Raw genomic sequence first — 72089 nt, 5'->3', positions numbered from 1 at the left:
GGTAAAGTGGCTCCCTTGGTCAGACTCCATGTACTGTGGTAGCTCCCATCGTGAGAACACCTCCCTGACCAGGATCCGTACTCAGAGCCGTGGCTGTTCAGCAGGGGAAGGCTTCTACCCACTTTGCGAACACATCCACCAGGGCTAGGCAGTACTTATAGCCTCGCTGGGCGGTGGGTAGGGGTCCAATGTAGTCGACCTGAATCGACTGCCATGTTCCCTCTGCCCTCCTGATGTGTCCCATACTTACCTTCCTTTTGTGCAGGTCAGGGTTGTTAGCAGCACACACCAGACAGCTGGCACAGAACTCGCGGACATCTTCCCTGAGTCCTGGCCACCATCCTGCCTGTTCCACCCACTGCCAGGTGGTCTCAGGCCTGGGATGCCCCGCTCCGGCACCCTCATGGGTTAGTTAAAGGAATTCCCTCCTTGACTGCTGCGGTACTACCCATTGCTCTCCCTTAAACAGCATGCCCCCCTTTACAGAGAGGGCTGCTGTGCTGTAAGGGCCCTCGACCCATTTCCCTTCTACCACTGCACTGAGGACTACCTTGAGGACGAGGTCTTGTGTTTGGACAGTCTTAAGTTCCAGGGTTAAAGCTATCCCTGCACTCCCCCGTGTCCCATTCCTACCCTTCCATCGGCCCCGGTCCCAGCATCTCTTGCTGTGGGTTTTCCTCCTCAGCTTCTGCCCCCATTTCAACCCCCGCCACCCCCCCCCACTCCTGCCAGATTTGCTAAAGCTTGGCGCTACGGGTGGTGGTCATGGGCCCTCCTGCTCTTCAGCCGGGTGGTCCCTTGGCACTACCTGTGGTGTCTGAACCGTCCTCCCCAGGTTCCCTGTGAAGTCGACCTGGGCTGCACTAGGACTTATGAGACACACCAGGCCTTTTGCCATCCTTAGAGCAAGGTTCAGACTCTCTATCTGCTTCTGACAGGGGCCATGGTCTGCATCCTCAAAACTCTGGTGCACTCACTATCTTATAGGCTGCCTGTAAGCCTTTTACTTTCTCCTCCTGTTCTCTTACTTGTCTTGTTAGACGAGCATTCTTTTCCCGCAACCCCAGCTCATTGTTCTTGGCCTCAGTGAGCTGACACTGTAAATATTCCTGCTGGGTCTTATGCTCCCCCACTAACTGCACCCTTTCCTGGGTCAGAGCCTGCAATGCTAACAGTAACTTCTCCCCTGCTAGGGCCTTTGTTTGGACTTCCAGGGCTGACTCCCGAATCTCAGCTGCCTGTGCTTCAACGAGCCCGTCCAAAAGCTGCATCTGTTTCTTGAAGCACATCAGCCAGACGGCCTTTTCTATGGACTTTTTATGATCCTTCCCTTCTGTCCATTTAGCTGCAGCATCTACCGGGCGCCCAGCCTTTAACAGATTAGTGACCCATTTCTTTTCCATATTCACCTTACATAATTTGAAATCCTCGCTTCCATTTCAGTTCTCACTTCCAAATCAGTGTCCACTGCATCGCATCCCTTTTGCCAAGGTCCTGCTGTGGTGTCTGTTATGTAGGGGGTGGTGGTGTGTGTGTCAGCCTCACCTCTGACTTCTGAGTGGTCCGTATCGCTCCCACTCCCTGAGTTCTAGACCTTGGACTTATTTGGGGGTTGTGACAAAGTGCAGCAAACAACTGGTTTTGGTGCAAGAAAAAAAAACTGGTTTTATTGAAGTCACAAATGAATTTATAACATTAGGATTACACTGAGATTATACAGACCTACAAAGTACACTTAGTTAAGAATGGGGAACACACGGCATAACAATGGAAAATCACGCTACTAATCCCCTTACTCTTGTCCCACCTCCAACACCTAACTAAATTGAACCAGGAGAGGTCAGGGTTCATGCTCACCAACCAGGGTCCCTTGACAGTTCAAAATCCAGCCAGGTAAGCTGGTTGCAGTTTTGGGGTACACTCTTTGTGTCCTCTGGGACCTACCGTCCCCACGTGGTCCTGGTCAGTGGAATCTGCGAAGGTTCTTCAGTTGGGTGTAGGGTGCGGTTGTGGGTGGTCGATCTTCGTGGAGGGCTGCGGTTGCGGCCTTGTTGTCTTCATTTGGGCCTGCCACCCCGTGCCCCTCGCCGTGATGTTACCTGCGGGTCTGCAAACCTCCAGATCTCCTCTCTCCACTTGGCTCAGCTACCTCTCCCTGCATAAACTCTGCTTCAACTGCTCCAAAACTGCTCATCCTCCTCCCCTTCGTAACTGGTGCCCCAGTTATACAGTTTTTCAAATTGCTTATCTGAAACCAAATCAAGGTTCGTTCTTTGTATGATTTTCATGGGCTTCTTCAAGTGATTGTTGTCTCGTTTTTAATGGGCTCACATGTTGTTTATCGTTGTCTTCTTGTCCCTGTCACTAGTCTTGAACTGCAAGCTATTGTATATGTGGAGTATTGATAGGTTCGCACAATTACATTGATTGCTGCCTTAGTAGTTAATCGCGATTATTTATGCAAGATTTTGATGGGTTTTAGTTTTGTGGAAGATGAAGTCTTTCTCGAGGTTGATTGTTTTAAAGGGAAGAATGCGTATTCTGTCTCTCTCGTTGTCTGGTTCCAGGCAACATTCCACACTGCACTCAACAAGCCCGGGGCATGTCCAGTCCCAGGCCTTCATGGGCCTTGCCTCCTGTCTGCAGGGTGCTACACTTTACTCAGCAGTTGGGTCCTCTGCCATAACTGTCCAAAAGTCATATCCTTGTTGATGATGTGAAAAATGTGGGAATTTTGAGAACCCGTCAAGATCCTGAGGGGCCTTGATTGGGTGGATGTGGAGAGGATGTTTCCTCTTGTGGGAGAATCTAGATCTAAGGGTCACTGATTAAAAAGAAGGGATCACCCATTTAAAACAGAGATGTGACAATTTTTTTTCACTTAGAGGGTCGTGAGTTTTTGGAACTCTCTTCCTGGAAAAGTGGTGGAATCAGAGTCTTTGAATATTTTTAAGGCCAAGGTGGATAGTGATGTGGTATCTTTGATGAACTGACCTTAGGAGACTCAGGTACAGGTTACGATTGTTTATTTGATCAATTGCAAGGAGAGCACCTTCTCAATACAGCTTGAGACAGCACTCTGCTAAGTTACACGTGTTCACCATATTTTCACATTATTGGTCACATATAAGAACATCCTCCAGATTCCCATCTTATCAACATATAGGTTTACATTATACAGACAAGTCTCTGGTAACAAAGGGTACAAAGGGACATGCATCATCTGACCCTACTTTCGCCCAGGTAGAGACCTGCCTTCCTATGTAAGCTGGGACCATCTGTCCTTCCCCTATCTGTTGAAGAGCACACTTAACCTATATAACTGCCATTCTCTGGCTCCTGTCTAACTCCCAGGACCTTGCTGGTGATTGCAAACCCTGAGGGTGCACAAAGCTTGGGAGCGCATAAGATTCATCTGGTTTAACTGTTTAATTGTTGATTTATTGATTTGTGCTGGCCTGCCTGTAGATTCTAATTTAAGTAATTCATTCCCTTATAATGAATTGTCCCTTACCATAAATTCTCATTTACCTTCTTCCCCCTTATTCTTAATAAGCAAGGGTGTGATAGGTTATCTGCGGTATGTGAGATACTGATTTAAGATTACTATCAGATCAGCCATGATCTTATTAACTGGCAGAGCAGGCTCAAGAGGCTGAATGGCCTACTCCTGTTCCTTGTTCATAGGTTCGTGTACATATATTGGAACTACACAGTAGGATATTTAGATTTGTTGGATTCACTCTAGCATGTTTCAAGGTGAAGGTATGCTGCTATAGTGTAGTGATGATAGTTCACCCCTTAACTTGGATTGAGGCATCTTGCTAGACTTGGCAGTTTTCTGCTTGAGGATTTAAGGTAAATATTACTATAAATGTTAATAAGTGTGAAGAGAGTGCTGGTTGGATTGCAAGTGGATTCTGATTGGTTGAGGCATTTCCATGGGGAATGCAGTAGTGATGGTGAATGACAGTTAATTGCCAAGCATTGTTTGAAATTTAAACCAGGCAGCTTGACCCTTATTCATGAAGGTATTACCTTGAAGCATGAGTCAGCGAATAGCATCTCTTATCTTGTTTAGCTGAGACAGGTGCAATGTATCTTTTTTCTTCAGTGGGTGTGAGTTTCACTGGCTGGGCCAGCGTTTATTGCCCACCCCTAGTTGCCCTTGAGAAGATGGTGGTCAACTCCCTTCTTAAACTGCTGCAGTCCATGTGGTGTAGATACACCCAGAGTGCTGTTAGGAAGGGAGTTCCAGGATTTTGACCCAACAAAAGTGATGGAACGGTGATATATTTCCAAGTCAGGATGGAGAGTGACTTGGAGGGCAACTCCCAGGTGGTGGTATTCCCATCTATATGTTGCCCTCGTCCATCTAGATGGTAGTGATTGTGGATTTGGTAGGTGCTGCCTAAGGAGCCTTTGTGAATTCCTGCAGTGTATCTTGTACATGGTACACATAGCTGCCACTGTGCATCGATGGTGGAGGGAGTGAATATTTGTAGACGTGGTGCCAATCAAGCAGGCTGCTTTGTCCTGGACAATATCAAGCTCCTTGAGTGTTGTGGGAGCTGCACTCATCCAGTCAAGTAGGGTGTATTCCATCACACTCCTGACTTATGGCTTGTAGATGCTGGACAGGGTTTGGGGAGTCAGGAGGTGAGTAACTTGTCACAGGATTCCTAGCCTCTGACTTGCTCTTGTCAATGCAGTATTTATATCGCTAGTCCAGTTCAGTTTCTAGTCAATTGGAATCCCCAGGATGTTGATAGTGGGGGATTCAGTGATGGTAATGTCATTAACTGTCATGGGACGATGGTTAGATTCTCTCTTTTTGGAGATGGTCATTGCCTGGCACTTGTATGGGGCAAATGTTACGTGTCTTAAACTGGATAGAGTTGGGATTGTTCTGAAGAGGGGATACCTAGGCTTACAAAGCAAAAGGATTTGACAGCACAATAGGGCAGCTATTGATGTATTGATACCTAGCGTGTGAAAGGAAGGGACAGAGTGTGCAAACATTTAAAAAAAAGCAGCAAAGAGGTCAAAGGGTGAAACAAATAGTAAAAAAGCAAAATTAATGTCACTTCATTTAAATGTACATAGTATTTGGGGCAAAATAAATGAATTAACAGCATAAATCAAGCTTAATAATGTCACAGTACAAAGCGAGATTTAAACAGGCCTCCAATCAACAGCCAAAATCCAATGAACTCTTTAGTGTAGAAGAGCCAGAAGCAGCCAATTCTGACATTTATTCATTATTCAACATTAGAGTTGGGAAGACGGAGCCAATATTTATTACAGTGTAAGTGAATGGTAAACCATTAAAAGTAGACGGAGACACGAGTGCTTCTACCACTGGAATAGGAAAACACACTTTCAGATATTTAAATAAAGGTAATGAACAATTAAATTTGAAACAAACATCTGCCAAGTTGAAAAGGTACACAGACGAAGAAATCTAAGTAAAAGCTATCACCAGAGTAACTGTTCATTCTAGATACCAACCGGTACAGCTCCCAGTGATGGTGGTATAAGGAGAATGGCCAAGCCTTCTAGGGCGTGATTGGCTGAAGGAGATTAAATTAAACTGGTCTGATATCTTCCAGTTGCGAGCAGATGTGCTACCAGTGCTGGGAAAAAAAATCACACCATCATCAAAGATGACCTGGGAAAAATCAAAGGCCTACAGGCCACGATTTATGTCGACCCAGAAGCAACCCCTCACTTCTTGAAAGTAAGACAGGTGCCACATGCCCTGAGAGAGAAGGCTGATGCTGAGCTGAACTGGCTAGAGAGACTGGGTGTCATAAAAGCAGTTCAGTTCTCAGAGTGGGCAGCACCCATAGTCTCTGTCCTTAAATCAGACCAGACGTCCAGATGTGTGGGGACTATAAACTAAAGATCAACAGAGCAGCCAAACTGGACAGTTACCCTATTCCTAAGACTGAAGACTCATGTGCTAAACTAGCAGGAGTGACAATGTATAAAAAGCTTGACATGAGTCATGGATATCAGCAACTGGAGCTGGGTGACACCTCCTGGGAATTTGTAACCATCAGTACCCACAAAGGGTTATACCAATACGCACGCCTGCCCTTCAGTGTTTCCTCAGCCTGTGCCATTATTCAGAGGACAATGGAGAGCTTATTACAGGGAATACCTCAGGTTGTAGTCTACCTGGACGATGTGCTGATAACTGGATTCACTGAAAGGGAACACTTGGTTAACTTAGAGGAAATCCTGAAGCGATTTCTAGAAGCAGGAGTGTGCTTGAAGAAAATGACATCATTTATTTAGGGCACCAGGTAGATGCCTAAAGGTTACACCCAGTTGAAGATAGGGTTAAAGCAATCAAAAAGGCACCTGCACCCAAGAACAAGTCTGAACTTCAATCACTTTTAGGGATGATAAACGACTATGGGCAATTTCTAGCAAACTTGTCCACAATTCTAATCCCTTTATTTTCACTGCTAAGGAAAAAGCAGTGTTGGTTTTGGGAGGCCCCTCAAAAAGAAGCCTTCATGAAAGCAAAACAGCACTCATGCTCCTAAAATTTTTTAGTGCATTATGACCAGATGAAGGATGTGGAGCTGACCTGCGCTCTCCCTGTGGAGTGGGAGCGGTACTATCTCACATAATGGACGATGGCACAGAGACGCCGATAGGCTGTGTACCCAGGACACAAAAGCTGAGAAATGATATCCTCAGATCGAAATGGAAGGTCTTTCGATTATTTTTGGTGTAAAAACAATCCACCAATACGTGCACGGGTGATATTTCATGATAGCATCAGAACACAAACCAGTTTGGGTCTGCTTAGCGAGGAAAACCTTATACCACCCAGAGCCTCTGCAAGAATACAAAGATGGGACCGGATTTTGGAGGCATATGAATGCACCTTTGTACATAGACCAGGGATTCATATAGCAAATACCGATGCCCTAAGTGACCTTCCTTTACAAGAGAATGATGGACATGTCCCAATGCCAAATGTCAAATTGAAAGAAAAAACATACAATGTGGCAAAGATTAGTGGTAAGGCAAAGGATTGGGAGAGCTTTAAAAACCCAAAAAAGATGACCAAAACAAAATGAAGAGGAAGAAAATGAACTTTGAGGGTAAACTAGTAAGTAATATAAAAATGAACTGTAAGAGTTTCTTTAAATATATAAAAAGGAAGGAAGAGGCCAAAGTGAACATGGGCCCCTTAGAGAATGAGGCTGGGGAAATAATAATGGGGAACCAGGAAATAGCAGAGAAGTTGAATAAGTACTTTGCATCAGTCTTCACGTTAGAAGACACTAATAGTGTTCCGAAAATACTAAATAATCAAGGGGAAAAGAGGGGAGCAGGGGGAGCAGGGGAGGAAATGAATACAATAACTATCAAATAGTAATAGGAAAACTAATGGTGCTAAAGGCTGATAGCCTGGACCTGATGGGTTTCATCCTAGGATATTAAAGGAAGTAGCTACAGAGATAATGGATGCATTGATAACAATCTTCCAAGAATCCTTAGATTCTGGAAAAGTCCCAGAGAGTTGGAAAACTGCCAATGTAACAGCCTGATTCAAAAAGGGTCGGAGAGAAAAAACAGGTAACTAAAGGTCAGTAAACTTAACATCTATCATTGGAAAAATTTTGAGTTTATTATAAACAGAGTAATAGCAGAGCATTTAGAAAAGCATAATATAATCTAGCAGAGTGTACATGGCTTCATGAAGGGGAAATCATGGCTGATAAATTTATTGCAATTCTTTGAGGTCACAAGCAGGATAGATAAAGGGGAATCAGTCAATGTAATCTATTTGAAATTCCAAAAGACATTTGATAAGGTACCGCATATAAGGCTGCTTAATAAAATGAGTTCATAGTGTTTGGGGTGGTATATTCGCATGGATAGAGGATTGGATTACGAACAGAAGACAGAGAGTTGGGACAAGGGGGGCATTTTCAGGATGACAACCTGTAACACAGGGATCAGTGCTGGGGCCACAACTATTTACAACATTCATTAAGGACTTGGATGAGAGAAGTGAATGTACTATCGCCACGTTTACAGATGACACAATAAAATGTGGGAAGGTAAGTGGTGAGGATGACACAAAGAGTCGACAGAGGGATATAGACAGGTTAAGCGAGTGAGCATAAACTTGGCAAATGGAATATAATGTGGGAAAATGTGAGGTTATGCACTTTGACAGGAAGAAGAGAGGAGCTGAATATTGTTTAAATGAAGAAAGACTGCAGAAAGCAGCAGCACAGAGGGATTTGGTGGTCCTCGTGCATGAATCACAGAAAGCCAGCATACAGGTTCAGCAGGTAATAGGGAAGGCAAATGAAATGTTGGCCTTCATTTCAAAGGGAATGGAGGATGAAAATAAGGAAGTCTGGTTAAAACTATACAAGGCCCTAGTTCAACCACACCTGGAATGCTATGAACAGTTTTGGTCTCCTTATCTAATGAAAGATATATTGGCAATGGAGGCAGCCCAGAGAAGGTTCATTAGGTTGATCTCGGGTATGGAGGGATTTTCTTCTGAGCAGACGTTGAGTAGGTTGGGCCTGTACTCACTGGAGTTTAGAAGAATGAGAGGCAAACTTATTGAAACAGATAAAGTTCTTAGGCGGCTTGACAGGGTAGATGCTGAGAGATTGTCTCCCCTTGTACTCGAGTCTAGGGCCAGAGGGCATAATCTGAGAGTAAGAGGCCACCTATTTATGACAGAGATGAGGAGGAATTTCTTCTCTCAGAGGCTAGTGAATCTGTGGAATTCTTTACCGCAGACAGCTGTAGGGACTAGGTTGTTAAGTTTATTCAAGACTGAGATACACAGATATTTAATAAGGTAGGGAATCAAGGGCTATGGGGAAGATGCAAGAAAGTGGAGTTGAGGATTATCAGACTAGCCATGATCTCATTAAATGGCAGAGCAGGCTCAATGTGCCAAATGGCCAATTTCTGCTCCTAGACCGTATGGTCTTATGGCCACTTGTCAGCCCAAGCCTGGATATTGTGCAGGTTTTACTACATTTGGACATGGAACTGCTTCAGTATCTGAGGAGTCGTGAATGGTGATGGACGTTGTGCAATCTTCAGCGAACATTCCCACTTCTGACATTATGATGGAAGGAAGGTCATTGATGAAGCAGCTGAAGATGGTTGGGCAGAGGACATTACCCTGAGGAACTGCTGCAGTGATGTCCTGGAGCTGAGATGACTGACCTCTACCAACCACAACCATCTCCCTTTGTGTGAGGTAAGATTCCAACCAGTGGAGAATATCCCCCCTGATTCCCATTGACTCCAGTTTTGTGAGGGCTCCTTGATACCACATGTGGTCAAATGTAGCCTTGATGTCAAGGGCAGTTATTTCCACCTCAACTCAGCAGTTCAGCTCTTTAGTCCATGTTTGAATTAAGACTCCAATGAGGTCAGGATCTGAGTGGCCCTGGAGGAACACAAGCTGGGCATCAATGAGCAGGTTATTGCGAGGTAAGTGCTGCTTGATAGCACAGTTGATGATCCCTTCCATTACTTGACTGATGATTGAGAGTAGACTGACGGGGCATTAATTGGCCGGGTTGGATTTGTCTTGCATACCTGAGCAATTTTCCACATTGCTGGATAGATGCCAGCATTGGAGGTGTACTGGAACATCTTGGCTTGAGGCATGGCATGTTCTTGGGCACAGGTCTTTAGTACGATGGCCGGAATATTTTCAGTGCCCACAGCCTTTGCTCTATACAGTACCTTCAGCTGTGGAGTGAATCAAATTGGCTGAAGACTGGCATCTGTAATGCTGGGGGCCTCCGGAGGGGCCAAGAATGATCATTCACAGGGCACTTCTGGCTGAAGATTGTTGCAAATGCTTCAAACTTATCTTTTGCACTGATGTGCTGGGCTCCCCCATCATTGAGGATGGGGATATTTTTGGAACCTCTTCCTCCAGTGAGTTATTGAATTGTCCACCACTATTCATGACTGGATGTGGCTGGACTGCAGAGCTTAGATCTGATCCACTGGTTGTGGGATCGCTAAGCTTTGTCCATCAATTGTTAATTATGCTGTTTGGCACGCAAGTAGCCCTGTGTTATAGCTTCACCAGCCTGACACCTCATTTTTTGGCATGCCTAGTGCTGCTCCTGGCAAGCCCACCTGCACTCTTCATTGAACCAGTTGATCCTCTGTCTTGATGGTAATGGTAGTCGGGGATATGCCAGGCCATGGAGGTTACAGGTTGTGTTCTAGCTGGTTTCTGCAGCTGCTCTTGGATGCCTCATGGATGCTCATGCTTGAGTTGCGAGATCTGTTTGAAATCTATCCCACTTGGCATTGTGGTAATGCCACACAACATGATGGAGGGTATCGTCAATGTGAAGATGAGGCTTCGTCTCCAAAAGGTCTGTGCATTGGTCACTACTATCGATACTGTCATGGATGGACATAGCTGTGTTGGTGAGCATCAAGTGTGTTTTTCCCTTTTGTTGGTTCCCTCACCACCTGCTGCAGACCCAGTCGAGCAGCTATGCCCTTTCGGACTCGCCTAGCTCAGTCATTAGTGTTACAACTGAGCCACTCCTGATGATGGACGTTTAAGTCTTCCACTCAAAGAATACCCTGTGCCCTTGGCACTCTCAGAACTTCCTCCAAGTCGTTTTCAACATAGAGGAGCTCTAATTCATCAGCTGATGTTGGGCAGTGTGAGGTAATCAGCAGGAGATTTCCTTGCCCATGTTTGACCTGATGCCATGAGACTTCATGGGGTCCTGAGTTGAAGTTGAGGACTCCCAGGGCATCTCCCTCACACCTGTATACCACTGTACCACCACCTCTGCTGCGGGTGTCTGGGGCATTATATGTAAAGTATAATTCCGTGAGTATGACTATGTCAGGCTGTTGCTTGACTGATGCTGAAAAGTCTGTCGGTTTTCATTCCTTTTTGAGACTTTGTAACAGTTCGATACAACTGAGTGGCTCCATTTCAGAGGGTATTTAGGAGTCAACTACATTGCTGTGGGTTTGGAGTCAATTGGTTGTCAGCGTCATTCTTAGCACACTGAGAATTAATTAGCAAATGTTGTCCATTCACCCAATCACATCTAATGTTGGACACTGTGTTTTGATTTTTGCAAGAAAGGGCTGATTGGATACGGCCTGTACCCTGCCCGTTGTGAACAGCAGCTGTGACATGCTGTTTGATGTGATCCCCTGTCTTTGGCACGTCCGGCCTACATACCTAGCATCACACTGGCACGAGAAATCATATACCACATCACTCATTTGTGTGATAGGCAGAATGACCTATTGGCTTGATGGCAGCATCCTGCTACTAGCGAATACCACTCTTATTGCTGCTGCACAAATTATTGAGATAACTTGCACTTCCAAGGTAATCAGAGCACGGGGTGGAGTCCATTAATATGTGTAAGGAAATTATTATATGCAGCTGCAGATTTAAATATGGCAAACGTACATTCCACATATTAGAAATGTGGGAGATGTAGATGGTTCGGTGTCATTACATCAAAGGCATGTTTCTCATAGAACCCAACAAATTTATTTATGAAAGCTGGGCCTAGAGGGGATCTTATGGCTACACCATCTATTTGAGTATGCGTGGCGTGGTTAAAACTGAAATCAACTGCATACGTTGCCAAGTTCGTAAGTTCAATGAATGCCGATTCACATAATATCAATGCCTCTACCAATCAGAGTCCACTTGCCAACCAATCAGCACTCTCTTCTCATACAGTATAAACAGTTGTTTTCCCCTTATATTGGTATTCTTGAGGAGTGTCCTGATGAGTGTAATACTATAAACTTTGACATGTTTCTGTTTTAGCAATGATCATGTTCTCTACTACAAAACAACTACAAATATTAATAGATATCATTTTTTTTGTAACATGAATAAGATCTGGATTTTCTATTATAGTCAAGAATATATTTACTTCTGCTAGAACTGTTAATGTTGTGATTGATTTACCACAAAAAGTGAATTGCATTTTCAGTTCCAAAAACAACTTTAATATAATTTTGAAACTGTATAGTTTCATATTGTCTTCTGTATCCAACTCAAAAAACCCATCTCCATGCAATCTTCAGTGGAAAGGTATATTGTTGTGGAGAGATGCCCAGACTCCAGTAATATCCAGGTTGTTATAATCTAGCTTTAAACTTGTTAAAAAGGCTATCTGGAGCATGGTAATAATCTCTGTTAATTCCTTTCCTTTGGGGAGAGATAGATCAGTTCTTCAGGCACAGTTAAATATCTGTGAGGCCTGTTTTTCTCTACCTTAAGTGAGAGTGATCATCGAGCATGCATCTGATCCAGAATAGCCCCAAAGAGGGGCTAGGATTATAATCCACTTCATCCTGAACCAGTTTGGACCCTGTTGGAGGCGACACTATAAACACAATCGTGAGAGCCCTAGCTCCCAACCTCTGGGATTCATCCTTCAACTCAGTGATTGCTTCCTGGGAAGGATCATCATGGAGCAGGATATCCGGCTGCCCCATGGATATGCTGCCACCCTGCCTGGAATTCCAGGATCAGGATGATTGGAATATATTGGGGCTGTGGCTGTGATTTCCTCACTAACTGGTGTGTCTGTCTGAGTGGGGTTTGGAGGGATATCACTGTGTTATCTTGCTGCTGTGTAAGTGGGGCCTCTTCCCTGGAACAAAGACCCTTGAGAAAAAACACGGCTGATTTTGAATGTTCTGTTTTTGCAGCAGGAAAAGTGTCCTTTAGATGGAAAGCAGGTCTCACTCCAGCCAGGATCAGGCCCTGGAATGCTAGCCTCCCAGTTTCTCACAGGAGAAGCAGCTTTCACACAATGGAGGTGGAAGTGACAGAAATCCCAATTGATGAGATTCTACCATCAGTTCAACGTCTTCCTGTCACCCCTGCAATGGAAAGTGTGGAGGGAAGGAATTCCAGACCCTTCTTGGGTGGAAATTTGAACAAGTGAGGAAAGGGGAATGAGACCCGGATAAACCAGGTCCCTCCCCAGAATCCTCCCTTACCTGCCCAGATTGGGAGAGTTTCCAAGAAAGAAGAATTTCACAACACCCGGCCGATGATTGATCCATGAATTGTGTGTTGGATTCGGTCTATCCTGGGAGTTTATCACAGAAATCCGATTGAGAGAGTTTTAAACCCTGTTCAGAGTGGAGTTTGACAGGTTGATGTCAGGCTGCACGGGGTGTGAGCTGTCACCTGGAGAATATGGAGCTCACTTACCAAGAATCACATCTCTCAAGAAATTACTCTCTGTCTCTTCATTCTTTCCTTTTAAACCTCAATATTTTGACAGAATCATTTCATTGAAATGCGGAGAGTTTATCTAATATTTTTATTTATTCTTTCATGGGATTTGGGTGTTGCTGGCAAGGCTCACACAGTGTTGCCCATCCCTAATTGTCCTTGATCTAAGAGTCTTGCTAGGCATTTCAGAGGGCAGTAAAGAGTCAGCCACATTGCTGTGGACCTGGAGTCAGATGGAGGCCAAACCAGGTAAGGGCATTAGTGAAGCAAATGGATTTTTACAACAATCAATGATTTTTTCAGAGTCACTATTACTGAAACTAGTATTTAATTCCACTTTTCATTAACTGAATTTAATGTCCACCAGCTGCAATGGTGAGATTTGAACACGCACACCCAGAGCATTAACCAGGGTCTCTGTATTACTAGTTCAGTGATATTATCACGACACCACTATCTCCCCAAAGATAGCCAATGAGTGACCCAGATTTATTTCTGAGGAAGAATCTAACGTGACACCAAAAGTTGAAATGCATCACCCTCTTTATTTCACAGTGAGAATACATTCCCAGCAGTTTGAAAAATAAAAGACAAACAAAGGCAAGAAGACAATGGCTAATTTACTCCATGAGAGAAGCCTTTGAATGGGTCACCTGTTAACAGGGGTAATATCTGAATAGATCATGTTCTCAATCACAGGTTCAGTTTGTCGATGTTCCGAATGTGAGCTCCCAGTGTGGGTGTGAGGAGATGGGAATCTGAACCTTATTCCATGTTCAGTCTCTGGATTCTAATTTTAGATTGAGATTCTTTCTCAGTTTTAAGCTGTAAAATTTCCACTGCAGGTTCCTCCCGATTCTAATGAAAATTTAACGTGTTGGTGGTGTGCATGGGAGACGTGTGTGCTCATGCTGCGGGGAAGCTTTTCAGTGGTGAATACTGTTGTCAGCTGACAATGCAGCAGGTACAGGTGGGTTATAAAGGAGCCTCCTGGGGAAACAGGGAGGATCTTCATCATGGCCACAACTTTCCTGCCCAACTCTATTGCTACTAACAGGAGAATTATTGAGAGCACAAAGGCGGCAAGCCTGTTTTTTAAATTTAAACTTCACTTGTAAGTATTTCACATTACATTGGTTTCTCTTTATTCATGTTGGCACCATCGTTATTTGTTGAGACTAATTTAATCAGAAAGCTCGATGTCCTGGCACAGCTCATAGTTGCCACATCTTGATGGTTACAGAGGAATTAGGGAGATACAATATTATCTCTTCCAAAATAAAGGTGTCTTTTAGTTCACTCTTTATTGAATGTTTATGTTAGTGTCCAGGGTTGCACTCACTGCTCTGGGGAACATGGTTGAAGTTCCTGGCTCAGCTGGCTCTCCCTTCTATGCATTGTAAAGGAGATTGTCTGAGATCACCCTCAGCAAGGGTAATTGGAATGTTGTAGGTGAACTCAAGGACTCAGCCAATCAACAATTAGAAATGGATACACATGTCCTGACATTTTAGGTCCCTCGTTTTCTGATCAAAAACTCCCTTTCCCCAGCAACCCTACCCCGACCCCTACCAGACCCAGGATACCAGGCCCCTCCTATTTCACCCCTCCCTGCCGCCAACTCCACCCTCTGCCCTCCTTGGAACTTTCTGTCTTTGATTACTGTTTTGAAATTTCAATTTGTACATATTGTTCACTGGAAGCTGCCTTACAGAATTATACCCACAGAGGGAGTCTACAGGAAGAAGTAAAAAGTCTGAAGAACATGTTTTAATAAAAGGAGCCATGTTGCTCATGCACTTTAATTCTAGGTGTCTCTGGCTGTTTCTACTACCGAGCACCTCACACACCTTTTAGCTTCTGCATACCCAAGACCCCCGACTCAACTCCACATAGCCCTCCAACACTGAGTCACTCGATCCAGTCCTGGGCCACAATGCAAGCTGCCATTCTCATGCTCCTCTCCCTGAGCTCATCTGACCACTTCATAATTTCATTTGTAACAACTTCAATTCTGTGCTCTGAAACACATCCCATTTTCACTGCGATCTTTTCACTTCACCTTGAAACATTCTGATCAGCATGACTGTGATAAACATAAATATAATCCATTGCTGTGTCAAGATAGAATGTTCTGGAACTATTTCAGTCACTAAGACCATCTCAATCTCAGTCTGTTCATGATTCATTTAAAGTAAGATTACAGAAAAGGCAAATTACTGCAGTGATTAATCCCTGTTCCCCAATGGAGGGCCCACTACCCATGTCCAAATGGGATTAGACCTGTGTATGTGCAGTGTGGTGATGTTAGACTCATTTTACCTTTGCTGCCCACAGAGGTGGTTAGTCAGAAATGAACCTGAAACATGAGCAAATAATTTGGAATTGAAGGAGGAACCTAATTACAAACAATATGAAAAGCAACAGCAGCAGTCAGGGCTCCTCTGTCAGAGACAGTCAGATCTGCCAGGGCTGGATCATCATGTCTGGTTAACGTGTGGATCGAAGACCATGTGGTTTCTCCATATTTGGTTGGTTAAGTGAATGGGTAAGAATGTGGCAGACAGAAGATAATTTGGGGACGTGTGAAGTCAGTCAAATATAGGAAAAATATAAAAGTGGAAGATTTTGCACCGGTGAGTGACTGGAAAATGTTGGTATTCAGAGGGGCTTGGGTGTCTTTACACATGAAGCATAGAAAGGTAATATGCAGTTACAACAAGCAATAAGGAAAACAAATGGTATCTTAGCCTTTACTACAAAGGGAGTAAACAGCAGTGAAATCTTACTTCAGTTATTTAGGTGGGTAAAACCGTCATTTTGCTCTCCTTACCTAAGGGATGAACTTTCCTTAGAGGGACTGCAATGACTGTTTATTAGACAGATTACACACTCGAGGGATAGTGTGGGAAGGTGGAGTTAAGGTAGATGATCAGCTATGATCTTAATGAATGGTGGAGCAGGATTGAACAGACCCTGTTTTTAGTCGAATTTGGTGAGAAACAAGATCTGTCTGTCTCAGGACAATATGGAGAAACATAGAACTGGACACATGGAACGATCCATTGTTTGTAATGATGGAACTAAACAACTAAAGGAACCACTGAATGTAAATGGGGAAGAATTGCTCACTTTTGATGCTCATGTGTTGGTATAATTTTGAATAAAGATTAAATGCATCAGTGTGTGTGGGAGTCAGAATTAATATTTCCAAACAGGGTCTCAGGACTGAATGTGTCATTGGTGGAACTGTTCAAAACCCCAATACCAGCACATATATGTAATCTGTCCAATGAACAGTCATTGCATTCCCTCTAAGGTAAATATATCCTTCCTTAGGAAAAGAGACCAGAACTTTGCACAGTGCTCCAGCTTAAACCCAAAATGTAATTAGTGGAAGGTTCAATCAGTTTAAGAATGAGTTAAGCACATCTCACTGTGGGTGTCTACGGAGGTGACAAAACCTACCCAAGAGGATTTTATTTCTTTAAGAAGCCTATTTGCATGAGCCCATGTGTGTTATATAAAGCAATGAAAAAACTCGGATAAAAGTGTTGATTGTCTTGTTCCAAGTCCTGCTGGAATTTAGTCACGAGTTCTTCATATTGTTGCTCATCAACTTTCCTGTCAATAGTCCTGCAACAGAATTAAGAATATATAATTTTCATTTTTATTCCTCCGGACAAATCCTGTCTGAAATCCAAGTCGATTGTCAGGACAATAGGAACAGGAGTTGGCCATTCAGCCCACTGAGGACCCTCCACCATTCAGTTCACCCACAGCTGTAGTAACATAATAGATAAGCTAGCTGAATGGGCAGACAATTGCCAGATTGGATTTAGTACAGACAAATGACATTCAATGGCATTACCATCACTGAATCCCCGACTATCAGCATCCTCAGTGTCACTATTAACCTGAAACAGAACTGGAGTAGCCATATAAATATGGGGGCTACAAGAGCCAGTGAGAAGTTAGAAATCCTGTGATGAGTAACTCACTTCCAGAATCCTCAAAGCCTGCCCACCATTGACAAGGCCTAAGTCAGGAGTGTGATGGAACACTCTCCACTTGCTGGATGAGTACAGCTTCAACAAGCTTGGCCTAAATAGCCAAGTGGTTATGGTACTGGGTTTGTAACCCCAAGATCAAGAGTTCAAATCTCACAATGGCAAACTATGAAACAATGTAACTTCATCTGAAACAGATGGAAATGGGTTTGTACTCGAAAGAGTTACAGCTTCAACAACCCTCAAGAGGATTGACATCATCCTGGCCAAAGCTGCCCACTTAATTGACACCACATCCACAAACTTTCACTCCCTCCACCACTGACACAGTGGCAGCAGTATGTACCATCTACAAGATGCACTGCAGGAACTCACCAAGACTCCGTGGGCAGCATCTTCCAAACCCACAACCACCACCATCTAGAAGGACAAGGGCAGCAGATACCTGGGAACACCAATGCCTGGAAATTCCCCTCCAAGCAACTCACCATCCTGCCTTGGAAATATATTGCCGTTTCTTCACTATAACTGGGTCAAAATCCTGGAGATCCCTCCCAAACAGCACTGTGGTTGTACCTACACCACATAGAGTGCAGCGGTTCAAGAAGGCAGCTCACCATCACTTTCTCAAGGGTAACTAGGAATGGGCAATAAATGCAGGCCTAGCCAGCAGCACCCACACTCCATGAATAAAACAAAGTGAGCTGATGCATTTTGCAGAAGGTATAGAGAGAGGCAATAGAGACTGCATGGAACAATTCTAAAGAGTGTGCAGGGACAGAGGAACCTTGGGGTGCATGGATCTTTGAAGGTGAGACCACATATTGAGAAAATGTTTCACAAACTACATAGGAACTTGGGTTTCATAAGTAGATGTATTGAATACAAAAGCAGGGAAGTGAAGCTGAGCCTTTATTACGCTCTGGAGAGGCCACAAATAGATTATTGCATCCTGTGATGGTCACCACACTTTAGGAGGGAGGTGAGGCTCCTTGAGGGGGTGCAGAGGAGACCTACTCGAATGGTTACCTGGGGGGAGGGTGATTTTAGTGACAGTGTTGGGTTGGAGTGAGAAGCTGGGGTTGTTCTCCTTGGTGTAAAGGAGGTTGAGGGGTGATTGGATAGAGCTGTACAAGATTCTGACAGGGTTGGTGAGGTAGAAAAGGAAAAGCTGTTCTCATTAGCTGATGGTACAAGAACTAGGGGAGACAGATAGAAGACTTTGGGCAAGAGATTCAGGGGGAATCTGAGGAAAAACCTTTTTATGCAGCGAGTGGTAATGATCTGGAACTCACTGTTTAATAGGGCGGAGGAAGCAGAGATGATGAATGATTTCAGAAGGAAATTGGATGGCCATTTGAGTGGAATAAACTTACAGGGTCACAGGGTTAAAGGGAGGATTAGGCCAAATTTAATATGCCCCCTTCAGGCAAGTTTGGTCATGGACAGGGCATTTAATTGTATGTGAGGGTGACAGGTGGGCACCCTGCTGCCTTGCTGCATCCACCAAGGTTAAATCCAGTGCGGGGACGCTTGTGGGCGGCCATCCCAACCCTTCCCAACCCACCATCAATGGAGGCACTTAAGTGGACAATTCATGTCAACCTAAGAGCCTCTTATCGCAGCCAAAGGCATTAACCCAGAGGCACTACTCGGGTTGCTTTCCGTGGCAGGGAGCACCTTGTTGTCGAGGGACTGGCATCAGGAAGGTGAGCAGAGCTGCAGGAAGCCACCCCTTTGCCCTTTTTTCCTACACACTCACCCCCTCCCCCATGACCCCCTTTGCTGCGATCCTGTTCCTCCCATTACTCACCTGTTATCCTGGGATCCAGCACTGATCCTAGGCCTCTCAGGAACAGAGCCAACAGCAGCCACTACACCTTCTTGATGCTGACAAGCGCTGAGAGCTGCTGGCCTCTGATTGGCCAGCAGTTTTTGGAGAATGAGTCCTCTGCCCCCTGGGTTCCTTGGTCCCAGGGAATGCCTGTCATTGGCCGCCTGAAAGGCATTTAATGTATCAGGCCCTCCCTAAATGAGGTGACGCAGGGCCCTCGACAGCTATTTAGCTGAGATCCCCATCACCTCCATTGAAATAGCGCCCTATAAATGTATAATCCACACCTCTACTCTATCTACTTACTTTAGCTCCACCTTTGCGAGAAAAACCCAGTCCCATCTTTCCTTCTAATACATCTGATTTACAAACATGAATCGTGGAACAGCTATTTTTTTAAAAAAGTGTCCTGAAGGAATCACAAGTTTATTCCCAGTTTATAGAGGGAGCTTTGTACTTTCAAGAAATTGAGAGAATGTCCCTTGTGGGAATTTCGTGGGATCTACGTGTTGCGACTGCAGAATGCGGTAGCTCGTCAACACGTTTGTGATCCAGGGCAAACATGTCTGCAGTAAGTGCCAGAGACTCGAGGAGCTTCGGCTCAGAGTCTTTGAGCTGGAGGCCGAGCTGCAGACACTACGAAGCTTCAGGGAGGGGGAAAGTTACTTGGATTCTTCATTCCAGGAGACGATCACACCCCTTAGGATAGGATCAGCTGATTTGGTCAGTGGTCAGGGACAGGAGGGTGTCACTGTGAGTGAGGCAGATAAGTGATCGAGAAGGTAGAAGTGGAGGAGCCTCAACCCTTACAATTGTCCAACAGATTTGAGTTCCTGCAGTGTGTAGGGATGAAAGTGGGGACTGCAGCATGGCTGAGCGAACTGACCATGGCACCATCGTACAGGAAGACAGTCAAATAGGGGGAGTGAATAGGAATGTAGTGGGTGTAGGGGACAGTATAGTCAGGGTGATAGGCACAGTTTCCTGCAGCTGAGAGTGAAAGTACAGAAGGCTGGATTGCTGCCTGGTGCCAGGGTTCGGGACACCTGATCAGGGCTGGAGGGGAACTTGCAGTGGGAGGTGGAGGATCCAGTGGTTCTGGTCTATGTGGGTACCTTCCTCACCCGAGCTTCCACCTCGGGCTGGGTGAGAAATACGCATTGCAGCGAGTTCCTGAGGCCTTCAGTCAAGGGCTGCATAACCCTCAGTAATGATACATTCCAGTGAGAAAGAGAAATTCTTGGGGAGGAACAAACCATCCGTGGCTAACTAAGGAAGTTAAAGGTAGCATCAAATTGAAAGAAAGAGCAAAGAATTCCATGAAGATCAGAAAATTAGACTGGGTAAAAAAACAACAAAGAATGACTAAAAGAATAAGGAGGGCAAATTAAAGAATGAGTGAAAGTTTGCTGGGAATATAAAAATATACAGTAATGGTGTCGACAAGTATTCAAAAAGGAATAGAATAACTAAAGTGAGCGTTTGTCCTCTAGAGAGTGAGTCTGGAATTAATAATGGAAAATGAGGACCCGGCAGATGAATTTAACAGATGCTATTTCGCATCTGTCTTCACTACACTGAAAAAAGTAACATCCCAGGAATAATTGTGAATCAAGGGAGGGAGCAACTTATAACAATTACAATCACCATGGAAAGACTATTGAGAACGTTATTGGAATTAAAGGCTGACAAGTCCCCAGGCCCTGATGGACTTCATCCTAGAGTCTTAGAAGAAATGGCTGCTGAGATAGTAGATGCATTGGTTTTGAGTTTCCAAAATTCCCCAGATTCTGGAAGGCTCCCTTCTAGCTAGAAAATAGGGAATGCAATTCCTCTTGTCCACTTTGTCAGGAAGAATAGAAAAGTAGCATGTTGTTTAAATGGAGAGAGATTGTGGACTCAGGTTCAGAGTGATCTGGGTGTCCTGACAGATGAATCACAAGAAGTTAGTATGCAGATACAGCAAGTGATTAGGAAGGGAAAAGTTATCATTATTGCAAGGTGACTGGAATCTAAAAGTAGGGATCTTTGCTACAGTTCTACAGGGCATTGGTGAGACCACATCTGGAGTACTGTGAACAGTTTTGGTCTCCTTATTTAGGAAGGGACATAATTGCCTTCAAAGCAGTTCAGAGAAGGTTCACTCTGATTCCTGTGACGAGTTATATTATGAGGAAAGGTTGGGCATGTTGGGCCAATTAGAGTTTAGAAGATTGAGGTGATCTTATTGAAACATAGAAGATGCTGGAGAGACATGACACAGTGGATGTGAAAGGATCTTACCCCTTGTTGGAGAGACCTGAACCTGAGAGCAAAGTTTAAAAATAAGAGCTCTCCTATTTAAGATGGAGATGAGGCGATTTTTTTTTCTCTCAGAGGGTCTTGACTCAGTGGAACTGTCTTCCCCAGATAGCAAAAGAGGGTAATTCAATAGATTTAAGGCAGAGGTAGATAGATTCCTGACTATTAAAGGAGTCAAAGGTATAGGAGGTGGCAGGAAAGTGTAATTGAGGCCACAATCAGACCAGCCATGATCCTCGTGAATGGCAGAGAAGGGTCCAGGGGCTGATGGCCTACTCCTGCTCCTAACTTGTATGTTTGTATGATCTTGCTGTGCACAAATTGCCTGCAGCATTTCCTGCTCTCTACAACTCTGTCACATACTGCCAACCCATATAAAGGATGACCCACACCCAGCTGATATCTCAGATACTCCTCCCACCCAACTTCTGCTCTTTGAAGGGAATACTTCCATTTTCTTTGACTGTTTAAAATATGAGGACAGAATCCCTGATCATGAGTTCCTGGAGTGAATTGTTGTTCACAGGGGTCACTGGTTGGGAATTCACAGGCCCCAAGTCCCTGACCTTCTGTCAATAATTTAAACAAAGTGAAAACTAGACCATAATTTTCCTAAACAGCAATCTCTGTGATCACAACTGCTCACTGTGAAAGCTCAATGTGCAAACTCTACAGATGACAAAATAGCATCACAGTTCATTATGGCAAGAAGACAATGTCCACATTGTAGATCATCTTGTCTTGTGACCTTCACTGGGAGTGTGAGCTGGTGAGTTGTGAGAGTTGAGCAAGGAAAGGACTGGGCCCAGCTTGATCCTCTCTGAGGTCAGCAAATCACACCAACATTCATCATCGAGACACCTATGAGGAAATTATCCCCTCCACAGGGTACGGGAGGGGGTCCAGTAACATTGGAACTGTGTAATTTATGACTGCGCACAGAAGGAGCAAATAAAGAGACATTTCAACTAATTACAGTAGAAAGAACATCAAACATCTCAATGAGCTGATATTTTGTTTTGGCTGAGGCACTGATTAAAAGATGTGAAAGTGGTCTATCAAAAATACACAAGGTGGTGGATGTGAGAATGTCAGAAAAAGAGAAGCCAACTTCATATGAACCTGACTAATGTGAATGGGGAGATCTCGCTGTGTTCTCAGAAGAAGGAACTACAGATTGTGAGATATGAATCACTCCATTATACAACTAATATTGACCAATATTCCCATGTACCCAGATGAGCCCAATAATCACAGTCCAAATCTTGGTTGATTTTGGCACAAGGGCTGACGTAAAGAAATGTCAACACAATATATCAGTAACTAAATTCACCTGAGATAGAACGAACTAGTAGGTACTCTTGCTATTTTGACCGTTTGATCCGTTGGTTCCGGTGGACTGATGACTTCAGGAACTATCATAACATATACCCTGAATGCCTGGTCCATTTTGCCATTTACAATGTCTCCGTGAACTCCCCAAGGTGCAGAGATGGGAATAATTGTACCTGTAGACAAAGAAACACATTGTTACAGCATTGCTCATGGTGAATCAGAAATTACAGCTGAGGGGACAGGGTGACTTTGCTTTTCTTTTATTCATTCACGGGATGTGGCCTTCACTGGCTGGGCTGGCATTTACTACCCATCCCTAATTGCCCTTGAGAAGATGGTGGTGAGCTGCCTTCTTGAACCTCTGTGGTCCATGTGGTGTAGGTATACCCACAGTGCTGTTAGGAAGGTACTTCCAGGATTTTGACCCAGCGACAATGAAGGAATGGCAAAATATTTCCAAGTCAGGATGATGAGTGACTTGGAGGGGAACTTCCAGCTGGTGGATATTCCCTTCTATCAGCTGCTCCTGTCCTTCTAGATGGTAGTGCTCATGGGCTTGGAAGGTGAAAGCTGAGATGAATAAACTGAGATGTGGAAAACACTGATGTGGGCATTGAATTGTAGACACACAGAATGATGCAGCCTAAAGGCAGGCTGCTCCTGTGTTGTTTGGTGAACTTATTCCACTAATCACCCTGAGCTCCACTTTTCCCACAGACACACAAAGAATTTCAACAACTGTCTTTTGAATTTGCTTCACCACCAGTTCAAGCAGTGCTCTCTAGATAATACTATCTCATTCACAGAATCACAGTGCAGAAGAGGCCCATCAGCCCATCAAGTCTGCACTGACACATGAGAAATACCTGACCTACGTAGCTAATCCGATTTACCAGCACTTGGCCCATAGCCATGAATGTTATTACATGCCAAGTGCTCATCCAGGTACTTGTTCAAGGATGTGAGGCAACCCACCTCCACCACCCTCCCAGGCAGCGCATTCCAGTCCATCACCACCTTCTGGGTAAAAAGATTTTCCTCCTGCTCATCACCTTGAACTTATGCCCCCCTGTGATTGACCCTTCAACTAAGGGGAACAGCTGCTCCTTATCCAACCTGTCCATGACCCTCATAATCTTGTACACCTCGAACAGGTCACCATTCAGTCTTCTCTGCTTCAACGAAAACAATCCAAGTCTATCTATGAGGATAGACCGAAGGTGTTCTGCAAAGCGGTCACTCAGTCTGCGTTTGGTCTCTCCAATGTAGAGGAGACTGCATTGGGTGACTGGGTGACCGCTTTGCAGAACACCTTCGGTCTGTCCACAAGCATGACCCAGACCTCCCTGTCACTTGCAATTTCAACACCCCACCCTGCTCTCATGCCCACATGTCTGTCCTTGGCCTTCTGCATTGTTCCAGTGAAGCTCAACGCAAACTGGAGAAACAGCACCTCATCTTCTGACTAGGCACTTTACAACCTTCCGGACTGATTATTGAGTTCAACAATTTTAGATCGTGAACTCTCTCCTCCATCCCCACCCCCTTTCTGATCCCCCCAATTTTTTTTCTGATAATTTATATAGATTTTACTTTTCCAACCTATTTCCATTATTTTTAAATGTATTTCCATCCATTGTTTTATCTGTACTTTTAGTCTATTTCGATCCCTTCCCTTCACCCACCCCACCCCAACTAGGGCTATCTGTACCTTGCTTGTCCTGCTTTCTACCCTTAATTAGCACATTCCTTAGATAATATCAGCAGCTCTTTGACCTGTTTTCTATGATGGCTATTTCCACATATCACTGGCCCCCTATCCAGCTCTAACCACCCCTCCCTCCTTAAACCAGGTTATATTTCACCTCTTTTCTATTTTTACCTAGTTCTGTTGAAGAGTCATACGGACTCGAAACGTTAACTGTGTTCCTCTGCAGATGCTGCCAGACCTGCTGACTTTTTCCAGGTATTTTTATTTTTGTTTTGGATTTCCAGCATCCACAGATTTTTGCTTTTATCAGCATGGAAACAAGGTGGAGAATTAAAATGACAGGTGACCAGAGGCTTGAAGACTGAAGGGATGTGTTCAGCAAAGCAATCGCCTTATCTTACTTACATTCATACATACAAATTAGGAGCAGGAGTAAATCATTTGGCTGCTCGAGCCTGCTCCGCCATTCAGTGAGATCATGGCTGACCTGATTTTGGCCTCAACTCCACATTCCTTCCTACTCCCTGCACACTTTGACTCCCTTGTTAGTCAAGAATTTATCTATTTCTGCCTTAGAAATATTTAATCACCTGCATCTACTGGTCTCAGGTGAAGAGGGTTCCATAGACTCACTGCCCCACGGAGAGAAAAAAACTTCTCCTCATCTCTCTCTTAAATGGGAGACCCATTAATTTTAAACAGTGTCCCCTAGTCCTGGTCTCTCCAACAAGGGGAAATATCCTCTCAATATCCACCCTGTCAAGCTTCCTCAGGGTCTGATATGTTTCAATAAAATCACCTCAGTCTAAACTTCAATGGACACAGTCCCAACCTGCCCAACCTTTCCTCATAAGATAACCCCTCATCCCAGGAATCAGTCGCCTGAACCTTCTCTGAATTTCTTCTAATGCAATGATATCATTTCTTAAATAAGTAGACCAAAGCTGTACTCTGTATCCGAGATGTGATCTCACTAATGTTCTGTAAAATTATATGGACAGGATTTTACATGTCAGCAAGCGGGGGTGGGGCCCACTCACGCACAGGTAAAATGACGTGCGGTGACATCGGGGGAAACTCCCGACCTCGCTGCAATTTCTATCATGTCCTTGTTCATGAGGTGACATCTTGTTAACCTTTTTTAAACCTTCATTGTTTTATTTTCAAAAATCTTCATCTCCCTGAGGCAGCTCTGTGCTTCAGGGAGCTTTTCCTGCGCACACCAACACCAACTTCCACGCTCGCCCTTCTCCCCCACACAGGCAGGGCAGCTGTCGCTTTCGTGGCCGCTCCTCTCACCCAGGCTGAGCTCGCCCGACGAGAACCAAATCCTGGCCTTAGATTGTGAAAGAATCCAGCAGATTGGAAAACAACTCAAGTAGCATTTTTATTCAAGAAAGGAGGGAGGCAGAAAGCAGGAAACTACAGGCCAGTTATCCTAACATCTGTCATAGGGAAAGTGCTCAAATCTATTATTAAGGATGTTGATCAGGCAGTGCCAACATGGCTTTGTGCAAGGGAAATTGTTTTTAATGAATCTGTTCAAATTTTTTGACAAAGTAACATTCAAGGTGGATAATGGGCACCTGTGGATGTGTTGTACTTGGATTTCCAAAAGGCATTTGATAAGGTACCACATCAAAAGGTGACTATGCAAGATAAGAGCACATGCTGTAGGGGGTAGCATTTTAGCATGGATAAAAGATTGGATGGCTAACAGGAAGCAGAGGGTAGGGAAAAATGAGTCTTTATCAGATTGGCAAGCTGCAACTAGTGGAGTGTCAGAGGGTTCAGTGCTGGGGCATCAGCTGTTTACAATCTATATCAATGACTTGCTTGAAGTTAACGAATGTGAACCCAGTTCCTTCATTGTCCCCAGGTCAAAATCCGGGAACTCCCTCCCTAACAGCACTGTGGGTGTACCTACACCACAGGGACTGTAGCAGGTCAAAAAGGCAGCTCACCACCACCTTCTCAAAGGCAATTAGGGATGAACAATAAATGTGGGTATTGCTGGCAATGCCCACATCCTGTAATTGAAAAAGAAAACAAATGTATAGTGGTTAAATTTGCCGATGACACCAAGGTATGTAGGAAAGTAAGTTGTCAAGAGGGGGCTGTAAATATGCAAAGAAATATAGACAGGTTAAGTGAGTGGGAAAATTTTGGCAGATTAGGTGTAACATGGGTAAATGTGAGCTTGTTCACTTTGACAGGAAGAATAGAAACACAGGACAGGATTTAAATGGAGAGAGATTGCAGAACCTGGTCATACAGAAGGATCTAGATGTCCTCATACATGGATCACATAAGGTTTGTGTGCAGGTACAGCAAGTGATTAGGAAGGCAAATGGAATGTGGTGTTTATTGCAAGAGGAATGGAATATAAAAGTCAGGAAGTTTTACTACAGTTGTACTGGGCCTTGGTGAGACCATGGGCCGAATTTTTCCGTCGGTGAGCTGGGGATAGGGCCTGCTCGCCGGTACAAAAATGACGCGGAATGACGTCAGGGGGAACAGTGTGTCTGTCAGCGTGGTCAGTGTCTCTGTCTATACACCAAAGGCGTAATTGTCCCAGATATGCCCTCAGCTCAGTAGCGGACAAATAAAATGATGTTTTACCTGCCGGTCGTGATGGCAGGTTTTCCCCCTGTATCGTCCCATGCCCAATGCACTATTAATGCATTTCTGGGAAACACACTGTTTCCATGGGGGGCAGGCTCTCATTCACCTGCAACGCCATCACCTTGCTGCTTCATCACACCAGGCACCACATTTAAAGTACAGCTGCACTCAGTGCTTTCAGCTCAAGACTGCAGCAAAGAAGACAGGGCAACTAAAGGCAAAAAGACTGCAGTATCGAGCGCCTTTTGGACACTGGAGGCCCACAGTGATGCCCTCTACCCCTGCTCTGGACGCAGGAGGGGCAGCTACATTAGCACTCCGGCCTGGTGGGCAATGGCAGTGGCGATCAGTGCTATTGATGCACAGAAGAGGTTGGCCATTGAATGCAGATGGAGGATGAATGAACTCAGCCAGGGTATGGCAACCAGCTCATCACTCTAAACTCACACCCTCAGATCCATCACACATTCACTGGCATCTCACTCACTGCCAGCTCAAGGAACATCATCACCCATTCTCACACACAGACCCTCATATGTCCATCTGGGCTCATCTCTTCTGGAGACTGCCTCCTCAGCCCTCACCATCTTGAGGCCAATTGCACAGATCAACATGTGCCCCTCAGACACACCTTGGGATACCCTCCTTCCCAGTGCAGCTCTCACTCTGCAGCCTCTCCCCTTGCCTGAGGCCACTTCTCCCCCTTCCTCAAGCAAGCCCTAGCCCTGCAGCCATTGAAAAGCCACCCACACATTGCTGATCTAGTAGATCGAGACCTACCCATGAGCCCCACTAAAAGTGATGTGGTGCTGTCTGTGAAGCCTGGCGCTGATGACTACGAGTGCTGCCCAAAGCAAGGTAGGCAAACAAACCTTTAAATCCAGACAGTGTGGAGCCTACCAGGTGCACATCACTTATGTGCTGTTGTAAAACACTTCAGCGTGTTTTCCAGCCAACATGGGCGGACGATCCAGCAGGGGAGGATGATGCCGGCTGGCTGGGCTTATAAACATCTGCTGATCTATCACAATGAGGTTCCCGACGTCCAATGGCAGGGAACACGGCCCCCCCATGGGTGGGCTGAGCGGACAATCGCAAACGGGTTTCACCTGGTTGTGAAACCAATCGCGCCATATTGTCCGGTCACGCCATCGAACATGCCCGACACCGGCGGGCACAGAAAATCCCAGCCAAAGTTTTAAACAAGAGATATCAAAGGTTGAAGGGTTGTTTTCTAGTCTGTTGTTACATTTGACGTACCTGCAGCATTAGCGAAATGTGAATAATTGAAAAGTTTGTCCAGGCCGGTCTCTATTGCATGATTCATATCCATTCCATGAACTGTTGTTTCAACCCATTGGACATGTTGGAATTCTACCTCTTCATAATTCTAAAACAGAAAGAGCAGAATGTATTATTATATGATACAACTGAACTACCCCTGTAAAGCACGAGTGTTGAGTGTACATCCTGGTTTCTCAGGTGCAGTAGCAGCATTCATGTCCTGGATGGGCTGGGATTGAAAGAGAGTTAGGAGGTTTGATGGAATACTTGGCATTCACACTTCCTGGTTCATCTTCCTTTCTCGTTCAGTCTTTCAACTTTAGTGTTGTCCTGCACTATTGGCCTTGCTCCTCCCCATGTGTATTCAATAAAAAACAGAGTGTTATTGACAGCCTTCTCCACTGATTCACATCCCTCTGTGTGTTCTCAGGGTCAGAGAGAGAAGTCATGAGCCCTAGTGCTCCTCCTGTCTCTGAGCCCCTTAATCCCACCCCCACCAACAACCCACATACTTCCCCTCCAAAGACACTCTCCCCACTCAATCATGCAGGTCATTTATCCCCATTCAACATTCACCAATCAATCACAGAAAGTTCCCAGTAAAATGAAAACTCCCATTATTTGCAGCCAGATGCCAACATTGACTGATATTTATGCTGCATGGGTCAATAATAGTAAGAGCTACAATGATACAATGCAGTGTTAGTTTGTGTGCACCCAAAAGGTGATCCTACCACGACCATTAAACAGACAAGAGATTACAAATTTTACTGTAACAGCATCATGCAATATATCCTATTAATTATTTATAACACTGTGGACGATAACACTGATTTTGTTCACTGCCTCAGACCTCATTAACATATTCTGCACTTTGGGTCCTATGGAAGCAGTGACAGTAAATTAACAGTAAATTAATATCTAGGGTAAAGATTCAAAACTTGCAACCCAAAAAAAGTGCGCAAGATCTTCCCCATTTCATAGAAGATGTAGAAGAATTTATCCTGCCTTGGGTGCATGATATTATTCAATATAATTATTTCACACAAGAGCTGTAACTGGATTCTACTATACCAGTGATCTCACAGGCTAGAAATGTCAAATAACTCCTGAGGAACAAAGTGAAATGATTGAACAACATAAGTCTTCACCATCAGTGATAAGCATTGGTGCCCTAATGTGTCTCTTTGTAACACAACTTTTCAGAGGCCAGGGGACAAAGACTGAATGGTTCACATTTGTATTGGGTTTCTTGATCATCAAGTCTGAAGACTCTTCTGATTGCTGCTTCTTATTACTCGTTATTTTTTATATCTGGTGTGAAACGCAACTTTATCACAATATTTCAATGCCTCCAGAGAGTCAAAAAAGCACCAGGATAGAGTGGGATAATAGGTGAGTAGACAAAATGAGAAAGAACCTTGAGAATCATGTAGACCATAAAAAAAGTTAATGATTCATGATGAGCTCATTGTCCACTTGTGTCCTTGTAATTTCACCGCACAAAACTTGCTCAGTAAAGAACCATTAGCAAAAGAATAAACAGATCTCCAGCAATTATTCAATACTCTGAACGCAAGATAATTATGGATGACAAAGGTCATTGAGACTGGCTCATCTGATCTGTCCAGAATGACACAAACATACTGTTAGGAGCAGGAGTGAGCCATTTGGCCTGTTGAGCCTGCTGTGCCATTTAATAACATTCCCTAAATCATAACAGTGACAACAACGAAAAAGCATTCAATTGGCAAAAAGAAGATTTGAGACATTGTGCAAGGTGCTGTGTAAATGCAGCTTTTGTCTTTCTTTCATTACACCTGCATGCAGTGGGCAGAGAACTGGAGCAATAGTGATATTGGGGTCCAATGTTGATTCTCTGGGGATAATTAATCACAGAGCAATCAACTGGTGTCTGGAAAGTGGCTACAAAAAATCACTACATTTACAAAGCAATTCAACTCTGTAACTAATACAACCTTACCATTCTGACTTCTCTGGCACCAAATCACAGCACACCCTAAATGACATCTGCCCCTTTTATGCTAATGAAACTATCCAAGGATATTTCAGTCAGACACATGAACAGAAGAGCTTATGAATTAGGAACAGCAGTAGGCCACTCAAAACTGCCCCATCATTCAATAAGATCATGGCTGATCTGAATGTAACTTCAGCTCCACATTCCTGCATACCCCTGATAACCTTTCACCCCCTTGTTAGTCAAGTATCTATCCAGTTCTGCCTTAAGAATTTTCAGACTTTGCTTCCACTGCCTTCTGAGGAAGAGTTTCAAAGACACACAACCCTCTTTTCTCCTCATCTGACTTAAATAAGCTACCTCTTATTTTTAAACACTGACCCCTAGTTCTAGATTCTCCACTGGAGGAAACATCCTCTCCACATCAACCCTGTCTGGACCCCTCAGGATCTTAAAGGTTCCAATAAATTTGCTTCTTCCTCATGTAAATCCCAGTGGATACAAGCCTAGCCTGTCCAGCCTTTCCTCATAAGACAAGCTATTCATTCCTGGCATTAGTCCAGTAAACGTTCTCCGAATTGCTTAGAACGTATTTGCATCTTTCTTTATATAAGGAGACCAATATTGTACACAGTACTCAAGATGTGGTCTCACCAATGCCCTGTACAACTGATTTATAACCTCCCTACTTTTGTTATCAACTCCCCTCACAATAAATGATAACACTCTATTATGTTTCCTCATTACCTGCTCTACCTTCATACTAAACTTTTATAATTCATGTGCTAGGACACCCAAATCCCTCTGAATCTCAGAACTCTACAATCTCTCACTGTTTCGGTAAAAGTTTCTTTTTAGGTCTTCCTACCAAAAATGAACAATTTCATTTTTGCCCACATTATAACCCATTTGCCAGATCTTTGCCCACCCACTTAACCTCTCCAGGTCACTGCGTAGCCTCCTTACATCCTCTTCACAATTGACTTTCCTGTCTATCTTTGTGCCACCAGCAAATTTAGCAACCATTCCTTCAGTCCCTTCATCCAAGTCATTTACATAATTTGTAAAAAGTTGAGGCCCCAGCACTGATCCCTGTGGCACACCACTTGTCACATCCTGCTAACCAGAAAAAGATTCACTTATACCAACTCTCTGCTCCCTGTTAGCTTCTTCTATCCATGTCAATATGTTACCCTCTACATCATGAGCATTTATTTTCTCCAATAACTTTTGTTGTGACACTTTATCAAATGCCTTCTGAAATTATAGGTACATTACATTTACCCCTTTATCCACAGCACATGTGACTCAGAATCACAGTGCAGAAGAATGCCTTCAGCCCATTGAGCCAGCACCAACACATGAGAAGCACCTGATCTACCTACCTAATCCCATTTACCAGCACTTGGTTGATAGCCTTGAATGTTATGAAGTGCCAAGCGCTCATCCAGGTACTTTTTAAAGGATGTGAGACAACACGCTTCCACCATCCTTCCAGGCAGTGCATTCCAGGCCGTCACTACACTCTGGTTAAAAAAGTTTTTCTTCACATTCCCCCTAAACCTCCTGCCCCTCACCTTGAACTTATGTCCCCTCATGACTGACCCTTCAACTAAGGGGAATAACTGCTCCCTATCCAAATCCCACATAATCTTGTACAACTCGATCAGGTTGTCCCTCAGTCTTCTCTGCTCCAACAAAAACAACCCAAGTCGATCCAACCTCTCTTCATAACTTAAATGTTTCATCCCAGGCAACATCCTGGTGAATCTCCTCTGCACCTCCTCCACTGCAATCACATCCTTCCTATAATGTGTTGACCAGAACTGCACACAGTACTCCAGCTGTGGCCTCATCAAGGTTCTATACAACTCTAACATGATCTCCCTACTTTTGTAATCTATGCCTTGATTGATATAGGCAAGTGTCCCATATGCCTTTTTCACCACCCAACTAACATGCCCCTCCAACTTCAGAGATCTATGGACACACACACCCAGGTCCCTTTGTTCCTCAGAACTTCCTAGTGCCATGCCATTCATTGATTGCTTCCTTGTCAAATTATTCCTTCCAAAGTGCATCACCTCACACTTTTCAGGGTTAAATTCCATCTGCTACTCGTTCAAACAACTCCAAAAAATTGGTTAAATATGATTTCCCTTTTTACAAAACCATGTTGATTCTACCTGATTGCATTGAATTTTTCTAAGTGCACTGCTATTATATCTTTCTTAATAACATCTTATGTTCCTCTGATGGATGTTAGGCTAACTGGCCTTTGGTTCAGTGCTTTCTGTGTCCCTTCCTCTTTAAATAAAGGAGTTATCTTTGTTATTTTCCAATTTAATGGAACCTATCCGAATCCGGGGAATTTTGGAAATTAAAACAAAAGCATAAACTATCTCATTAGCCACTTCTTTCAAGGCTTTAGGGTGAGGTCCATCCAGACCTGAGGATTGGTCAGCCCACAGCCCCAACAGTTGGCTCAATCCCACTTCCCTGGTGATTGAAATTTACCCGGGTTCCTCTCTCCCTTCCATTTCCTGATATACAGCTATTTCCCAAATGTCACTTGTATCCTCCACAGTGAATACCAAAGCAAAATATCTGTTTAATTCATCCGACATCCCCCAACTTGCCACTAACAATTCCCCAGACACACTCTCAATCAGACCAATGCTCACTTTTTTAATTCTTTTCTTATTTAAATATGAAAAGAACCTCTTACTATTTGCCTTTCTATTATGAGCAAGCTTTCTCTCATACTCTAATTTTCCCTCCTTAAACTTTTTGTCATACTTTATATTCTTTCCAATCTTCTGACCTGCCACCCATCTTTGCGTAATTATATGCTTTTTCTTTAAGTTTGATACTGTCATTAACTTTTTTAGTTTACCACAGAAGGTGGGCCCTCCCTTTGGAATTTTTCTCTCATTGGAATGTATTTATATTCTGTGTATCTGAAATATCCCTTTAAATGTCGGCCACTGAACTTCTATTGACTGATCCCTTAACCTCATTTGCCAGTTCACTTTAGCTACCTTTGCTTTCATGCTCCCATAATTGCCGTTACTTTAGATTGAAATACTCGTCTTGTTCGCACTCGTTTCTCCCTGACAATGTATGTAAAAGTCAATCATATTATGATCGCTGCTACCTGGGGTGCCTTCACTAGGAGGTTATCAATTAATTCAATCTTGTTTCTCAATATCAGGTCTAGTATCGCCTGGTCTCTGGTTGGCTCCAGAATGTACTGTTCTAACAAACTATCTTGGAAACATTCTATGAACTCTTATCTACGCTACCTTTGCCCATCTGATTTTCCAGTCTTTATGCAGATTAAAATCCCCCATGATTATTGCTGTACCTTTCTGACAAGCACCCATTATCTCTTCTTTTATGCTCTGTCCTAGTGTGTAGTTATAATTAGGAGGCCTGTACACCACTTCCACAAGTGACTTCTTGCCTTTAACGTTCCTCATCTTAACCCAAACCACTTCTACATCCTGGTTTCCTGAACTTAGGTCATCCCTCTCTAATGTGTTAGCACCATCATTAATTAACAGAGCCAGCCCTCCACCTTTTCCTAACTTCCTGTCCTTCTTAAATGTCATGTACCCTTCAACATTCAGTTGCCAAACTTTGACATCCCATAGCCATGTCTCTATAATGGCTATCTGATTGTACTTATTTATTTTGATTTGCGCTATCAATTCATCTGCTTTGCTTTGAATGCCTAAGTTGTTGGTACCTACATTGACCACAAGCACTAGACCCTCCGCCTCCCATTGCAAGTTCATCTCTAGCCCTGAGCAGATGTCTCGAACCCTGGTACCAGGCAGGCAACAAAGCTGTCTGGACTCTTACTCTTTGCTACAGAGAACGGTGTCAATCCCCCTCACTCTGCTGTCCCTACTACCACTACATTCCTTATTGCTCCCCCACTTGAATGGCTCTCTGTACCACGGTGCCATGGTCAGTTTGTTCACCCACCTGAAGCCTCCACTCTCATCCAAACAAATTGAGAGAACTGCAAACCTATTGGACGATTGCAGAGGCTCACACTCCTACTTTCTGGGTCCGCTTGCCTGCCTCACTCGCAGTCCTACCCTCCTGTCCCTGGCCACTGACCAAATCACAAGACCCTATCCTAAGTGGTGTGACTGACTCCTGGTATAAAGCATCCAGGTAAATTTCCCCCTCCCTGATGTGTTGCAAAGTCTGCAGCCTCCAGATCAATGACTCTGAGCGGAATTTCCTCAAGGCGCAAACATTCACCTCAGACGTGTTTGTCGTGGATCACAATGTTATCCAGGAGCTCCCACATGTTGCAGCCTTGACACATCACCTGCTTTGCCATCCTTAATAGGGCAGGAACCAATTTCTATGGGCTGAGATTGGTAAAACAAGGAAATGAACAATTCTTTCCCCCAACCAAACTCCAAGTCTTCACGACGAGACAACAGAGATGCTTAATCATTATTTTGCCTCAGTTTTCACAGTGGAGGACACTAGTACCACCCCAAATGGCAACAGGTAGTGCAGAGGATATAGAGAAGGAGGAACTTAGAACAATCACCATCACTAGAGAAAAAGCACTGAGCAAACTATTGGGATTAAACGGTGACAAGTCCCCAGGAATTGATGGCCTACATCCCTGGATCTTAAAGGAAGTGGTAGCAGAGATAGTAGATGCATTGGCTATAATATTCCAAAATTGCCTCGATTCTGGAAAGGTTCCAGTGGATCGTGAAAATGCTAATATAACACCCTTTTTCAAAAAGTAAGAGGGGGGTGCGGTGGTGGAGTGGAAAGGCAGAAATTAGGAACCAAAGACTAGTTAGTTTATCGTCTGTCATTGGGAAATTGTTGGAATCCATTATTAAGGGAGTAGTAATGGGGCATTTGGAAAGTCAAAATGCAATCCATCAGAGGCAGCATGGTTTTATGAAGAGTAAATCATGTTTGACTAATTTGCTAGAGTTCTTTGAAGATGTGACAAGCAATGTGGATAATGGGGATCCTGTGGATGTAGTATATCTGGACCTCCAGAAGACCTTTGATAAGGTGCCGCACAAAAGATTAATACACAAGATAAGATCGCACCGTGTTAGGAGTAATATATTAGCTTGGATAGAGGATTGGCTAACCAAAAGAAAGCAGAGACTCAGGATAAATGGGTCTTTTTTTTGGATGGCAAGCTGTAACAAGTGGGGTGCCACTGGGTTCAGTCCTTGAGACCCAACTATTTACAATCCTTATTAATGACTTGGATTCAGGGATAGAAGGTACTATAGCTAAATTTGCAGATGACACCAAAATAGGTGGGAAAGGAAGTTGCAATGAAGAAATGAGAAATTTACAAATGGATATGGACAGGTTAGGTGAATGGGCCAAAATTTGGAAAATGGATTTTAACATGGGTATTTGTGAGGTAATCCATTTTGGTCAGAAGAGTAAAAAGATGACTTATTATTTAAATGCAGAGAAACTTCAGAATGCTTCAGTGCAGAGGGATCTGGTTGTCCTCGTGCATGAATTGCTGAAAGCTAGTATGCAGGTACAGCAGGTAATAAGGAAGGCAAATGGAAATTTGGCATTTATTGTGAAAGGAATAGCGTATAAAAATAGGGAAGTGTTGTTGCAACTGTACAAGGCATTGGTGAGACCGCACCTGGAGTACTGTGCACAGTTTTGGTCCCCTTACTTGAGGAAGGATGTAGTTGCACTGGAGGTGGTTCAGAGGAGGTTCACTAGATTGATTCCAGAGATGAGGGGATTGTCTTATGAGGAGAGATTGAGCAGTTTAGGCCGAAACTCGCTAGAGTTTGGAAGGATGAGAGGAGATCTAATTGAGGTATATAAGATGCTAAAGGGGATAGACAAAGTAGACGTGGAGCAGATGTTTCCCCCTGTGGGGCATTCAAGAACAAGAGGCCATAGCTTTAGGCTAAGGGGTGGTAGATTTAAATCAGAGATGAGGAGGAATCACTTTTCTCAAAGGGTCGTGAATCTGTGGAATTCACTACCTCAGAGTGCAGTGGATGCCAGGGTGCTGAATAAATTTAAGGACGAGATGGACATATTTTTAATTAGTAATTGGTTGGAAGGTTGTGGGGAGATGGCGGGAAATTGGATTTGAGACTGAAATGAGATCAGCCATGATCGGAATGAATGTTGGGGCTGGCTCGAGGGGCTGAATTGCCTACTCTTGCTCTTAGTTCTTATGTTTTTCTATTTCAACAGGTATTTAGAAAGGAAAAGTAGGTAAAGTGAGTGCTGGTCCTCCAGAGAGTGAGAATGGAAGTTAATAGTAAATAATAAGGAAATGGTGAATGAAATGAAGAAATATTTTGCTCTGTTTTCACTAAAGAAGATACAAACAAACATTCCAGTCATAGTTGTAAATCAGAATGTGGAAGGGAGAGGGGAACTTGGTGAAATTGCAATCATTAGGGAAGCGGTATTGGGATAACTGATGGGGCTGCGGGCTGACAAGTCTCCGGGTCCTGATGGACTTCACCCTCAGGTCACAAAAGTGGCGGCAAATGAGCTAATTGGTGCTTATTTTGCACAAGTTGCTAGATTCTGGAAAGGTTCCATCAGACTGGAAAGTAGCAAATTTAACCCTTCTATTCCAGTCGGGAGGGAGGCAGAAGATAGGAAACTATAAGCCAGTTAGCTTGACACCTGTCATGGGGAAGGTGTTAGAATTGATCAGTAAGGAGGTTATATCTGGGCACTAAGAGAAACTCAGGGTAAGTGGGAAGAGTCAGCGTGGTTTTGAGGAAGGGAAATCATGTTTACCCAAATGTTTGGAGCTCTTTGAAGGAGTCACATGCACTGTGGGTAAAGGCCTTCAAATGCCCCTTTCAAATACCCCTTCAAATGTCAGCCACTCTTCTCTATTGTTCTCGCCCATAGTCGAGTATCCCAGCTCACTTCAGCTAGCTCAGCTTTCATGCCCATGTAGTTACCCTCATTTAAGTTAAAATACTGGTCTTAGACCTGACTAGGCCTATCTGCACCCCACCCCCACTAGGGCTGTCTGTACCTTGCTTGTCCTGCTTTCTACCCTTAAGTAGCACATTCCTTAGATAATATCATCATCTTCAACACCCCTTTGTCCTTTTGTCTATGACATCTTTTGGCTATCTCCACCAATCACTGGCCCTCAAACCAGCTCTACTTGTCCCAACCCAACCCCAACCACCCCCCACCCTCCACCCCTGTAAGCCAGCTTATAATTCACCTCTCTTCTAGTTTTACTTAGTTCTGTTGAAGAGTCATACGGACTCGAAACGTTAACTGTGTTCCTCTCCGCAGATGCTGCCAGACCTGCTGAGTTTTTCCAGGTATTTTTATTTTTATTTTTGTTTTGGATTTCCAGCATCCACAATTTTTTGGTTTTCTTTTCTCCTTTTCAAACTGGGTGTAAAATTCAATCAGATTGTGGTTGCTGCTACCTAGGGACACCTTCACTCTGTCGATGCACTTTTTTTTATTGGTACATAAGATGTGGGAGTCGCTGGCTAGGCCAGCATTTATTGCTTTCGGGGCAGTTAAGAGTCAACCACTTTGCTTTGGTCTGGAGTCACATGTAGCCAAGCAGATTTCCTTCACTAAAACGGGGGAAAACAATGAATAAATAAATCATAAACTTTGGAAATAAAAATACATTTTAAAAATGGATTAAAAAGGGGTAAAAATGGAAGAGAGATTTCTTGGTCTGAAGTTGTTGAGCTCAACTCCGGAAGGCTGTAAAGTGCCTAATTATAAGATGAGCTGCTGTTCCTCCAGTTTGTGTTGAGCTTCACTGGAACATTGCAGCAGGCCAAGGACGAATATATGGGCCTGAGAGCAGGGTGGGGTGTGGAAATGGCAAGCGACAGGGAGGTCTGGGCATGCTGCTTCACCTGAAAGGAATATTTGGCACTTGGACAGTGAGGAGGGAAAGGGGCAAGTGTTGCACCTTCTGCAATCGCATGGGAAGGTCCCATGGAAGAGGATGAGCTGTTGGAGCTGACCGAGGAGTGGATCAGGGTGTCATGGAGGGAACAGTCCCTACAGAATGCTGACAGGGGGTGGTGATGGGAAGATTTGTTTGTGGTGGCATCATGCTGGAGTTGACAGAAATGGCGGAGGATGATCTTTTCAATGTGGAGACTGGTGGGGTGAAAGGTGAAGACAAGGGGGACCCTATCATGGTTCTGGGAGGGAAGGAAAGGGGAGAGGGCAGAGACGCAGGAGATAGGTCGGACGCAGATGAGGTCCTTTCAATCACAGTTTGAAGGTGGCATCATGAGGACCCCTCCCACAATTTTTTTCTCAGTACACCAATGGCTGTATTGGGGCTGCTACATGCTCTCATCCGGATCTGGAAAAATGTATCAGTTTTGCTTTCAATTTCCACCCCCCTATCACCTTCACATGATGCATCTCTGACACTTCCCTTCCCTTCCTTGACATCTGTCTCCGCTTCTGGTGATAGACTGTCCACCAATATTCAGTACAAGCCCACCTACTCCCACAGCTACTTCGACTACAGCTCCTCACACCCTGCTTCCTGTGAGGGCTCCATCCCATTCTCTCAGTTCCTTCATCTCCGTCCCATCTGTTCTGTTGATGTCACCTTCCAAATTGGCACTTCTGACATGTTTCCCATCTGCCTTCCTGAGGACTCCCCCCTGACTGCACCACAGTCACCCCGAATATTACCTGAAGACCCCCACCCTCCCAGCTACCCCATCCCCGATCCCTATCTAGCCACCCACCTGATTAACACTCCCTTCCCCTGTCTAACCCCACTCCACTAATTATCACCACTGACTAACCTCACTACCCCCAACCATCCCCCCACCCCAACTACCTCCACTGCTCCAATGACTGCCACAATCTACCCTCCACCCATATCTACCCCTACACCCCAATTACCATTCAAACCCCCCACACCTCACTATCCTGTATCCCAAACTACCACACCACCTAGACTACCCCCAACCCCTGACTGCATCCCAACCCCACCACCCAAACCCCAGATCCTTCCCCCACACCATGGCCACCTGACCCCACCCTGACTACTCCCCATCCCCACGACTACCCCATGACCATGCCACTCCCTGAATATCACACAACACCCCTGACTAACCCCCACACCCTGACTAAACCCCACCACTGGACACTCCCAGCTCTCCTCCAATCCCTGACTAACCCAAAACACTCTGAGTACGCCCCACCCACTGACTATCCCCCAACCATGGCCCAAGTTTACCCTCACACCGGCCCATCTACCCCAGCTGTACCCCTGGCTACCACATGACACCCCACCACCCCACCGAATACCCCAACCTTCCCTCATTATTCCCTACCCTTCCTGACATCCTGACCGTCCCCCACGCCTGGGTGAGTGAAAAGGAGCAGAGTGGAAATCCGATGTTGATTGTCACTCCCTGGATGTTGTGAGACATTAACATGAACATGGGATTGGATAATGGACAGATGGAGCTATGGGAGGTTGATAAACAGTGGTAAATATTTAGAGAAATAATTCCAAATTCTCAGTGAAACCACATTCCATCGAGAAACAATAAATTCTGCAGGAATACTGATCCACCCACGGCTTACCACATCAAATAATGGGGAACCAAAGGGCGAAAGAGAGTGTGGAATTTAAAGAAATTGATATCGAAGAAACAAAGTACTAGAGAAACTAATGGGAGTAAAATCTGACCAATTCCCTGTACTTGATAGTTTACATCCTAGGATTCAGTTCGGTGGGTCGATACGATTCTCTGCAGCACAGACCGTGTGTTCCGAAGGTTGTATTGTCTGTTCTGCTGCTAAGAGATATATGCCAGTCTCTAACACTGCCCCACCCCTCTGATAGAAATAATATTCTCCTCATCTCTGTCCTAAAAGGGTAAAACCTAATTTTAAAGGATTGTCCCATAGATCTGACTCCCCCACAAGAGGAAACATTCTCTCCACGTCCACAGCAACCCCCCTCTAGACCCTCTGCTGGAGACGGAAACCCTGATATTCTCACTACACAAGCTGGCAGTGGGGACCAATCAGCCGACAGCAGCTCATGTATAAAATGTTACTGAGACCCAAGGACCAATTTCACTCCAGTCTCATGTTTCAGGGTTGGGATCAGGGCATTGAATAATTTCCCCCATACAAACATTACAGATCACAGTAAACTTTAAGCTATACTTACCTTGTCCACAATGACTTCTGCGGGCTCAGTGCAGTCATTTTCACGACAGAAGTTGTCCACCTCATCCTGTGCAGCAAGTTGATGCCAGAAGAGGACAGACACAGTTAGGAAGAGTCTCAGCATCCTGGTGTCTGCTCAGATCACTGGTGAACACACTGAATGACTCTCAGCACCTTCAAGTGGATCTGCAGATTGAGCAGAGAGCTCAGGTCTTTTTATACTGTTTTCTGAAGATGATTTTGAATAAAGTTAAGCTGCAGGTAGCAACACCATGTGTTGAAAAAACGCCCTGGCTGATTCATTATGGAAATGTTACTTGAAGTTAGAAACCATTAACTCTCTGAGTGCCGGTTCCCGGGAAGTCTGAACACTCGGGAAGCTATTTTACAATTGATTCCAGTTCACACACTTAGGATTGTCAACCCTCCCTGTATGGGAGTTGCCTGGAATGGAAGATTGATCTGCCGGTCACTGGTGTTAGTGACCCGGGAGAAAACAATTTCACATTCGGGTTTCATGTCTGCACAGTTTCATTTCTTGGGTTTCCTGCACCAGCAGAAAGTGGGAACCCAGTGGCCATGCTGCACTCCAACCGTGGGACAGACCACCAATTCCTCACTGAGTAGGTGAAGCTGGTGTAGGTCTCACTGCCCAATGACTTGAGCATTTCACACATTTCCTGTTTGTTTCTTCCCCTCCACTCCTGAGGAAACTGAGACTGGTTGAGGTACAATAAACTTTGTATCAACTCCCACTGAAGTCCAGTTCCTGACATAGCCTTGGGTTCAGCTTTCTTGGCACTGCCTCTCACTGCGTTTCACTTTCCCTGGCACTGCCTCTCACTGAGTTTCAGTTTTCCTGGCACTGCCTCTCACTGACTTTCAGTTTCCCTGGCACTGCCTCTCAATGAGTTTCTGTTTCCTGGACACTGACTCTCACTGGGTTTCTGTTTCCTGGACACTGACTCTCACTGGGGTGCAATTCCCCTGACGTGGACTGACAGGGGTGAAAGGGAACCTGGAACAAGGGGGCACAGAGTAAAAATAAGCAGGAGCTGTGACATGTGCATCTTTTTAATGTTTTGAAGGCTCCCTCGTGGGCAAAGAAGGCAGGAAAAGGTAGCGCAACCCCTCAAGATTGTCCCTCCATTCAGGCCCTCCGGTCTATATGAGTGTCACTCCAGGATCCACTCAAAACCTTTGTCCACTCTCCGGTACAGGCATCCCTTCACCTTCCCAAAGTCTAATCACTTCCGGACCTTTTCCCTGATCACCTTCCCAATGCCAGGGAATTCTCTCCAGCCTCAAGTGGTGGCCTTTTTTATGGTTTGACTATTTTTAGCTCCCGGCAAGGTAAGCCAATTCCCTTCAACTTATTGCTAGCTTAAAGTCTCAACTCAAAGAGATTCTAAGAATTAAATGAACAAAGTCTTGGATTGGGTCCACAAATACAAGCCCTCTCCTCCAGAACTCTCAAAGCCCACATGATTATCTTGGGACGGGACATATATTGAGGCATGTCTTAGTGGACCAACTTCTTTGAAAATTTACCAATATCAGCTCTTGGAAATCGTCCTAAGACTTCAGGATTGGTGTATTTATGTGGATCGCTGAGATAATAAATATTTCAGACGACACATTCTATATGATTCCAAAGCAAATACACTCGGGGCAGAATTTTTCCATCGGCGATCTGGGGGGTGGGTCCCACTCGCCGAAGGGAAAATGACGCAGGTTGAGGTCAGGCGGAACCCCCAATGTCATCCCGCCCCATTTAAATCTTCAGGAAGGCGGGCAGACAGAGCAATCAGCTGTCCGCCCACCGACCTGTCAATGGCCAATTGAGGCCATTGACAGGATAATTAAAACAATTAAAGGACCTGCCCGTCCACCCTTCAGGTTGGTGAACAGGCCAGGAGCCCCAGCAGGAACTAGAAAAAACATGAAACCTCATCCATCGGCGGGATGAGGTTTCATGTCGGTTTTAAAAAACTTTAATACAGTTTATGTGATATTTATTGACGTTTCCCATCTCGTGTGACATGTTAATAATTTTGTTATTTTTCTATTTTTCCACTTTCAAAAACTGTTACTGATCTCCCTGAGGCAGCACTTAGTCTCAGGGCGATGTGCGCTCTTTCACTCTGACAGCTGGGGAATCCCTCCACCCCATCGGGCGGCACTCTGGGTGGGCCTTACTTGGCCCGCCCACTCAAAATGGCGGTGGGCCCCGTTTCAGCAGCGGCGATCAGCTGCCTGCCCACCACCGAGCCAGTGGGGTCTGCCCGGCCATCGAGGGCAACATTCTGCCCCAGGGGTAGTGTATTTATGTGGATGGACGAGATCATAAACATTTCAGATGACACATTCTATATGCTTCAAAAGCAAATACATTTTACTCAAGCTCATTATAAGTTGTAGCTTATACACGAAGTTATAAATAATAACTAAAGCTAACATAACATGTAAATAATGTGGTCTTAAATACATGGAATTTATAAATATACCTTATCAGCAAATATTGCTGGATAACTCAAACAAACAGCAACAATTAATAAAGTTAGTTACCCACAAATTCAATCTGCTTACATTGAATTTTGATATATCTCTGTCTCAACCCAGGGAAATTCTCCAAAGGGAACTCTGACCCTTTATGTTCCAATGATGACTGACTGACCTAACGCTAATGGTGTGTACTTTAAAAGACAGTGGGTGGAATCATCCGTACCCTCTGGCTTTGTGAAACCAGTTTGCGATTGTCTGCTCAGCCCGTCGATAGCGGCTGCATTTCCTTCCATCGGACGTTGGGAACCTCATTGAGGTCCATCTGCACATCATCATAAGGCTCGCCCGCCGCACTCATTCCCTCCGCCACTGGACCAGCCGCCCACGCCGATGTGTTTCACAACAGCAGATGAAAGGCGTGCACTTGGTGGGCTGCACTTTGAGGAAACTCGGAGGTGAGTGCACAGAAACATTACAGAGCACTCGTGAGGGACGCCTGTTAGACTTCAAGGCTGAGGTGTGTTTTGGGATGCGTTGCAAAGGCTGCCCTGCAGTTGAAGGAAGTGCACAGCCAAGTGCGAGCTGTGGGAGGGTTGGTGGGTGAGGGAAGCAGCCACAAATTATGGACGCCTTGTATAAATTGACCATCCCTCTGCAGCTGAGACAGTTTAGGAGCCGCCACATTGATATGATTGGAGTTGGGCCTCTAACATATCAGCCCACCCAAGCCACACAGAGGCATCGAAGTGCCACCAATGCTCAAGCGCTTTTCACCACTGGGTCACAGACTGTAAACTAATGAGCATTTTAATGGACTGCAGAACAGTTGGATGACTGGGCATGTTGTACAATCTCCTTGCTAAAGCTGGTCATGGAGCAGTCGCTGGTGGAAGTGCTCACAGCCCCTTGTAATGTCACCATCCCAGCTGGGACCAGTCTCCCCCATGGTTCAAGCTAACAGTGCAGCCTTGCAGCATAGTTTATGGGAATGTCTGTGCCTGAGCTGAGAGCACAGCATGCAGTCCAATGGGCAAAGCTGCCGCCAATCGGCCGGGTGGAGTGGGGCGGTGGAAGGTGGGGTTTCGGGCAGCCGTGCAGCACAATAATCCCCGGCCATCCAAGTGGTGGCCAGAACTCTCCAGGATACATTAAGGAGCTACAATCCACAGAGGATGTCACGCATCGTTGTCGCCTGCTGCGGGGAGAGGAGCTGGGTGAGAAGGAGATGCAGGAGCTGGAGGTCTCTCCAATAAGGAGGACATTGACAGTGATGAGGGTGAGGAGCTCCTCGAAGGTGATGATGACAGGTTGAGGCCCTGCATGGCCAGACGAGGAAGGCGTGGCTGGGAGGCCCTCATAGCTGCTAGACTTGTGGAGGATGATGACAACATGCAGTGAGCAGACACCACAAGATCCTTGCATTGCATCTATGAATGTTTGACTCCAGTCTGGCTTACGGTAGTGCACATGCCCTCTCTGATAAGTCTCCTGTCACGGAGATGCAGTGGAGGCCCTTATGGTCGCTCGATTGCAGGAGGATGATGATGACATGCAGTGAGGACACTCCATAGATCTTCACATAGCCTCTGAGAATATCTGACTCCTGCTTGGCCGAGGGCAGCTCGCTTACCCTCTGTGATCATAGTCAGATCATAGAGACGCAGCCATAAAACTTTTAAAGCACCTGATGCTTTGTCCACCTTCAGCACCTGAGCCCTTCAGGAGCACAGTGTCACTGGTCACAGATGCTGGGGAGATGGGGGCCAGCCCCACCTTAAAGGTGCTGGGAACACACAGAGAGAATGACAGATCTCTCTGATGCCTGTGCACAACATTCTGGCAGCAATGACAAGCACCATCGAGGTGCAGGCATCAGTGATGTGTCTATGAGGCCGGATCATTACTTTGGTCTGAAAGCTGCACAGAGCTTGGGGAAGAGACCCTGGACTGAGACACCTGCCCTTATCTTGTGCAGAAAGGTTTCACATCCGAGTGACAAGAACACTGCTCATCAGAGCAAGGAGCCATAGGCAGGGTGAGATTCTTGTGAGTTTATTGACAATAGTGAACAGTACATACAATTGATTAATACCCGTAACCAGGCTGTGCAACTACATCTTCTTAACCTTCCTAACCCTGCTGCTACATCTTGGTGCTCCCTGGGCTTCCACAGCAGAGGTGGAGGCAGCCTGCTGACTGCTACGCCCTGTCTGTGATGACCTTGGTAGGCATCCTCTGGAGGGCTGAGACCTAGAGTGTCCCAGCCTGCTTTCAGGGTCCTGCTATGTGGCAATGGCACCCTACTTGACCTGTGGAACTGAGCTGCTGAGGTCACAGGTGGAGGGGATTCAGATGGGCTGGACACTCCCAGAGTCACCTGGATGGGTGACTCCGGGTCAGTGCACCTGATGATCCTCCTCCCTCTGGGTGCCCAAAGGCCCCTGGCAGACTCCTTGAGGAGAAACGGTAGCTGGAGTGAGATGGTGCTGCCCTGCACCCACATTCCTCCACTGGTCTGCGACCTCTTCCTCTTGTTGTATGCCAGCTTGTCCTGCATAAAAAGAGGTGGACAGTGTATAAATTGGATGTCTGCCAGGCCAGATGATAAGTATGCCTGGCATGTGTGGGTTGTGAGTGGTCCCATGGACACGATGAGGACAATGAAGGTGTGTGTGAGACAGTGAATGCTGATGTCCCTTGAACTGGCAGTGAGTGAGATCGCTGTGGATGTATGATGGGTCTGTGAGTGTGTGAGTTGAGAGTGATGAAAAGAGTGACTAATCCTGGCAAAACAGAGGGGACCATTCATCCTCTTGTGGCATTGGGTGGCTGCCCTCTTTAGCAGAGCGTTGGCGCTGACCACAGGCGTCACCAACTCCCAAGCCAAATTGGTGATGTTGCTGCCCATCCTGAGGCCAGAGCAGGTGTAGATGACATTGTGGCGAGACTCCACTGCATCCAAAAGGCACTGGGGGACACCGCATTGAACCTGGGGGCTGCAGTCTTTTTGCCTTTCGGGACCATGTCTTCTCTGCAGCAGTCATGCGGGAGGATGTAATTTAAAAATGGCGCCTGGCGTGATGAAGCGGTGAGATGATGGTGTGGCGGTGAATGAGAGCCCGCCCGCCATGGAAACAAAGTGTTCCTGGGAATGCAAAATGATTGCGGCAGGTTTGGGACGATACGGCCTGAAAAGCCGCCATTGCGGACGACGGATTAAACAACATTTTACCCGCCTGTAACTGCACTTAATGTCAATCTGGGATGATTCCACCCAATTTCCACAAAGACGAAACAAGCTCCTATTGTCTATTTTATTAACAAATCTTATCAATTGAAGAATTAGTGAAGGCTAAATGTTTTCTTTCCAACCTGTGTAATGGGGTGTTTTGAAATGACTGGCAGGTTGGCTCCCATCCAAAAGTAACTTAGCTTCAGGGTTTAGCTGTACTCTGTGTTTCTTTCAATTTTGGCTTATACAAATGAACATACAAATTAGGAACAGGAGTAGGCCAATCAGCTCCTCGAGCCTGCTCTGCCAATCAATAAGATCATGGCTGATCCAAGTGTAAACTGAACCCCACATTCCTGTCTACCCCTGATAACTTTTCACCCCCTTGCTAATCAAGCATCTATCTAGCTCTGCCTTAAGAATATTTAAAGTCTTTGAGGATGAGAGTTCCAAAGATTCACAACCCTTTGAGAGAAAAAATTCTCCTCATCTCTGTCTTAAATGAGCGATTCTTATTATTAAACAGGAACCCCTAGTTCTAGATTCTCCCGCAAGAGGAAACATCCTCTCCACATCCACCCTGTCAAGACCCTTCAGGATCTTAAAGGTTTCAATCAAGTTACACCTTACACTTCTAAATCCCAGTGGATACAAGCCTAACCTGTCCAGCCTTTCCTCATAAGACAAGCTGCCCATTCCTGGTATTAGTCTAGTTAACCTTCTCTGACCTGCTTCTAACACATTTACATTTTCTTTAAATAAACAGTATTCCAGGTGAGGCCGTCACCCTGTAAAACTGAAGCATAACCTCCCTACTTTTGTGATCAATTCCCCTCACAATAAATGATAACATTCTTCTAGCTTTCCTCATTACCTGCTGTACCTGCATAATAACCTTTTGGGATTGAGGCACTAGGACACCCACATCCCTCTGAATCTCAGAACTCTGCAATCTCTCACCATTTAGACAACAAGCTTCTTTTTATTCTTGCTGCCAAAATGAACATTTTCACACTTGTCCACATTGTATTCCTTTTGCCAGATATTTGCCCACTCACTTAATTTGTCGATGTCACTTTGTTGCCTCCGTGCTCAGCTTTTTGTTTTACATCACTCCGATATTTCCAGTCCCTTGGCAGGCTCTGTGCTTTCGGAGTATGATTTGTGCCTGCACAGTCGCTTAAAGCTATATCCATTTCTAATTGTCCATGTGAATTCCAGTATGTCACAAATGTTTCTTTGTCTTATTGTGTGTACAACAACCTTGGACATTATAGCATTTTGGAACATCTAAATGTTTCCACGAATGTTGTTGTAATTGTTCCCAAACCCTCTTTGTTTCTCTTTTTCCCTTGATAATGATTTTATAGAGGGTATGAGGATCAAAAGTGTACACCGGCTGTCCCCATCCTTCAATCCTATTAAAGCTAATAGTTTTTCACAGTGATCATATCCTTCTTCATTACCCTTTTATTGTCTTGGGAGTTTTCTTGCCTTAATCCGTGTTATTAAATAACAGCGTCCTAGACTTCCCTAGCGCTATGTCTTTATCCCTGATTTGATTTCTCTTGTGTTGTTTCTCCCTTTTTCTTCTAATTCTTTGGTTAGAGTGTGATTTCTCCCTCTCAATAGATTCTTGATCATTCTGGGCAATTTTTTCACTTGTTTACTGTTCTGAGTGTTTGTTTTCTGTGTTTTCTTCCTGTATTATAGGTTCCATCTCTATCTGGATCTCCTGTATTTCTGGAATCTGTCAGATCAGAATATGCTTAAATGTTTTGAATGCATCCATTGTGTTGGAGTCTCACTGGAGAGCATTTAAATTAACTACTGGTACCTTTTTTGTATTCTTCTTACCACCTGGTCCTGTAGACTCAATCTCAACCATTCTATCACTGGACTTTTACAATCTGCTTTTTTTTTACACTTCGGTCTTAATAGTTCCTGTGCTTGATTCCTTTTCTCTTGTACCAGTTCTCCTACTTGTGGAGACCAGACCACATTAAATAGTGCTTTCTCTCTTTGATGTTCTCTTTGTTTATCTTAATTTCATGTATCATTTGAGTAACTTCCTGTTTAAGTTGTAGCTGTGCTTGCCTACCCCCTGTAATGTCTACAGTTTCTTGACTAGCGTCCTGTGTGAAGGGTGTACCAAAAAGTAAGTAATGTGGAGTCACAGGAGTTATTGTGCCTCTTGATTATAGTGGTTGATTATTTAAAGACATTTGTATTTCTTTTGGTTTGCTGCTCCACTTACCGCCACATCCCAAAGGAGTTTAATTAGATCTTTCTTCATAGTTTTCCTTTCCACCATCCATTCTGATTCAGGGTGATGAGGCAATGCTGTGCTCCTGGGAGATCCTTTTTCCTTCTGCCCATCCTTGTTAAGCTTTAGAAAGAAAGGCTTCACCTCAGTCAGAGGGCAATTCCCTAGGCATTCCAACAATAGGAATTAACTCTCTTTAAAGAGTGCCAGTAAATACACACTCCGTTACATCTTTGCTGGGGAGACACCAGACAAAATTAGAACAATGGAAAACACAAACGGGGCATAATAGCATCCATTGGAATTTGGTAATGGTCCAATAAAATCAATTTTAAATTAATCCAATGGTTGGTCAGCCTTTTTTACTCCTATTGGTGGTGTTTTTTTAATAGAAGATTTGTTCACCTGGTTACAGGCTGTACAATGTGCAACATAATTCCTGCACAGTTTTAACATGTTCAGCCACCAATAGCATTTTGTTAATTTACAGAAAGTTCCCTGACCTCCTGGGGTATAGATTTCCGAGCCCAGAGGGAGCTTCTGTAATTCAGTCATCTCGATTGTGTTTTGGTGGTATTTCCCTTTTTCCTTTGTCATCTCTGTGGGCTCCTTTCAGGGTGTTCCAGATGAGGGCAGCAGCTCCTCCACCCATCTGCCAGTGACCGGGGTATCCGATGGAGGCTGCGGTGCCTGGGGAGATGCCAGCCCGTGCCGCTGACCACTCCCTCCTAGGTGGGGCCAACACAGGCTCCATGGGCCAGAGGATGCTCCCAAGGACATCAAGGCCAACAGGACAGCAGAGTCAGCAGGCTGTCTCCAAGGCCAGTTCCAGCGATGGCAGAGCACCTAGATGTGGCACCCACAAACGTAAGAGTAAATCACCTTAGGCACCACGGGCTTCTCACTGGTGGTTTTCTGTTGCCCCCGCATTAGTTGCTTCTCAATTGGTGAGCATCTCAACACCTTTTAATCCACTTTCATGAATGTTTTGTAGTATGAAACCATTAAATGTCTTCATTCTCAACAATCCTCTGGGTGCTTCATTACTTCTGCAGGTGGACGGGAACTCACAATGATATGAGTGACTGGTTTGTCATTGAGCTTTATTGAAAAGGCACATAGTTAATGTTCCAAACCAGACAGACGTTGCTTTCCGGTATCAGGTATGGAGCCTGCAGCCCTGGCATTTGTGGAGATCCATCTGTGGTGAGCTAGCTGAAGATACGTTGGATCAAAGTCTCCCGGCTGTCCACGCCCCCCTGGGAGTTGCTCAGGTCAGTGTTTATCCCCTCAGCATTCTCCTGAGCGTGCTCAGCCTTAGACTCATGACTGGACTCATCGTCTGCAGCCAGGGCATCTGCGTCGACATCTTCTTCTTCCACTGCGTCCCCCCTTTCCAGCGCCAGGTTGTGGAGAGCGCAGCGTGCAACCACTATCAGTGACACACAATCCAGGGGGTATTGCAGTGAGGCCCCTGAACAGTCCAGGCATCGGAATCGCATAGTGAGAAGACCGATGGTTCTATCTACCACCGCCCTTGTGGAGGTGTGTCTCCTATTGTACGGCTGCTCAGCCCCTGTTCTTGGATGGCAGAGGGGCATAACGAACCACCTTTTGAATGGAAAGCCCAGCAGCCATCCATCCAGTCGGGCTGGAGCAGTGAAGAGCCTCGGTACCTGGGAGTGTCTCAGGATGTAAGCGTTATGGGAGCTGCCAGGGGACCTTGCACAGACTTGCAGAATCAGCATCCTGTGATCACACACTATCTGCATGATCATGGATTGGAAGCCCTTCCAGTTGTCGAAGGCACCCAGCTCATCCCCTGGCTACTTGATGACCACATTATGCAGCCAATTGCACCCTAGAAGTGGGGGAACCCAACAATCGCTGCAAAGCCTCTGGCTCGCTCTGCCTGGCTGGACTCATCCGAGCGGTAGTGAATGAAAGTCAATACATGTCAGAACAGAGCGTCTGTGTTGTGGTCACTTTGACAAATGGACCACAGGAATCTCAGGTACAGGTCATGATCGTTTATTCGAGCGATTGCAAGGAGAGAACCATCTCAATGCAGCTTGAGACAGCACTCTGCTAAATTACAAGTGTTCAACATATTTATACATTATTAGTCACATAAAAGAACAGTTTCCAGATTCCGATCTTGTCAACATATAGGATTATATTAAACAGACATTTCTGGTAACAGGTACATGCATCATATGTCCCTATTTTCACCCAGGCAGAGACCTTCCCTCCTACCTAAACTAGGACCATCTGTTCTTTCCCTATCTGCTGTAAACAGGCTCAATTTTAGTTGTTTTTTACAACCTAAGTCTCCAGTCTGACTCCCAAGGCCTTGCTGGTGATTGCAAACCCTGAGGGTATACAAAGTTCGAGAGTGTATAAGGTTCATCTGGTGCTTTTTCACTGTTTATGTACTTGCAGGCACTGGCTGCTTGGAGATTCCAACAATATCATTCTCTTACAATAAATTCTTACTGTACCCCTTTATTCCCCCCTAACAGTGCCTCCTTTTGGCCCTTGGCCTAGCCCAAGAGAGTCAACTATAGTAGTACTGTCCATCCCTTTACACACCGCCGCCCATTGATGCAGGCCAGTCATCCAACTTTGGGTTGTAATAGGTATTGTCAGACTATCTGTATCATCTGGCCCTTCAATTGAGGCCTCTGGCTTACTAAATTTCATCCCCACTGGTATAAACTCCCCCAACGCCACCTTTTTTGTGTGATCTTCGAGTACAATGAAATATATGTTAGATATATAATCAATATCAGTTGAAGAATAACTGGTGAATGGGAGATAATCTGAATCCAGGGGTGTATCTGTACATTTGAGCCCCAATTCCACCATCACCATGTGGAGGAACCTATTTGCTTGATATCCTCTTTTAAGGCTCTAACCAATTGCTTTAGTGTATAGTAAGTCCTATATATCTGCTGAGCCTGTCCCCGAGTCGGGGTTAGGTGCTCGGGTAATAAGGGAATTTCATAGGAGAACTGGTTCAAATACTGTGTCAGGTTATCCTCTTGTATATTTCGACCAGGTCCACTTTCCCTTCCCTTGCTGGTGCCTGTGGGTGTGGGCACACTGAGTGATTATGGATGAGGCATATCCGGTTGTTCCCGTGTTGGATCTTCTGCTGCCACGTGGTAATACAATATCTCCCTTTCCCTGTACATACAACATGTGTCGGTTCTTTTGAAGCTCATACAGTTTCCATTGGACAATTTGCTGCTGCTTTAAATCCACACTTCGCTTCTTCCATCTCATACATTGGGTGTGCACATACTACTGCAGCACTATCTACACTACACCCCTCTAATGTGGTACTAACTATATTTCCTTCTATGCCTACTGCATATGGCGGAATGTCATGATATCTAATTTAGTAATTCTCCTTTATAACCCCAATATTTTCTACTCTATATAATGTCCTGCCGGGTGTTGACATAGGTATGACTGGTATTACTAATAAAATGCTTATTAGCATATTATTATTTACTATATATTCAACATTCATTCTATATATGCATGTTAAACCTTTGAGTTGGCAACCAGTCAAGCCATGATCCTTATGTCATGAAAGATTAAATAAATATTTATAAGCTACCTATAAAGGAACTATCCCTTCATTAATCTGTCTTAAATTCTCTCTGGCTTGTTCCAGTGCCCAGGATCCACATGTGTTGTAAACATCATTTCTGCTTGCTTCGTCTGAAATATTTTCCCCTATGTTAATCAGTTTGTTGATAGGCCCTGCATGACTTTGAGGCACGATAGCCAGGCTTTGGATTAACCGTGTCATGTCTTGGTCTGTATTTAATTGGGTTATGTATTCCCTGTCCCCGCTCTAAAATCTCCTTAAGCTTAAAGCTCAGAGTACGGACCTTCTGATCTACAGTTGCCAGGTCGATGGAATTAACTACTGATGTCCCTGTATTGAATATCGTGGCAGCGTCATTCATCAGGCTGCGCTTGTCTCGGTTTCCTTCTAGATCTGATCGATCCTGCCATTAAACTGAACTGCTTTAGTCATCAACTGGCCCATTAGAGCTGTATATAGTGCTCGAATATGGGTTGAACATCACTGAGGTGAGGCAATTTCAGATATGTTCAAGACTACGGGTACCAGCCCGTGGTATAAATTATCATACAAAACTTCTGATTAACCATTCGGTCCTGGATGCACAGTTGGACAAGGTAGGTCAGTTGGTGTGGTTTGAGGGGCTTCAATTATCTTTACTTGGACTGTGGAAGTAGACGTGGGAGGTGGCTGGATAGTGGCTGTTTTTTGTGGACCTCGCACACCCGATCTGAATCAAACCCTTACCTCAATTCAAAAGCACTTGTTTTCCTACTGTTACATTTATCATTTCCCATTGCATGTCACATTCGGCGCTGTCCGTGCTGTACCAAAGTTCCTCCTGCGGTGCGGGATGAGCAGTGATGATCCCCGACCTTGTTGCCAGTACTGATACGCCCATGACCAGGATCCTAGATCTGTGGAGACATTAACTTCGGCTCCCGTTCTTCGGGTTACCACTTGGTCAATTGTCATGTATCTTTAACTGTGTGTAATGCCTCCATTTACATCCCATTCTCATATCTACAAGTGCGCATGTATCACCTGTCAAAATTACCTCGTATGGTCCATGCCTGTTCGCTCTGAGCTCAACTTGACCATCACCTTATTCCCCACTTGTCTATTGTTGCTTTTTGGATTTGTCTGTTTCTATATCCTTAATCACCTGTCAGTCTCTGACTTCTTTCCTTAAATCATGCAATTGCTTACTTATTTCCCTCACATAGTCTCGCATCCTTCCTTTTAGTGGTCCTACATCTCTCACTCCTACTATGATTCCCTCGGGTAACTGCATTGCTCTCCTTGTCATTATTTCAAATGGGGTGAACCCAGCGGTCCTGCTTGGGGTAGCCCTAAGGTGCATTAGAATATTGGGCTGTTTCATGTCTCTTCAATTGCTTTTGTGATTGATTTTTTTTTAAAAAAAGTTCAGTTCATCATTTCCCCCGAGCTCTGTGGCTGGTAGGGAATGTGGAATTTCTGTTTATATTTAATTTTATACATTTCTTTAATCACTCTTCCTGTGAAATGAGTTCCCTGATCTGAATCCATCTGGATAGGCATCTTCCACTCCTTCCAGTCCACTGTCTCCTGCTGCTGTCCCACGTCGGACCTCAATTCCTTAATCTGTCTACACAACTCTACAATGCACTTTCTTATCCAATCTTTCAATGGCTCAGTATCTTCACTTCCAGTGACAGCATCTTATGTGACCACGGGCAGAGAATTTGCTGGGCATGCAGGTGCATGCGCAACGTGCTTGAGCGTAAAATAGTGTGTGATAATGTCTGGCAAGCGTCCCGATGTCATTGATATTTCGGTCGGCAGTCACGCGCTAAACTCAGAAGTGCTCCCGCCGACAATTAAGAGGGTGATATGGACAAAGAAATAGACACGTTGCAAAAAAATGTTTTGGATTGTGGGAGAGGGGATTATAGTGAAATAGGGCAGGATTTGGCCAAGGTAGACTGGGAACAGCTAATTGCAGGGAAATCTACAGAGGAGAAATGGGGAGCGTTGAAAAAAGGAAATGGGGAGGGTACAGGCTCAACATGTTACCTCTATGGTGATAGGAAGGAGCAGCAAGCCCAGAGAACCATGATGACCAGAGATATTCAGGATACGATGAGAAGGAAAAGAGAGGCTTTTAGCAGGTACAAGGGAAGCAAATCAACAGAGGCATTAGTGGAGTGCAGACCGTGCAGGGTGGAGCTTAAGAAAACAATTAGGAGATCAAAGTGGGGATATGAGAAAGTTCTGGCTGGTAAAAGAAAGGAAAATCTCAAAATATTCCATAAGTATATCAAGGGGAAAAGGATAACCAGGGAAAGAGTAGGTCCCAAACGGGACCAAGGGTGGAGCCTGAGGACATCGCTAGAGTGTTGAACAAATACTTCACATCCATCTTCACCCAAGAGAACAAGGAAGGGTTGGAACTCGGGGAGAGAGACTATGAGATTCTTGAGGAAATTGATATAGGGAGTGACAAGGTATTGGAGGTGTTGGCAGGCTTAAAAGTGGACAAATCTCCAGGTCCACTTTCATTTTGTGCTCCCCCACACCCACGCTGACTTCATTGCTCACTCTCCTCCCACACCCAACCCAGGTAGCGCTGATCGTATCAGCGCATGCTTCACGGTGTCTGGTCGTTATTTGGCCAGGGGTCAATTGCAGTCGGTGGCCCATTTCCTGACCGCTCCCAGGCCAACTGATCGGGCCTACCGGCCAAGCTGAAAATTCAGGCCTGCATTCACTCTTTTAGAGGTTGTCGAAGTTCCTCGAGGGTGAATTTTCTAAGAATGCATGTCACTCTGACTGATCATTTTTTCTCTCTCTTCCTTCCGTCTGGGGTTTCTATGTTGGCTACGTGGAGTGTGTCTGTTGTAACTCAAGTGAGTTATGAATTATTCTCCGTATGCAATATATGGTCTCTGCTCCCTTTGAGGTCCATCTGTTCTCTTGGGGGTGGGGTGTGGGGGTGCTTCCTATAGCGCGGTGATGTATTTTCTCAGCCCCTTGTGTCTTGAGTTTTGTGTTTGGGCTGAGAATTTTGGCCTTGGATAATTATTTATTTTAAATTTTGTGAGTTTAATGCCTTGTGTGGACGGGGGTGTTTTGCGTGTGGTTTGTTTTTCCTTTTACGAGTGGAATATTCATCAAAGCATGAGCTTCTTCAATAATTCTATGGATATGTAGGATTTTTTTCTGTTTATCTGGGATTTGAGCTAACGCCTTTTCACAGTCTAGTTTAATTGCTGAATCCAAATAGCTCACAATAGGCTCCTGTAACCCAATTTCCAGTTATGGTCATTTAAAATCCTCCCTATATCATAGGTTATAGACAGTCCACGTTCATCTGTTATTCTTCCTAACATAGGAGTAATCTCAGAAATGAGTGGCTTTCCATGTGCTTTATTATAGACAAGGCCATAAATTGGCTCCCAGGATGTACAGCTTAGGGATTGTCGCAGGACCAGGAATTAGACTGGCCACTGTGTGTTAGTCTTCATTTCCCCAATGTTTTGTAAACAGCTTAAGTTTAGTTAAATTCTGTAATATGCATTCTAATTTTTTAATACTTGTCCTGCCTTCTGGCTTCCCAGAAATTTGCGAAGTATTTTGTGTGATAATGTGACCATCTGAATGTGGTGGCCTGTTCTGGTCTTTTCAAAATCTGAAGCATCTTTACTGGTGTATAATAAACCCTTTAAGACTGCATAGGCTTGTCTGACAGCATTTAAATCACAATTTGCCACTGATGGGGTTTCTCTATAACCAAACCTTCCAGGGGCGAAAGCTGTGCCTTGCCCTTCAATAAAGGCTGTAGCCCCTGTCCTGCCTGCATCTTATGGGCTGTTACCTAATGCCTGTATATTTGTTATGTAGACATCCTATTGGTCTAAAGGCTGTTAGGTGACTTTCGGCTGCCAATTGAGTTGTGCTATTCCAGCATCATTTGCAATAAATTGGCTGAGGGATAGGAAGCTGAAAGCAATGGTTAAGGGGTACTTTTCAGGCTGGAAGAAGGTTTGCAGTGGAATTCCCCAGGGATCAGTATTGGGACACTTGCTTTTCCTGATATATATATAAATGATCTAGATCTTGGTGTGCAGGGGACAATTTCAAAGTTTGCGAATGACACAAAGCTTGGAAGAATTGTAAATTGTGAGGAGGACAGTGTAGAACTTCAAAAGGACATTGACATATTGGTGGAGTGGGCAGATAGGTGGCAGATGAAGTTCAATGTGGAGAAGTTTGAGGTGATACACTTTGAAACAAAGAACATGGAGAGACAGTATAAAATAGAGGATACTATTCTAAAGTTTGTGTAGGAGGAGAGAGACCTGGATGTATTTGTATGTAAGAGCTAGTACAAACACAATGGGCTGAATGGCCTCTTTCTGTACTGTACCAATAAATAAATAAGTAAATAAATTCATCAATCCCTGCTGGTCTAATTGTGTCCCGTTTTATCCTACCTCCCTCCACAGCAGAAATTACTACATGATCGGCTTCTGGAAGTGCAATCAGATTTTGTTGACTGCCAAAGCAGTTGGCTGGGTCACCTAAAGAGTGAATCAGCCCTGTTCCATGCTGTGTTGCCATGGTTATTACACCAGGCTAAAGCCCTATCATAGGTAAGTGCTTATAATTGAGTTTTTCAAGAATTCCTTTAAAATATCCTATCTCTCAGAGGATAACTCTAGTTTCGGATAGTATTAATTAAAATTATCTTGAGCCCCACGTTGGGCACCAGCTGTTAATGGTTCTACTATTTATAACTCCTGGCAAGGTAAGCCAATCCCTTCAACTTATTGCCAGCTTAAAGTCTCAACTAAAAGAGATTCTAAGCATTAAAGGACGATAGTCTTAGACTGGGTCCTCAAATACAAGCCCTCTCCTCCAGGAGTCTCAAAGCCCACAAAATTATCTCAGGACAGGACATACATTGAGGCCTGTCTTAGTAGGCCAACTTCTTTGAAAGTCAACCAATCCTAAGACTTCTAGGGTAATGTATTTACGTGCATTGGCGAGATAATAAATAATTCAGACTACACATTCTATATGCTTCAAAAACATAGACATTTTATTGAAGCCCTTTTTTGATTATAGCTTATACATTAAGTTATAAATGATAAGTAAAGCTGAGCATAACATGTAAATAGTCCTAAATGCATGAAATTTATAAATCCATCTTATCAGCAAATATTGTTGGGTAACTCAAACAAACAGTAACAATTAAGAAAGATATTTACTCACAAATACAATTTAGTCATATTGAATTTTGATATATCTCTGTCTCAACCCAGTGGAATTCTCAAAAGAGAACACTGACCTTTTATGTTCCAAAGATGGCTGATTGACAAAAAGCTAATGGTGTGTACTTTTTATAGGCATTCTGCAGAGATGAAAGAAGCTCCTATTGTCTATTTTGTGAATAAATCTTATCAATTTAAGAATTAGTGAAAGCTAAATGTTTTCTTTCCAACCTGTGCAATGGGGTGTTTTGAAATGAATGGCTGGTTGGCTATCTTCTAAAAGTAATTTAACTTTAAGGTTTTGCTGTACTATGTGTTTTTTAAATTTTGCTTATCTGGGGTAATTTCGTGTTCAGACTGACTCTGAGCACAGATGTCTATTTTGGATACATTCCAATTTCTTACCATCTGAAGCTTCCTTTGTTTTATAAATACATTGACAATAATTCAAGTTATCAGCCATCTTAAGTAGCTAAAGTTAATTCTGCCATTTTATGTCTCTAACCTGATGCTGCTAATCTTGGGATTAACAGTTTAAAATCTTAGATTCACCACCTAATATGTAACTTAATTGTGTGTAATCGCACTGCTACCCACTGCCCACCTCCTCATGTCTGCTAGATTCGGGTTTGACTACAAGCTTTGTAACTAATCCAGGGAACAAAGAGTCAGAGACAGGTACATTTTGTGTATCAGGTTGTAAAATCTCCAGTTATTAAAATTCAGGTATTTGGTTTGTCTAGGTGCAAATGAAGTCATTTGAGGTCTTGTGATGCTGTTTTTCTTTATCTCTCATGAGTTCTACATAAAAAGATGCAAAGCACAATGTAAATGTTACTTTGAAGAGAGGCCAAGAGATGACTTGTTACTCTCTCAATGCAAAGTAATAAAATAAGCTGAGTACCTCACTCAAAAACAGGGTCATTGTAAATGTGGGTAGGATCTGGACCACCCAATGATCACTGATCAAAAAACACATCCCAATTGTCCATCTGGACATCTACAGGGCCCACATTTCAGAGTAATCGATGGAGCTGACTTTTTATATTTTAAGTTGTTCAAGTGGTCTTCATTTGCTTCAAAAAATGTAACTGTAAAAACTTTAACCAGGAACATGTTTGGTTGAGTCATTGTACATTGTGCTCACAAGGTTGGTATTTATTACCCTTCCCTTGGTGCCCTAAGATGGTGGTGAGGCCTCTTTTTGAACGGCTGCGTTCCATGTGGTGCAGGTAAACCAACATTGTTAAACTGGGAGTTCCAGGGATTAATCCAGCGACAGTGAGAAAATGGAGATTGAGATCTTGGAGGGGAACTTGGAGGTGAAGGTGTTCCATTGACCTGCTGCTCTTGTCCTTCTAGGTTGTGGAATTGGGAGGGGCTGCAGAAGAAGCCTTAGTAACTCACTGCAGTGAAGCGTGTAGAGATTACAGCCTGTACCTACAACATACCAATGATGGAAGGTGTCGATATTTAAGCTAATAGATGTGGTGCTGGTTAAAGGGATTGACTTGTTGTGGATGGTTGTGTCAGCTCCTGGAGTGTTGCTGGACCATCACACATCCAGGAAAGTGGTGAGGATTACATTACACCCAGATGTCTACCTTGCACTGAGGATTGGGTGTGTAGGAGGTGATCCAGTATGAAGTCTCTAATCTGGGTGGATAGAAACAGTGTTTGTGAGGTTGGTCACTTCAGTTTCTGCTCAATGGTGACACCCAGGAGGTTGATGCTTGAGTCTCAGCAATGGTGATGCCATCGTTCATGGTCACTGCCTGGCACTTGGGTGGCATGAATTATCCTTACCCCTCATCAGACAAGCCAGGATGTTGTCCAGGTCTGCTGTATGCAGCTCTGAACTGCAACGGCTGTCCTGGATGTGTAAGACACTAGAAACAGGGAGTGTACAAGGTTCGGGACCTGTTCTCTGGGTATCAATAACACAAAACCAGTCTTGGATGTAATTTCTACTTCAGGTGGGAAACCTTTATTCATTCACTAGTGACAGCTCGTACTCACTGTACCGGGTGCTTGGTCACTCCCCGTGCACAGGGTCACCCTTCAGGTGGTCGGCCCACTGGACGATGTCTCCCCACATCTCCCAGTGACTGACCAGGCCCCTATCCTCCACCTGCAGTGCTGATATCTTCTTGGGATCTGACGTTTATACACTTTTTCTCACTCCGGCCCCTTCCCCTTTCGCATATAAGACAAAACCCTAAAACAGGTCATCCGATTGGTCTTCTGTACCTTCGTGATTCTCTGTGGCACCTCACCACCTCCTGAGCAATAGGCCAATAGAGGTTCAGTGGCTGATATTTAAAGGGATATTTCAGAATATACAGAATATATACATTCCAGAGAGAAAGAAAAATTCCAAGGGGAGGGCCCAGCATCTGTGGTTAACTAAAAAAGTTAAAGACAGCATCAAACTTAAAGTAAAAACATATAATTACACACAGACAGCTGGAAGGTCAGAAGATTGGAAAGAATATAAAGAACAGCAAAGGATGTAAAAAAGATTAATAGGGAAGGAAAAACTAGAGAATGAGAGAAAGCTAGTTCGTAATATAAAGATGGATAGTAAGTGTTTCTGTGGATATTTAAATAAGAAGAGTTAACAAAGTGAGTGTTGGTCCTTTAGAGAGTGCGTCGGGGGAATTGATAATTGAAAGTCGGGAGGTGGCAGATGAATTAAACAGATATTTTGCTTTGATCATCACTATAGAGGACACAAGTAACATCCTGGGCTTAGCTGTAAATCCGGAAATGGAAGGGAGGAAGAACTCGGGAAAATTATAATCCCCAGAAAAGTGGTATTGAGCAAATTGTTGGGGCTGCGGGCTGACAAATACCCAGGTACAGATGGAATTCACTGAGGTCTTGACTGGAGTGGTTAGTGAGGTAGTTGATGCACAGGTTTATTTTTCCAAAATTTCCTATATTTGGAGAAGGGTGCGTTAGATTGGAAAATAACAAATGTAACTTCTTTATTCCAAAAGGGAGGGAGGGATCAGAAACCCACATTGTGGACCGTGTGTTGTGATGGAGATCTCAGTGCCACATGAGTACAGTCGATGGCACCCTGCATCTGTGGGAAACCTGAGACCTGGACAAATCTAATCACTCTTGCATCCTGGCTCTCGTATAGTCCCTAGGTCTAGCTAGATGCCGACCAGCGATGACTCACTGTGGCCCTTCAGCAGCGTGAGTGGGAGTCCCAGTCACCCCTTCTTCTTGAGGGTTCTACTCCTCCCTTTGCACAGCCAGTGCCTCAGTCACTCTCTTCTCCATTGTCTTTGCTCTCTGTAAGCCATGAGGTATAAAGTTAATTCAGCCGGCTCCGTTATCCTGATGTGCTCCTCCTGCAAGATGAAAGAGAGAGAGGCGTGGGTCAGCATGGGTGTACTAAGAACCTCTCTTGGTTAAGTTTGAAGTCCCCTTAACACATCCCGGAGGGAGCTGGCCACCACTTGGATGGCCAGAGATTATTGTGCTGCATGGCTGCCCGAAACCCCACCTTCCACCCCCCACTCCACCCGGCCGATTGGCGGCAGCTTTGCCCATTGGACTGCATGCTGTGCTCTCAGCTCAGGCGCAGGCATTCTCCTAACCCGTGCTGCAAGGCTGCACTGTTAGCTTGTACCATGGGGGAGACTGGTCCAAATCGGGATGATGACAATGCAAAGGGCTGTGAGCGCCTCCACCAGTGACTGCAGTAGGGGGTGGTGTGTGTGTGTCAGTTTCACCTCTGACTTCTGAGCTGTTCGAATTGCTCCCACCCCCTGGGTTCGAGAACTTGGACTTATCTGGGGGGTGTGACAAAGTGCAGCAGACAACTGGTTTTGGTGCAAGAAAAACTGGGTTCATTGAAGTCACAAATAAACTTATAACATTAGGATTACACTGAGATTATACATACCTACAAAGTACACTTAGTTAAAAATGGGGCACACACAGCATAACAATGGAAAATCACGCTACTAATTACCCTTACCCTTGTGCCACCCCCAAAACCTAACTAAATTGAATCAGGAGAGGTCAGGGATCATGCTCACCAACCAGGGTCCCTTGACAGTTTGAAATCCAGCCAGGTAAGCTGGTTGCAGTTTTGGGGTACGCTCTTTGTGTCCTCTGGGACCTGCCGTCCCCACATGGTCCTGGTCTGTGGAATCTGCGAAGGTTCTTCAGTTGTGTGGAGGACGCGGTTGTGGGTGGTCGATCTTCGTGGAGGGCTGCAGTTGCGGCCTTGTTGACTTCATTTGAGCCTGTCACCCCGTGCCCCTCGCCATGATGTTGCCTGCGGGTCTGCAAACGTCCAGATCTCCTTCCTCTGATTGGCTCAGCTCCCTGCTTAAACTCTGCTTCAACCGCTCCCAACTGCTCACTGCCCTGTGTCAGCTTTCACAACTGCTTACCCTTCTGCTAGCTGGTTTCTCCCTCTCTCCCTCTCGTAACTGACTGCCCAGTTATACTGCCTTTCCAATTTCTTATCGGAATCCAAATCAAGGTTAGTTCTTTGTTTGATTTTGGTGGGCTTCCCCCGGTGATTGTTGTCTCGTTGTTTTGAATGGGCTCGCATGATATTTATCATTGTCTTCCTGTCCTAGTAACTAGTTTTGAACTGAAAGCCATTGTATGTGTGGAGTATTTATGGGTTCGCATAATTGAATTGATTGTGCTTTCCTGCCTTAGTCGGTAGTAGCGATTATTTATGCAAGATTTTTGATGGGCTTCAGTTTCGTGTGAGGTGAAATCTTTCTCTGGGTTGATTGTATTAAAGGGAAGAATGCATATTCTGTCTCCTCTCATTGTCTGGACTCAGGCAAAACAATCCACATTGCACTTAATAAGCCCGGCATGTTCAGCCCCAGGCCTTCATGGGCCCAGCCTCCTGTCTGCAGGTTTTTATATTTAACTCAACAGTTTAAAAGTCCAAAAGTCATATCCTTGTTGATTTTATGAAAAATGTGGGAATTTTGAGAACGCTTCACAGCTCAATGGCCAGCTTTAGCAAGCAGATTGTACAATGTGCCCAGTCATCCAGCAGTTCTGCGGTCCACTAAAACACTCATTGGTTTATAGTCTGTGCCCAAGGGGTAATAAACTCTGGAGTACTAGGTGGCACTTTAATGCCTCTTGAGTGGCAGATAAGCTCAAGGCCCGACTCCAATCATATCAATGTGGCTGTTCCTGAACTGTCTCAGCTGCAGAGTAAGGGTCACTTTATACAAGGTGTTCCTAATGCGTGGCCGCTTCCCTCACCCACTGCCCCCCACCCCCCACCCCCCACCATCCACCACCCCACACGGCCTTGTGCGCTACCTTCAGCTGCAGGGCAGCCTTTGCCCCAAACCCCCTGCAAAATGCATCTGAAACTTGAAGTCTAACAGGCGTCCTTGGTAAGTGCTCCGCAATGTTACTGTGCACTCGCCTCCAAGTTTGCCTCAAAGTGCAGCCTGTCAAGTGCACACCTTTTATATGCTGTTGTGAAGCACATCAGCGTGGGTGGACGATCCGGCCGGGGGAGGAATGAGTCTGACAGGTGAACCTTACAATGATATGTAGGTGTACGACATTGAGGTTCCCCATGTCCAATGGATGGAAATGCAGCCCACCATTGATGGACTGAGAGGACGATCACAAACTGGTTTCACAACTCCCTGGAACCAATTTTTGGCCTTCTTGCCATATTGTCCGCTCACAGCACCGAACACGCCCGACACCAGTGGACACAGACGATTCCACCCACTGCATTTAAAAGTTCACACCATGAGGATTAGGTCAGTCAATCACCTTTGGAACATAAAGGGTCAGTGTTCCCTTTTGAGAATTACCCTGGGTTGAGACAGAGATTTATCAAAATTCAATATCCCCATATTGAATTCATGAGTAAATATCTTTATTAATTGTGACTGATTGTTTGAGTTATCCAACAATATTTGCAGGGAAGTTGGATTTATAAATTTCATGTATTTAAGGCTTTTATTGACACATTATGTTTAGCTTTATTTATCAATTATAACTTCATTTATAAGCTATAAACTAAAATGGGCTTCACTAAAATGTGTATGTTTTTGAAGCATATGGAATGTGTAGTCTGAAAAATTTATGATCTCGGCAATCCACATAAATACACTACTCCAGAAGTCTTATTAAGTTTCTAAGAGTTGATATTGGTAAATTTTCAAAGAAGTTGGTCCACTGAGACATGCCTCAATATATGTCCTGTCCCAAGATAATTATGTGAGCTTTGAGACTCGTGGGGGAGAGGGCTTGTATTTGAGGACCAATTTAAGACTTTGTTCATTTAATGCTTAGAATATCTTTTAGCTGAGACTTTAAACGAGCAATAAGTTGAAGGGAATTGGCTTACCTTGCCAGGAGCTCAAAATAGTAGAACCATTAAAAAGGCCACCACTTGAGACTGGAGAGAATGATCCCTGGAATTGGGAAAATGGTCAGGGAAAAGGTCTGGAAGTAATTGGAATTGGGGAAGGTGAAGGGATGCCTGTACTGAAGGGTGGACAAGGGTTTTGAGTGGATCCTGGAGTGACACTCATACAGGCTTTTGGGCCTGAATGGAGCGACAGTCTCAAGGTGTTGTGCTATCTATCCCTCTTTGTCCTTTAGGAAGCCCTCAAAACATTAAACATTTCCTCTACATTGGAGAGACCAAACGCAGACTGGGTGACCGCTTTGCAGAACACCTTTGGTCTGTCCGCAAGCCTGACCAAGACCTCCCTGTCACTTACCATTTCAACACTCCACCCTGCTCTCATGCCCATATGTCTGTCCTTGGCTTGCTGCATTGCTCCAGTGAAGCTCAATGCAAACTGGAGCAACAGCACCTCATCTTCCGACTAGGCACTTTACAGCCTTCCGGACTGAATATTGAGTTCAACAACTTTAGATCATGAACTCTCTTCCCCATCCCCACCCCCTTTCCAATCCCTCCCTTTTTTTTCCAATAATTTACATAGATTTTTCTTTTCCTACCTATTTCCATTATTTTTAAATGTATTTCCATCCATTGTTTTATCTCTACCTTTTAGCCTATTTCAATTCCTTCACCCCACCCCACCCCCACTAGGGCTATCTGTATCTTGCTCGTCCTGCTTTCTATCCTTAATTACACATTCCTTAGATAATATCACCACCTCCAACACCTCTTTGTCCTTTTGTCTATGACATCTTGTGGCTGTCTCCACCACACTGGCCCTCTCTCCAGCTCTACTTGTCCCACCACCTCCCCCCCACCACCCGCCTCACCCCACCGGAAACCAGCTTATGTTTCACCTCTCTTCTATTTTTACTTAGATCTGTTGAAGTGTTATACGGACTCGAAACATTAACCGTGTTCCTCTCCACAGATGCTGCCAGACCTGCTGAGTTTTTCCAGGTATTTTTATTTTTATTTTTGTATTAAAAAGGTGCACATGCCTAGGCTTCTCCTTATTATTACACTGTGTCCCCTCGTTCCAGGTTCCCTTTTACCCCAGTCAGTCAGTGTCAGGGGAATTGCACCCCAGTGAGAGGCAGTGCCCAGCAAACAGAAACCCAGTGAGAGGCAGTGCCCAGGAAACAGAAACCCAGTGAGAGGCAGTGCCCAGCAAACAGAAAACCAGTGAGAGGCAGTGCCCAGCAAACAGAAACCCAGTGAGAGGCAGTGCCCAGCAACCAGAAAACCAGTGAGAGCAGTGCCCAGCAAACAGAAACCCAGTGAGAGGCAGTGCCCAGCAAACAGAAACCCAGTGAGAGGCAGTGCCCAGCAAACAGAAACCCAGTGAGAGGCAGTGCCCAGGAAACAGAAACCCAGTGAGAGGCAGTGCCCAGGAAACAGAAACCCAGTGAGAGGCAGTGCCCAGCAAACAGAAACCCAGTGAGAGGCAGTGCCCAGCAAACAGAAACCCAGTGAGAGGCAGTGCCCAGGAAACAGAAACCCAGTGAGAGGCAGTGCCCAGCAAACAGAAACCCAGTGAGAGGCAGTGCCCAGGAAACAGAAACCCAGTGAGAGGCAGTGCCCAGGAAACAGAAACCCAGTGAGAGGCAGTGCCCAGGAAACAGAAACCCAGTGAGAGGCAGTGCCCAGGAAACAGAAACCCAGTGAGAGGCAGTGCCCAGGAAACAGAAACCCAGTGAGAGGCAGTGCCCAGCAAACAGAAACCCAGTGAGAGGCAGTGCCCAGGAAACAGAAACCCAGTGAGAGGCAGTGCCCAGGAAACAGAAACCCAGTTCAGCGACACTAACCCAGCACTTACAGACACAAGTAAATCACATTCAGGCAGTAAAAAGTTTTATACCTCAACAAAATACTCAAGTAAATACTTCCTCACACACCAGTTATCTCTTTCCTTTTTTTTTGCCTTTACACACAGCATCTTAACCATACTGTGGGTCTATCAGCTTAATTTTTACTTTCCTGGAACCATTTTCTTTAACCCCAAACATTCTTTTACATCTCCACCTTACTTGCCATGTGGTGGGATTTACAGAAACAGATTGTTTTAATTATCTGACTCCTGAAAAAACTTGTCACATTTCTCAGAACAGTGAGGTGTCTGAACTGAAAAGTGTTCACTCTTTTCAGTTCTCGCTCTTTTCTCATACATCTGTCCTTGGATAACCGCTACTTCTTTAAAAGGAACCCTCACCTCCTTCTCTAGACATTCGGTGAGCAGTGTCTGAACCTGTTTAATAAGCATCTTGTCTACTTCATCCCCCTCCAGACTCTGAAGAAGAGTCATACAGACTCAAAACATTAACTCTGTTTCTCTCTCCACAGATGCTGCCAGACCTGTTATGTTTTTCCAGCATTATCTGTTTTTATTTCAGATTTCCAGCACCTGCAGTATTTTGCTTTTAACCAGAAGCTGCCGCTTTTCAAGAGGTGATTTCCCTGCCAGGTAATTTCTGATTAATCCATCCATAGTATGTTCTGCCATCTCTTCATCTTCACGATTCCTGGGCTAACTCGCCAAATACTGTAAGACCCAGTTCCTGGTCTAAAGGTTCTTGTCTTGGATATCAACAGCACACAACAACTTGGATGAAATTGCACCAAAATTTCCCCTTTATTAAACCACTAAGCAAGTCTACACACTCACAATAATACCGGTTGCTTAGCTTCCCTGTGAGCCGGAGTCCATCTCAGTGGCCAATCCAATAATGAACCCTCCGTGTGTGTCTTCTGAGCAACTTACCAAATTGCTCTAACCATTGCAGTAGAGATGGTTCTGAGGGCTCTTTCTTTATAACTTATTTGCTGTGTTCCTGTGCCATATAAGGTAAAGCCTGCTTTTCAACCATTTAATTGGTTATTAATGACATCACTGTTCATCTTCATGCTTTCTCCAGATGTTCCTTGGCTAGGCTCCCTTTGAAGGTCACACTTGAGACACCATAACCAGCTTGACTTCTCTTTGTTATCTCTAACACTGTTACCAATCCCCAGAGCTGGGAGAAGGTGGTATATTTATTGTCCCTTAAAGAAGCTCAGTCTGTTTATCTTCACTGGTACGAGCACTTCTACAGGTTAATTTATTTTGCAGAACCTGCTGATTCTAGCAAGGCTTTCTCTTGCTTAAATTAACCATCTTGTTTTGTGTTTTGAGTGCAGTTCAGTACAGTCCTTTACATATCTTCAGTCTGGGTCCTTCTTATATCTTGATGTTCCATGTTACCATCATGAGACAGACTCCACACATCAATTATTATAAACAAAATAAAGTAACAGTTACATTGTTGAAAAGTGATTGCACATTAAAAAGGTAAATAGTACATTAGCTGACAGAACAGAAGGCACTAACCTGGCCCTGGTTCATTCTGTTTGCTTTCTCTCAGCCACTGCAACCCTCAAAGGTTCTGCTGCCCCCTGCAGGCCATCTAAATCTTTCTCAGCAGCAACTCTGCAGAATCTGTTGACACTTTTCAGTTTCCCTGGACTGTGGTGGGTAGTATTGGGCAGCCAGCCAGATTATTCCCGAGTAGGCAAGCTTGGGATCACACTCACCATTAGCAGTCCCATAACAAGCTCACTCATTAAGTGATTTTCTTTTACTGAAGAGATCTCAATTTCTTCTCCAGTGAGTCCTTTGACGAGCCCAATGAAATTTGTTCTGTTTCTGCATGGGAAACCTCCAATTATCCTCATGAGCAGCGTCTGTAAACACCCAGCATCTCAGAGAATTTTTACCAACTTTCCTTGATCCTCAGAAACACGAGGACATCCAGTGAACATCTATCCCTGTTTGCCGCGTGTTATGTTTGAACAGAGACTCTTAGCTTTCAGGACCAACACCAGGACTGGCCGTTTTGTCTCCTGTGCTTCAGTTGGCAGCCAGCAGTTCACCTTGACATGTTTGTTCATTCATGCATGGGATGTGGCATTGCTGTCTAGGCCAGCATTTATTGCCATTCCTTAATTGCCCTTGAGAAGGTGGCGGTGAGCTGCCCTCTTGAACCGCTGCAGTCCATGTGGTGAAGGTACCTCCACCATGATGTTAGGGAGTGATTTCCAGGATTTTGACCCAGCGACAGTGAAGGAACGACAATATATTTCCAAGTCAGGATGGTGAGTAGCTTGGCTGGGAAATTCCATGTGGTGATGTTCCCATGTGTCTGCTGCCCTTGTCCTTCCAGATGTTTTTTGTTGTTGGTTTGCAAGGTGCTGTCCAACGAGTCTTGGTGAATTCCTGCAGTGCATCTTGTAGATGGTACACACTGCTGCTACTGTGTGTTGGTGGTTTCAGGAGTGAGTGTTTGTGAATTTGGTGCCAATTAAGCGGGCTGCTTTGTCCTGGATAGTGTCAAGCTCCTTGAGTGTTGTCGGAGCTGCACTCATCCAGGCAAGTGGCGAGTGTTCCACCACACTCCTGACTTGTGCCTTGTAAATGGTGGACAGGCTTTGCGGAATCAGAAGGTGAGATACTTGGTGCAGGATTCAAAGCCTCTGACCTGCTCTTGTCACCACAGTATTTATATGGCTCATCTAGTTCAGTTTCTGGACAAAGCTCACCCCCAGGAAACTCATAGTGGGGTATTAAGCAATGGCAATGCCATTGAATGTCAAGCGGTGCTGGTTAGATTCTCTCTTGTTGGAGATGGTCATTGCCTGGCACTCCTGAGGTGTGAATGTTATTTGCCACTTGCCAGCCCAAGCCTGGATGTTGTCCAGGTCTTGCTGCATTTGAACAGGGACTGCTTCAGTATCTGAAGAGTCATGAATGGTGCTGAGGGGTTTAAATTAAGTAGCGGGCGCAAGAGTATAAATTTGGGAAGATGTGGTAAATCAAAGAGTGGAGGCATGACAAAAGAGGAAGTTATTATTATGGGAAATATAAAACAGAAGTGACAGGAAGGGATTGAGAGCAGAAATCTAACAGTAAATCAACAGATGAGACGAGAGGTTATAAAAAGAATAAAATGATAAAACTAAAGGTTCTGTATCTGATGCAAGAAGCTTTCGAAACTAAACAGATGAAGTGAGAGTGCTCATAGAAATAATTAAATATGATTTGAAAGCCTTTACAGAGGCATAGCAGCAGGAGGACATGGATTGGGACCTGAATATTAAAGGGTATAAGACATTTAGGAAGAACTGGACATGATGAAAAAGAGGAGGGACACCTCTGTTAGCTAATTATGGTATTAACACAATAGAAAGAGATGACCTAAGTTCAGGAAACCAGGATGTGGAAATGGTTTTGGTAGAGATGAGAAATAGTAAAGGTAAGAAGTCACATGTGGGAGCCATGTACAAGCCCCCTAATAGTAACCCCATGGTAGGATGGAGCATAAAGGAAGAAATAATAGGAACTTCACAGAAGGGCACAACGATAATCATGGGAGATTCTAATCTACATTGAGACTGGAAAAGTCAGATGGGCAAAGGGAGCCTAGATGAAGAGTTCATAAAATGTTTCCAGGATAGTTTCTGAGAACAGCATGTTCCGCAGTCAGTCAGAGAGGAGGTAATACTCCACCTGGTATTGTGCAATGAAATGGGACTAATTAACGATCTCATAGTGAAGGTGTCCCTAGATAGCAGCGACCATAATATGATTGAATTTTACATTCACGTTCAGGTTGACAGAAGCGGGTCTAAGACCAGGGGCTGAATTTTGCCCTTCATGGGCGGGCAGGCCTGACCGACTTGGTGGTGGGCGGCTAGCCGATCGCCGCCACCAAGACACGCTGCGCTGCTATTTTGCACGAGCGGGCCAGTTAAGGCCTGTCCAGCGTGATGTTCGCTGACAAACGCTATGTGCTTCCTGTGCAGGCTAAGTGCAGCCTCAGGGAGATCACTGAAAGGTTTTCAAAGTTTAAAGATAGAAAAATAAAAAAATCATTACCATGTTCCCATCATGTGACAATGTCACACGAGATGGGACATGTTAATATAGCGCACAAAAACTTCAATAAACATTTTAAAAACCAACATGAAACCTGATCCTGCCGGTGGATGAGGGTTCATGTGTTTTCAGAATCCCGCTGGAGCTCCTGGCCTGTTCACCAACCTTAAGGTTGGATGGGCAGGTCCTTTAATTGTTTTAATTATCCTGTCAATGGCCTCAATTGGCCATTGACAGGTCGGCGGGCAGACAGCTGATTGCGCTGTCCACCCGCCTTCCTGAAGATCTAAATGGGGTGGGGTGACGTTGGGAGTTCCCGCCGACATCCTCCTGCATAATTTTCATGTCAGCGAGTGGGCCCCACCCCCTTCTCGCTGACGGAAAAATTCAGCCCTAAGTTTTTAAAATTAAATATGGGTAATTATGAGGAGGTGAAAGCAGAGCTGGCTAAAGTGAATTGGCAGATTAGGGTAAGGGTTAGGTCAATAAAGATATGGTGGTTAATATTTCAGGGGATATTTCAGAATGCACAGTATAGATACATTCCAAGGAGTAAGAAAAATTCCATGGGACGGACTCACCATCAGTGGTTAACCAGAAAGGTTAAAAATAGTATCAAACTTAAAGAAGTATACAGAACCTTTACTTTTATCATTTTATTATTTTTATAACTTCTAGTCTCATCTGTTGATTTACTGCTAGATTTCTACTCTCAATCCCTTCCTGTCACTTCTGTTTTATATTTCCCATAATAATAACTTCCTCTTTTGTCATGCCTCTACAAAGATAGGTAGAAGACCATAAGATTGGACAGAATATAAAGAACAGCAAAAGGTGTCTAAAAGATTAATAAGGAGGGAAAATTTAAAATACGTGAATAAGTTCACCTGAAATATAAAAACAGATGGCAAAATTTTCTATAAATATTTGAAAAGAGAAACGAGATAACAAAGTGAGCATTTTTCCTATTGTAAGTGAGTCTGGAGAATTGATAATGGAAAACAAGGAAATGGCAGATGAATTGAGCAGGTATTTTGCATCAGTTTTCAATATGGAGGATAAAAGTAACATCCCAGAAGCAGTTATAAATCAGGAAGTGGAAGAGTGGGAGGAACTCAGGAGGCTACAATAAGTTATAGATAGGTTAAGTGAGTGCGTAAAGATCTGACAAATGGAGTATGATGTGGGTAAATGTGGAATTGTCCATTTTTGGCAGGAAGAATAAAAGAGAAGCATATTATCTAAATGGTGAGAGATTTCAGAACTCTGAGATGGAGAGGGATCTGGGCGTCTTAGTACATGTATCGCAAAAGTTTACTATGCAGGTACAGCAAGTAATAAGGAAAGCTAATGAAATGCTGTCCTTTATTGTGAGGAGAATTGAACACAAAAGTTGAGAGGTTATGCTTCAATTAAATAGTGCACTAGTGAGGCCACATCTGGAGTACTCCGTACAGTTTTGATCATCGTATTTAAGGAAGGTTATAAATGCGTTGAAAGCAGTTCAGAGAAGGTTTTCCAGTCTAATACCTACAATGAGTGGGTTGTGTTATGGGGGAAGGTTGGGCAGGCTGGGCTTGTTTCTGCTGGAGTTTAGCAGAGTAAGAGACAGCTTGATGGAAATATGTTTGATCCAGGGGGGTCTTAACAGGATGGATGTGGAGTAAAGTTTCCTCCTGTGGGAGAATCTAGAATAAATGTCACTATTTAAAAATAAAGTGTCATCCATTTAAAATGGAGATGTGGTGAAATTTTTTCTTTCAGATGGTCATGAGTTTTTGGAACTATCTTCCTGAAAAGGTGGTGGAAGCCGAGTCTTTGAATATTTTTAAGGCTCAAGGTCATTGGTGAAGCAGCTGAAGACGGCTGGGCCGAGGACACTATCCTGATGAACTCCTGCAGTGATGTCCTGGGGCTCAGGTGATAGACCTCCATCAACCACAACCTTTTTCCTTTCTGCTAGGTATGACTCCAACCATTGGAGAGCTTTCCCCCGATTCCCATTGCCTCCAGTCTTGCTCGGGCTCCTTGATGCCACAATCAGTCAAATGCTGCCTTGATGTCAAGGGCAGTCACTGTTGCCTCACATCTGGAGTTCAGCTCTTTTATCCATGCTTGAACAAAATCTCTAATGAAGTCAGAGCTGAGTGAAACAGCTGGAAAGCAACCTGAGCATCAGTGAGCAGGTTATTGCTAAGCATGTCCCACTTGGTAACACTGTTAATGACCCCTTCCATCGCTTTACTGATGATCGACAGTTGACTGATGGGACCGTAATTGCCCGGGTTGGATTGGC

The 72089-nt window shown here is 44.5% G+C and overlaps 1 protein-coding gene across 1 annotated transcript; it reads right to left on the bottom strand.

Annotated features, from left to right (window-relative positions):
* Positions 1-14934: 14934 nt before the first annotated feature.
* On the bottom strand, positions 14935-40711 carry LOC121278309 (heme-binding protein 2-like). The gene is made up of 4 exons (XM_041188601.1): positions 40580-40711; positions 28356-28485; positions 22758-22932; positions 14935-16915 (listed from the first exon to the last, which is right to left on the bottom strand). Exons 1-4 carry the CDS (start codon positions 40700-40702, stop codon positions 16759-16761), a joined length of 585 nt encoding a protein of 194 aa, XP_041044535.1. The 5' UTR covers positions 40703-40711; the 3' UTR covers positions 14935-16758.
* Between the last annotated feature and the right edge of the window lie 31378 nt (positions 40712-72089).

The sequence above is a fragment of the Carcharodon carcharias genome, chromosome 5 (assembly GCF_017639515.1).
Source record: "Carcharodon carcharias isolate sCarCar2 chromosome 5, sCarCar2.pri, whole genome shotgun sequence".
NCBI lineage: Eukaryota > Metazoa > Chordata > Chondrichthyes > Lamniformes > Lamnidae > Carcharodon > Carcharodon carcharias.
The sequence above is the reverse complement of the archived record's forward strand: the minus strand, read 5'-3'. Positions and strand labels throughout refer to the sequence as shown.

What these genes read in the sequence shown, in the direction of transcription:
- LOC121278309 (XM_041188601.1), bottom strand. Translation starts at nt 40,702, where the DNA reads ATGCTGAGACTCTTCCTAACTGTGTCTGTCCTCTTCTGGCATCAACTT. An exon ending in ACATTTCGCTAATGCTGCAG is followed by an intron (nt 22,933 to 28,355) that starts GTACGTCAAATG and finishes CTTTGTCTACAG; the next exon opens with GTACAATTATTCCCATCTCT. An exon ending in ACTAGTTCGTTCTATCTCAG is followed by an intron (nt 16,916 to 22,757) that starts GTGAATTTAGTT and finishes ATTCTGTTGCAG; the next exon opens with GACTATTGACAGGAAAGTTG.